The sequence below is a fragment of the Salarias fasciatus genome (assembly GCF_902148845.1).
Source record: "Salarias fasciatus chromosome 23 unlocalized genomic scaffold, fSalaFa1.1 super_scaffold_20, whole genome shotgun sequence".
In the NCBI taxonomy this organism is placed as follows: Eukaryota; Metazoa; Chordata; class Actinopteri; order Blenniiformes; family Blenniidae; genus Salarias; species Salarias fasciatus.
In genome coordinates, this window is record NW_021941230.1 from 10,592,724 (window position 1) to 10,664,812 (window position 72,089).

The following is a 72,089-nucleotide window of genomic DNA, read 5'->3' on the forward strand; positions in this document are numbered from 1 at the left end:
ACTCATCTCAGTACACAGATTTTGCAAAATGGAGACTGTTTCAGAAAACCAAAGTCCATTCCAAGCCCTGAGGTGAGCTCGACTATCCAAGCGCCTCCATCCAGAGGTTTTACTCCAGTGTGAAATGGAGATTTTTCCACGTTATCCCAAAGAAGCACAAAGAAATGGTTGGCTCTCCACCTCACGTGTGAAGCTCCGTGTCAATGAAGGCAGTACGACTGAGGAGATGCGATTCTGGAATGAGGATTTAGTGCCGCGTCTGTGATCTCTCCACCTTCCTCTTGGCAAGTCACATCCACAAACGCAATACCGAGACATTACTTCAGTCAGATGTCAAGTGTTTATTCTAGTGGTGAAATAAACTGGGTATATCTAAAAGAAAAAAAAAAAAATCCACAAACACTGTATTGTTAATGCCTCCGGGGCGTCTTGTTATCAGAAAATATTGAGTCACTGGCGCAGTAGGGGGGTTCAACATACTTTGACATACATCACTGCACAGCTAGGAGCAAATAGGTCACCCATATGCTGCGACGCGGGCTGACGGCAACACAGTGGCTTAAATATCATCGACTTTGACTCCTTTGTCCTCTGACATGATAATATGCTTACAGGGATGGCTCCGTGGGGGATCCGTGACTTCTGCGCTCGCTGTGCCTCATCCCTCAGCTGGGATCCCCTTTGACTCCCGCCTTTTCCTCCAGTTATATAAAGTGAGGAGGCTTTGCGGGGAGATCGGATGTGCCTGCGTCTTGTTGACCGTGGTCCATTCTCCCTGCCGGGGCATATTATATAAACCGTCCCACCTCTTTGTTCCCACAGTTCTCCAGGAACTAAAAAAAAAAAAAAAAAAAAAAAATGTTTCAGCAAATATTTAATATCCACTTTGGCTTTCATTGTTGAAAAATGCAGCTCTGTGCCGGCGGCGGCGCTTCACTCAGCCGTGTGTCGGCGCTTCAAATAGCAAAACAGTGCTTACAGCTTACACGCATCTCGGAATATTTACAGGACGACTCAGCTGTAGGGTGCGGCTCACAGACTTCTTTACATAAAGATGACAATAACAAGGTGGTATCTATTTTTTCCATGCCCCGAGGAGAGAAAAGAGGAACATCTTTGCTTTATGAAGCAGATTGGCCACATTATTTCCAAGTGTTTCTAATATTCTGCTTCTCTCATGTGTGGCGACGGAAGAATTAGACCCACTTCTCCAACACAGACCTTGAAATATAAGCTTGTTAACTTCCCGTCAGTCTCAAGTAAGACTGAATGCTATAGGGCCTGAGTTCATGCAGAAAGTCTGCTAACCTGCACGCTCATGCAAACGGACGGCGTTTCCAGTCTGTGTTCGTTTGATCGACTCGACGATCTGCTGGAAATTGCACGTTTCCGAGTTCATTTGCTTGGCTTCGCCCATCAATGCTTGGATTCGACATGCTGGTGGAGGGAGTTTCCCAACAAAGGTCTGAGACGCTGCAGGTCACATGTTTAATGCACGTCTCCCAGTATTTTTGCCTCACAAACAGCAGCTTCCGTGTGTGTGTGGACAATGTAAAGTTTGTGCCCGTTTCTTTATGAGCATTATTTCATGAATCAAGCTGAAAGAATTCAGAGAAGGGTTATATCGGGAGACAATACTCCTTTGAAGTGTTTCTAATAAAGTTGCTGCTGAGGAATTATGATCAAAAGGCAGTCAGTTGAGTTCAAAACTAGTATTTAATTATTAAAACATGCCTTTTTAGAGCAGTACAGAAACTAAAGAAGTGGTAGAGACCCCCGTTTTGCAGCTATGAATGTCATATTTTTGTTAACATTATTATTGCTATCATTTAACTGATATGATGCTGGTGAAAGTGACCTCCGTCCCGTCCGAGTATCACAAACGCACCCTTCCTATTCGACGTTTCTGCTGTGCAGATGGGCTAAATGGGTCAGCAGAAGGTGCATGTGTGTCAGTGGTTCCCTTCTGGAGCCGAGCTGACCTGCCTGTGGAGATTCAGCAGATGATAAATAAAAAAGGGGGGAAAAAAAAGAGAGAGAAAAACCTGCTGATGCAAGTATACAAGCAGCCTTGACCTGTTTAGTTTCACTTTCAGTGGATATACAGTCCACAGCTGCGGCGCCGTTTGTCAGCACCGAGACAAACTCCTCTCAGGTCTCACTTTAGAACATACCGATCCTGTTCAAAGACTTCAAAACGGTGCTCTCACCGAGCTGAGAAAGTTAACGTTTGCGAGATCCTCACTTCTGAGTTGGAGGCTATTCATTTTCAGGAGGATGAAAACTCTTCAGTTCTTCACAACTCATGAGCTGCAAGCAAGAATGTCCTCTTCGAGCGCAACTTTTCTTCATTTCTTTCACGTCTATTTCGGATGCCACCGAAAGGAAGCCACCAGTGAACACGGAAACACATTGATGCTGAACGCCTCGTCGTTGTTTGCATGCAATAGCATCTGCACTTGTGTTTTAATCATTTTTTTCCTCATTTACTTTAAATTGGACTGAATTACTTGAAAAATCAAATATACTGGAAATAAAGTTTGATTAAAGAACCCCAACATAATAAGAACGGGGGGTTTTTTTGTTTTTTTTTTTAAATATGACAAACGATACAGACTTGGTCTCCTGTAAGTGGTTTATTACAGAGGCCAGCACTGATAAATTCAAGTCCTTGTTTCGATGCACAATTGCTGCCATGCTGATTGCTTTGAGAACTCTCTGAAATGTCCTGAGATGAATTTTTTTTTTTAATCGAGACCCCCTTACCGACACAGGAAATGCATTACTTCTGCCATTTACCGCAATAAATTTGAATGACTGCTCACAGCAATGCCTTCGATGTCGTGTTGAGCCGTTTTTAACTACACGCCTGTGATTTTACGCAACAAGAAGTATCCAGCTGCTGCTCTGTGTGAGATTACTGAGGCTCACTGGGAACTGACCCTAATTTCATGTCAACAGACATGATGAGGAGGAAGTTTACGCTCCGAACCAGAGGCCCTGCATCAGTCCTTCCTCTGCAAGAGCCCACAGTTAATAGCAAAAGAAAGATGAGAAAGTTGCTTCAGGGGGTTTATGAATCCAGGGATTCTTTTCCTCTTCAACAAATCTGAGTGACATTTAAATCAAACAACCTGGCTTCAGCATGAACCACCTCAGAATGTTCCATCGGTTACCCGAAATGCCGCGTGACAGAAGGTGACGGGAGGAGATAAATCAATATGCCATGATACCGCCAGATTCCGTGCGCCACTGTGCTGACAGTCGGAGGGTGCAGTGGAAAGGGTTGCGTTAGCTTGAAGCGCGTGCACTTCCTCAGGCAGCGGATGACTATTTCAAAACAAACAGCAACACACAGAAGTCAGACTGAGGACCAACACAATAATGCAATCGCAAGCTGAAGATGGTTTTTCATAACCTCCACGAGCATGTCTCTGCTTCACCGAGTTTATCTTGTGATGAAAACGGCTGCAACACTTTACATTACACAATGCTTCAGCGATGCTGGTCACATCTGCTCGGAAGACGTCATGCATTAAAGTCCGCTGACACAATTCGCGGCTGAAAACGGGTCATGAAAGATTACAAACATCCACGCACACAACTCAAAAGTGCCTTATTTCCTGTCTAAACAATCGGATCCTGAACAGGTCTATCATTGCAACGTAGAGCGGGGCTGACTGGACTGGGTCACGTCCTGGAAGACGCGATCCGAGCCGCTTCATCGGTTCAGGTTACTCACTTGATGAAGTTGGCTCGTCCCCCCGAGACATTTGACCAAATGCAACTGACCTGATTTAATTTACCCTGAGGAAGCTTCCTACCTGGATGAACGAGAATACGCATGGACATGTCCCACGAGCTGAAGACCAAATTACAATCCCAGAGCAGAAAGGGGAACAACGCCTGTTTGAAAACAAATGAACACCGTGCGCACTGTTCTCGTTCGATGCATACTGTTCACCCAAACCATTTGTCGCAAGTCACGAATGAAGTCACGAGAAATGTGTTGAGATTAGAGAAGAATCAACCAAGAACAAGTAAGTCGCCGTTTCTAGAAGACTCTATCTTCAAGCAGTATCACAAGAAAAAGTGTGGTGTGGCTGCCGCTGAACCAAAGACAAATAACGGAAAGTGCTATAGAAGCCCAGTGCTGATGATATTGCATTGATTTCCAAAGCAAATGAGCAGCGAGAGAGCCGTTTCACTCACACGCCCCATAATCTGACTCAGATAATACAAACCAAAGGCTTTCTCCTGGGTGGATTGTCAGCTTTATCCCACCACTTCTCTGGCAACCCAACGCATCTCAAGATTATCTCCCTCCGTGTCCACGGGCAGGAAAGCGTTCAAAACCTGCCGCACATCCCGCGTAATCTTTAAGTATGAAACGGCCGTCGCTCCAAAGTATGGCGTGTTTAAAGCTGATCAGATTTATGGGTAAAGGCTGAAGCAGATGATCATTAGGTGTTTCTGCTCTCTTGTCAGGCTTAGGCTCCCCTGGCTGATCGTGTTGTTAAAGGCTGTGGGAACAGCTGAGGAGAGCTCCCAACGGCTTTACTTTAGCCAAAAATAGCCAAAAAAAAATGGGTTAATCTGTGTGAGTTAGCCTCATGATTCTCCCCCCTGATCCGTCCGTATAAAGCTGGAACAGTGAGAAAATGATCCCATATTCAAGCATTTGATTTGATTTCACAGACGAGGTGTGTGTGTGTGTGTGTGTGTGTGTGTGAGTCGTTCTGTCCTCCTGTCTGGCTTCAAGCTTTCTCTCATCGGAGACATCAAAGGAGCCGCCGAGCATGTTTGAAACGGGTTTTTGAAGCCGGGATTTTGGATCATCTGTTTTAGCCCTCTTTATGGGACCTACCAAAAATAATCTACATCCACTGTGGTGCTGAGGCTGGATAAACAACACATGTGAGACTCGCAAACACCATCCATCTGTTACTTCTCTCTTTTTTTTTTTTTTTCTTTTTTAAATCAAACAGCACTGGCAACCTACAAAAACAAACATTTTTATATCCTAACTTGAAGCTGCCAGGTCTTGTCATGTCCCTCTTTCAAGCTTTCTCCCATTCCAACAATTTTAATCAACGTATTTCTCATTGGTTGGCAGCAAAATGATTCAAATAAAACGCATTCTGATGGCTAACAGACTGTTATTTTCTGCAGGAATGTCACAAAAGTAAAAAAAAAAATAAAAAAACTTTGGTCAGAAAGGATGGAAGAAACCGTTTTGTGTTTATCTGAAAAAGTTGTGTGGTGCTTTGGAGCACCTTTTGATTTGCAGTAACTCACCGAATTTGTTTTACATGCTGTATTTCAACGGTTTGTAAAGAACCCGACCTTTGCTACGCCGATCGCTGATCCTGCTACCCGGCGCTGCTTTCCCCCTTGGGTGACGAGCAGCAAAAAGTTCAAAGCCGGTCCTGGCTGGGTGAAGATTTCTCCAGAACTCAGACAGGTTGCATCAGCATTTTAAATAACAAGTTTGATATTTGGTGTAATCAGCAAGCGGTGGCCCAGGCCCAGAGTTTAATTTAATTGAGATAACATATCTGTGGCTTCAAAACGCAGACTCTGACTGTCGTTATCGCTGCTGGGGGAAGCCGCGACCGAGCGCTGCCGCTGCCGGGAAGCGCTGTACGGACACGGGGCACCTGCCGCTGAAAGATTAGGCTTCATTTTCCAGGGGAGATGCGGATTTTCAAAGCCTTTTTAAACGCTGTGATGAAGAAATGCTGGACATTATCTCGTCTCTCATCCATGTGTTGTCGATCTAAAATATGCACAGAGACACAGAAGAGAGGCCAGAAAGTCTCAATGTTCCACGTAATGGAAGCAAGAGTTTCCCAACCGCTGGACAAAGCCTTGGGAGCGCCATTATTTTTATTTATTTTTTTTATTTTTTTCCCTTTTCCCCCCTCTTCCTCCCTCAGCCCACTTCACGCTCGCCTGAGCCTGAACACATGACAAGTAAAACCCGAAGGCACGGGTCGGTGGTGGAGGTGGGGAGGGAGAGGGGTGGTGGTGGTGGGGGTGTAGAGAGACACGAGGAAGAGGAGGAGGAGGAGGAGGAGGAGGAGGAGGAGGAGGGGAGATGCGAGAAAAGATCCTAAGTGTTTTGATTTGCCCGTGCGCCTCGTGTGTGGATGCTTGAATCTGCGTCCTCTCCTTCTCACATTTCCTTTTCATCTCTAACTCCCTCACTTTCTCCACCACTCTCTCTCTCTCTCTCTCTCTCTCTCTCTCTCTCTCTCCCTCCCTCTCTCTCCCTCTCCCTTCAAGGTTACTCACTATTGTTTTGCCCCGACTGGAATCATTTGCCTGTTTCTCTTCTCTTCCTGTCGGAGGACCATGTGAGGCTCTTCAATGTAAGTGCCTCCCTTTGTTGCTTAATTCACTTTCACTGGGATCGCTCCTTTCAGAAGGCGGCGGGGGTTTAGGGGTCTTTATTTGCTCGCCGCGCACTCGCAACGGGATGTGTCATCCGTCGGAGGGGTGGAGTGGCTCGGGATGGGGGTAGGTGGGGAGGGGTGGGTGGGTTTTAGGAGGGGGGCTCGCTCGCTCGCTCGCTCCATGTGGTCCAAGTGTGTTGCAGCCGAACGCACGTGCACGCCGCTGTCATTGTCTCGGTGCTTTTGCGCAGATGCATTGTTGGCTTTTCAAGGCTCGAGCCGCTGCATGTTTTCATGAATTTGCGTCATTTGGAGTTAGTGCATGGGAACTCGAGCGCCTCATTATGCAGACTACACTGGCCGGAGGGATACGCAAAGTTATGAGAAAAGAAGGAAGAGTTGTTGCTAATTTTTCAGCTCGTGGTCAAAAAAGTTGGGGAAAAAAATCTGTTTTTTCAGGGGTTTTTTTTTTGTTACAGTCGTAACTACTTCTCTTGAACAAGTTCTGTGCATCCAGAGGGCTTTTCTTTCATTTTGTGACACAGTTTTTCAATGTATTCCCTTTTCCTTGTTGTTTATGATCCGATTTCCTCCAAAGAATCGATGCAGAAGCTCCAACATTTATTGTTTCTGCGGTGATACTGTTATTAGTTTTTTACATTTTTTGGATGATATTTAGAAAAGTTACCTACATTTTTCATTGGATTGCTTTCAGCCTGTGGATTCTCTTTTTAACATTTCGGTGAAGCCAAACGCCAGTGGACACACCCACTTTTTCCAACATGTAAACAATGTGTCTAATCTCAAACTGACGGACCTACCGGCATAAATCATATGTCTACCAGTTGGACCTGAAACTTTGAGAAACAACAGCATCCAATTGGCTAATTACTGGATCTGCTCACTTCGATCTGTGGAAGGAAATATCTCTCCTAGCAATTAAACAAAATCAATTTAATATTTAGTTTGGTCACATTTCAGCTGGATTCTCCGATCGTTTTAAAACCGAGTTTTTAATGCAAGCAAACGTACGCTCACTCTCCTGCGGAAGACTGAGAAAGAGGCGACAGTTCAACTTGAAAATGCGAAGCAGTTCAGCTTCCTGCAGGTCCGCATGAGTTTCTGCGAGGTTTCTCACGCTCGGCTTCGCCGCAACGTGTCTGAAGTAAAGTGCAACTGACGTGGGTGATGAATAATACAAATAGTGTATATACGCCGCCATGAATTATGGACAACTTCGCTAAGTTGGATTCGGAATACAAGCCGATGCTAAACACGTGTTTACCTCCACTCGTATGTGGGTTGTCGTATTTGCGATCGCCTGCTTTGAACATCATCGTGGACCATTGATTCAGTGTTCAGTTTATTAAAGGCTAGACTACAACACACACACACAGAAATAAAGCTCTAAATATTGAATAATGATGTAAAATGCATTTAGCTCTGCTAGAGCAGTCAGTAAGGTTTTTCTGTGGGTGAGTGAGCAATGGGGGTCTGCAACTTCCTGTGGCACAGGAAGAATTACAGAAGAAGGAAATAGAAAGAGGCCTTTTCTGTGCGCAATTAGCATTTCACGTGTCCAAATTCAGGGTTTACCTCATGTGAGACATGCAAAGCTCAACAGTGAGCTCGGGAGGCTTCTTTGTAAACAGCCTGTTTGAGAAATCGCTCGCCGTCGTTGACGAGGCAGCTGGAAGTGCCTGACCTTTCGCTTCATTTGTCTGCGCAGGCCGAACAAGCAGTATGAGGTGGCCGCTACTGCCGGGGCGGTTTTCGCCTTTCGCAGCACTCCCGTAAGCCCCGCGCCCACATTATAGATTCCCCCTGCGCTCGGCCCCGCTGCTTATCGGTGTTGACGTTGCGGCGGAGGAGGCGTTGGTGAACGAAGCGGCGGGTGACAGTCGCCGACCCGGAGCGACGGGCGGCTGAGCTAAGATGAAGTGAAGCCGCGTGTCGGAGGACGTGTGACACTTAACCTGAAGCAAACATTGTGAGCAAATCCCGGTTGAGGCAGACGACGGTGAGAGGATGAAGTATGTGCAGAGACTCTCGCAAAAAACAAGATATCAGCGTCCAGCAGTCTGCCAACACATAATGACCACTGACAGGTGTAGAGAAGAGTCGTGGCTGTCTTTTCTTCATGCCAGTCGTTAGTTAGTGGGATGTATCTAATGGAGGCCATGCACGTTTGGAAAGGTTAATGAATTCTCAAAATTAGTGAACAGTCAGCACCATTAAAGAACTGGTGAAGGGTAAAGCTTTGGTAATATGAGGACGACAGCAACCCAATGCATCCATCAAGCAGCGCGAAGAAGATACAAACGGAGGACACAACGTTCGGCGCGTCATCCATTAACAGGAGCCGTGACAAACAGACTGACTCAGCATTTAAAAAGGCCGAATTATGGATGAGCAGACGAACGTGTCAGAATCTACAAAGCAGCAGCTCTCGAGCGGATCATGCGGAAAAATACACCTTTCTTTTTTTTTGCAAAAAGAACGAGTTAGATGGTCGTAACGTTCATCTGTGCTCTGAAATGCATGCATGAAAACCCATCTTCTTTGGAAGTCTTAAGCATTTGTATTGTACACACATCATTAGCAGTTTTAACACCCCTCTTCGACATATTTGGAGCCCAGCAGGTTCTCAAGCTAGGAGGCCTTGGCATCGGCAACTGCCAGTGTGTCTAATCTTTTTCATGCCCAGCCAAAGGCCTCACATTCCAGCTCGAAAAAAAAAAGAAAAAAAAAAAATCCCATCCATCTTGGCATTCATGTCCCCACCGCCGCCTCCCCTTCCTCCAATACCCTAACACTGGCTCCGTGCCACCTCCTTGTCTTATATACAGCTCGAGAAAATGAGTTTGAATAGCGAGAAAAAGACAAAAGGGGCTCGTTTTGAGAGAAGTAGGAGGGAGTTTATATTGGAAGTGGAGGCATTTTATTTGCAACGCTCCTCTTTCATCCGCCCTGGGGGTATTGGCGCATATGAATGGGCTGGTTTGTTCTACGGGTGACCAAACACGGCGCCTGAATGTTTATCTGCATAATGACAAAGCTTCTGAGCGCCAGAGACACTCGGTGACGAGATGGACTGTGAACTAGTCAAGTGCTCTGTTCCGTTCCGGCTCTGTTGAACACACAGAATGTCCCTTGACTCCAGCTTTTGGCTGCGGCTGCGATTCAGACTCTCTCAATACGTCCCGCGTTTGTGCCAGCCGGCGGAGGACAATGAGCGAGTCCTGCAATTGATGAATCTACTGGGAACCTACAGGATGCACCACCTCAGTGGCTCTCCAACACTGGGCCTCAGATATCAAAGTTTTGCCAGATTATAGTGCGGCAGTGAAACCCAATAAAAAGGCCAACACTCTGAATGTCTACATCTAGGTGCTGCACAAGTCAAGTTGATCTTTTAGTTGATTACTTAGAAACTTGGAGCCTTGTCTCAGTGAAATCAAGAGAAGTGCATGTGTGTCCATTGGTGGTCGAACATAATTACATTTATGAAGATTTAGTTCAAAGAGAGACTGATAATCAGGTCATTTAATCCGATATGAATCCAGGCCATTTTGGTTCTTCTTAACATTTGGTCTCATTATTAACAACGCATCCAAACATCAATGTGCAAAGCTTGGATCTTTGAACGGCTGAAAACTATGAAGACGTCGCCCAGTGCTTCAAACCTCCATTAATCGTGACTTTTGAATAATTCATGACAAATGTTTGACACTACGAGACGTGTTTAACTTTTAAGATTGCTGACTCACTCGCATAAATGCTGAGCTGTGGCTTGTTGAAACTGGGCTGGAATGAAAACATCTGAGCCCTGGAAGCGCTTACACCTTCGAAATGACAAATTAGAAATTCTTATATGAAAACTTTGTTATAATCCCAGTATTGTGAGTCCAAAAAGCAAAACAAAACGCTATGAAAGTTATGAGGCTACTCAGATATGGAAAATAAGTCTGAGCATCGATTATCTGTGAAAGACGCCAAACAGATCCTTCGCTGTAACACTCAAACCAACAAGCATGGAAACGACACTATTTCAAGCAGATCTGTCTCACACAGAGAGAGCCTCGTGCATTTGAATTCTCTGTTTGGACTTGATGGTTTATTATTCTGAATTGATCACCCACAAAATGCAAAATGTACCAGCATGAGCAAGTAATTCCGACTTTTGAACAGATCTCGGTAAATCAGTTTTGTAATTCGGTGCTACTACCGATGACCTGAAGCCATGTGCGGACAAAAGCTGTATGATTAGTCGTGTCTGAACTCTTGCCTCTGAAGGACAAACACTGATTCGGCATTGATCTTTTCTTCATTATCACTGGAATGCACAAAAACCTTAGTTGTCCACCAGAGCGGGATACAAAAGAGCAGAGCCCCAGAATCCCAAAAGAGGGTAATTCAGACAGGATCGCTCTCGATACAATAGCTGACACTGTTTGTCTTATCTACTTTACAAAGTCTTTGTGCCTATGCGGTCTTAGTATGCCATTGATTAATGCTGCAGCTCGCTGCGCGTGGCGCTGCCAGCATTAATTGGCTCTTTGATTAGCTGAAGCTCAGAGTCAATGTCTGGCCCACGAGCAGAAGTGGATCAATGCGTCCGCATGGAGAATTCATAAAGTGGAAGAGCTGTGGTTGGACTGTCATCCTCCCCGAGCTGAATGTGTCGACTCCAGCGTTATAAAAAGCGGCTACAAAGTGAGCCGCTTTATCACTCTGTCCCAATAATAACATCAACGCTCCCCCCTTGTGATTCCAGGAAAAGACGCTCTCTAATTGCGTGGGGCAAGTTTTCCAGGTGCAGACAAGTGATTTGTAAGCAAAACCCACAAGTTGTAGCCGTGTGCACTGGATCATTACAGCGACATGTTGAGGCTAAATCACAGCGAAAGATTTTAATGTCCAAACAATAAACCCTCAAAGCCAGTCCTTGTAAAATTCCAGCCATCCTTGGAAAAAGGATCAGCCTGCTGTCTGAGTGGCTCTGCCACATTTTCCTGGAAAGAATGAAATCCAACCAATGCACAAGAAACACATGAGCTTTACGGACTTTTCCGAACTCCTGCAGCCAGATGCGAACGCATTTTAACGTTAAATAACTCTCCGATGCCATTCCTGAACTTCCCCGCTGCCCACGCATGATAAGTCGAACCGTCTTGAGATGTGCTCCGCGTCTCGCGAGGTGAGCTGGCACCGCCGTTACACTGAAAAGCTTTTCCCTGCAGGTGACTAATACGGCCGTGCAGGTTTCCTGCTCCACAAAAAGCCAGGAGTCAAGTAGATTTCCCTGTCTGCCTGATTCCGAGTATTTTGGGCAGTCTGGGACTGTCCGTCTGAAACTGTGTCAGCATCCTTTAGCTGCATTTCACCAGTCTAGAGGGTTTATTTATTTATTTCAGGAGTTATATATGCAAATCATGCCAGAAAACTTGTTATATATATTCTAAAACATGTGGCATTGCTTGTCATACTCAAGGGCTGAAAATCCCAAATAAAAACGATGTGTTTTCACTTGAATGGTCGATGCTGACCAGGATAAATGGGAAGCATCATGAAGATGTTGGTGAAGGGTCTTTACTTCATGCAATGAATAATTTGCTCTCTGCCTGCAGGAGCTTCAAAAGTTTAGCAGAACAGGAGCTCATGCTCCAATGTGCTAGCCCCCCCCCCCCCCCGACTGTGTCCTGATTTCCATCTACCATCCGCTGATGCTTCTCAATACAAGCGATCGCTTCTGCGACTTCATCAGAGCTAAGAGGTGACCGGGCTTCCAAAGAAGGGTCAAACTCTTGAAGAAAGCGTTCACTGCCAAAGAAGGCCTCCCGTCGCGAAAGCACATAGCATGTGATGAGACGTACTGAAGTCTTGGTTCCATGTGCGATGCTTTCACTAATGGCCTTATAGATTTTTGTTTTTTGGCACAGAGTAACCACACACACACACATGCATACAGTTTAACAATGTCTCTCTCCACGCTTTGGAAAAGTGCTGCGGGTGGTTTATTGATTACACCTCTGAGGTCAGTATGCGTGTGTGTGTGTGTGTGTGTGTGTGTGTGTGTGTGTGAGTGTTGGAGATTGGCCCGGTGTGTCTCTGGCTGGCAGTCTGTGCTGATGTTAGAATAGAGGGGAGGCGCTCGCTGGGCCTGCGGGGACAGCTCCAGCGCGATAGAGAAACGAGACGTCGAGAGGGCAAGCAACCGTGCTGGAAGCAAATGTCATCGGCTTTAAGAAGCTCCTTCCCCTGAGATTCGCCTCTGAGGGTGAGAAACGCTGCCTTGCCTCCGTCTCTCTATCTAAATACCGCCATAGAACCCCATCAACATGTGTGAGACGGCCCACCGTGGTAACCAAGTGGTTAATCACGAACCAAGGTCAGTGGTTTGATTCCCTATACCTCACCCTGCCCCTGAGTCGAGATGTCCTTGAAGTTGCTCCCACTGGGCTCCAAACATCTCTCTCCGCTGGTGATGAATCGTGTGAAGCATGATGGGATTGCTCGAGCATAAAAAACACTCACCACTCACACCCCTGCAAGCCAAACACAGAAGCAGGGAGACGCGTTCAAGACGCTAAATACGCAGTGGTTGTATTTTAAACGTTGGGTACGTCCAAAAAAAAAAAAAAAAAAGAGGGATCTGGTTGCACTTTCACATATAACAATACGAAAAATGGTGTGAGAAAGAGAAACGCTCATAATAAATGTACCAGTTGGTACAAGCGGCCATGCAACAGAGCACACTTCCGAGGGGAAACTCAAGAATTATGCCACAATTATAGAAGGGTTCGCTGAATTTTAACGGCGTCTGGATGGATGGCTTTCATTTTCTGAACAGTGTGACGCGTCAATCCATCAAGACTTGGGGCAGCTGTTGGAATTTTAATGCAGATTTTGCTGTTGGGAGGCACAGTGGTGGACTGGTTAACACTGCAGGTCCCATGTTCTCCCTGTGCGTGGGCGGGTTTTTTTCTATCGCTACTTTGGTTTTTTTTATCAAGGCTTTTCCCGGTTTGATCTCTTGGGCTGTGCTGAAATACTTCAATGCAGTTGAAAGCTGGTTCTTTCATATGAAATAAACTGCGAATAAATGACCTCCTGAGTCACCGTAGATCAAGATTCAATGGAGCATGTTTCGGATTGGATGGATCTATATTGATGCAAAGCTAATCTGCCATTTCGTTTTTTGCCAATATGTCTTTTTGGTCAATTTCTCATGCTAACAAGCATATCTGTACATATTTGCTTCCACTTATTTGCACAGAAAGTCAAGTCCTTCCTCGAGCAGGATGTACAGGGCTGCTCGGTCGGCAGATGGAAACATTAAACACAAACACTGCACACTGTCAACTTTGACCTGTTTCACTCCAGTAAGCAATAACCATTTAATCATAATTAAACCTTCACCGTATCTGGTTATATGCCGACTGAAATGTATATTATGAGTCCATTTGCATCGTAGATCTGGATACAGATCCCAGAATCATCCCACATTTTGGGATATCTGTGAAATGCGGATAAACTTTTAAAGACAAATTTGATCATTGATCTCTAAACCTACGAAAGTCATATTTTAGGTTTTATGAAATCCCACCTCCCGGTTTTTAATAATCGGGAACCATCGTTTCTTCTATTTATAATTAATTGCAGTCACACACTGTTGTCACCCCGCCATCACGCTGCATAAAGCCCCCTTCCCGCCCTCATACAAAATGCATGTTCTGTGATTAATGTCCCAGCTTTCCATTCCCCTCTCTGACTTTTCCCTCCGTTTTCATCTTCATCTGTATCCCCACCTGGCCGCTCGCATTCTTCTAATGGGCCACAGAATGTACGAAGGCTCCATACGAACAAAGTGAGACGGCGCCGATGTGTGTACGTGGGCGCCTTTCCTGTTGCGGGTGACGGCAGGCCCATAAATCAGAATATTTCCTCACTGTCAGGTGGACTAAAAGTGCATTAACCATTACATTACACACACGCGCGCACACACACCAACGCACTACACTGCAGACACGGGAGCAGTGGGGAGGTCGGAGAGCCTGACTTTCACTTATAACTTATTCATGCTTCACGCCGTCTTTCAGCACACCTGGGAAAAAGTCAATTTCTTCCACAGCGGGAAGGCTCATCCGAGGCGGCCAGCGACTTTCAAATAACAACCTGCTCCTCAAATTCCCAACAACCTCTTTTTAGAACTACAAGTGGCAGAGTTGCACTTTTTTTTTTTTCCTTTTTTTTTTAAGATTACACCAACATTTGAAAGCGGTGTGCCCGCAGTGGGAACTCTTGCCCTCGTCGGAGCGGTTTCATACTCCGCTGATTGGATCATTGGTGCGGGAACGGAGGGAGTCGTCTGGAAAGGTCGCAGCTGCGTGATATTCGACGTGACCTTCAGTTCACCCATTAGCTTCTTCAGACACCCGTCGGAGGTAGTTTTCACTCCAGCTGAAGCCCCTCCGGCTTTTCCTTGCCGTACATCGGCTCAGTGGCCAGGACTCTGGTAGTTCTGAGTAGTTCGGTGGCAAAATGGGCAAAGGGGCGATAGCTGATATATTTGACGAGCCAGGCTTGATTGTTGCTTAAACTGCCATAAATAAGAGCCAAAATATGCTTTGAGGATTGTTCATTGAGGAATGTGAACCAATTAAAGTCAATCAAACCACATCTGAATCACATGTCAAGCTCGAATTTGATTAAGCTGTTCTCTCAGTCTATTTCAAGGTAAAAATACTAAATAATTCCCAAAGTTCATGTGTACAAACATTTATTTAAAATTATCAGTGACATAACCTTTACAAATAAGTCAAATAGTTCATTGGAAAAATGTCAATAACACGACTGGTTATTGAAAAGAGCCTTTTACAGATGAAAGTTCTCTCGGGAGATGGGGAGAGGGAATCAATTTGTCAAAAACTTTTTTTTTTCGGAATGTTAAAAAAAGTAGCGTCAAGTCAAAAAGAGCCAATATGTTCCAATAAATGTCAAAACGTTATATTTTAAGCATTTATTATGCTGTCAAATGGAGCCTCCTTGAGCCAGTTTCCACTCTGGCTAAAGTTAAACCCCTTCGGCTTTTGCATTCGGCGCTCGGTGAGTCAGGCTTGCTTTGGCCTTGCAGAATGAACACAGACCTCCAGGAACAAATGATGTGAGCGCGAAAGACAAAAACTGCATTGTGTTGAGGTATGAGCAGGCGCTAATTGGATAGTTAATGAGAAATCTAGATTTCAAAAGCTTTTTTTCCGAATGTGCTTCATGGGAAAACAAGCGGGTGACATAACCGTCCTCCACGCCACGAACCCAGATTGGACTTGCTTTGAGCCCGGGATGGAAGGACGAGGACCTTTTTTTTTTTTTTTTAACGCTTCGTCGCACCCTCATTTCACTCAATACAAGGCGGCGGATTGTACGTGTGTGTGTGAGAATTTTAATGGATAATGTTGCGGTGCTTGAAAGAGCGTATTAGCTAACAGACTGTGTGCCAGTGACCGCCTTGCGAGACGGTTGATGCTCGTCAAGCGATGCGTAACACGCAGTGACCTATTACGTACAGTCAGCGTGTCCCCCCCCCCCCCCGCCGGACACATCGAGGGTCACGTCTCGGTAATCATAAAATCCGATCGGTACTGATGGTCGGAAAAAAAAAAAAAAAAAAAAAGTCATCTGATCTCTTTTTTTTGCGTAAGCCGATTGTTGGAAAAAGTGCCGGGCGCCACTGACCCCTGTGAGTCAGCAGCAGAAATGGCTCAGGACCGTTTTTAAAATGCGTCAGTGCATGAGAGAGAGCGTGGTCACACATTTGTTCCAGCTCTGCTGACCTTGTTGGAGAGCGTTTGCACTTGGAACCTCTCAGTGAGCTTGAGAAAAGCTCTCGTTTGTAAACACTGTGTGGGTGCATACCAAGTAAATGGACACAATATAAAGCAAAGCACCCTTATGAAATGTAATGAAACTGGGGATACTGTTAGGAAACTGGAGGATCATGTAAAATGAGGTGTGTTTTGGGACAGTTCATACTGTGTGCTTATCCTTTTTGAAAATAATTGTAATCATGTGTTTTCATTTGAAATTCCATCCTCTCCTCCTGTAAAACATGAAGGCGTTTATTAAGTATAGTCAACAGAAACAGTTGGATGGACCTCTACTCCACTTCCCTGTCATTTTGACGACTATGTTGAGGATGGGTGTCAAAAAAATAAAATAAATACCCATACTGGAAACCACAAGACAGATTTTCCCAACAAATGCAAACATCCATTTTTTTGTGTCGAGTCTTGACACTTTAACTTAAACCAGTGCCAGCGTGTCTTCTCTGTCTGACTCGATGATTGTGGGTCTGTTTTGTTGTCTTTTTTTTTGGAGCCGTTTGGACAGATTATGCAATGTTGTCGCAGAGTTCCAGCTGGTGTTGCTTCAGGTTGACGGCGAAGACGCGACTCCTTCCTCGGTGACAGTTTTAGGACACGTTGGGCCGAGCTGACAGCTAATGATGATGCCACCTGACACTATCTGCTGTGTTTGTGTGTGTGTGTGTGTGTGTGTCCGTGTGTATGCAAGTATGTTAATCTGTAGCTGCGCTTGCGTCTGTGGGCATATTTGCATTCGCCCGGATGCCGCCGCAAAGTCAATTACCGAGGCAGGACAGAGAACGTTCTTGAGGCGTTGCTTTGGGTGAATGTGTCAGGAGATGTACAGCATTATGTACATGCATATAATGTCCAGTGGAAACAGGCGCCCCACTTTTCTTTCTCCTTGATGCTGTTTTTTCATTTACTCCTCAACAGGATGGTGGGAGGAAGCCTGAAAGGCAGAGATGTTCAGAGAAAGGCAGCCGCGGTTGATTCGGAGGCTGCTGTCGGACACGCTGGCCTCACTTGGCTCTCGCTTGCTAATGGGGCCGCACAAACAGCAACAAATGAATATTTCCATCGATTGACCTCCATCACAGTCTGAGTCACGGTGACGTTTGAAGCCGCCGGGGGTCGGTGGTGGTGTTTTTTTTTTTTTTTTCCTTTCTTTTTTTAGAGACTTTCACAGTTTGTTCTGAGAGCACGCAAACAGCCTCGCATGTGTGTGAGCTCTGCAAACGCATGACTTGAATGTGAGCGTCGGTGATAATGGATGAGCGCTGGCTCGTGGGGCTATTCTTGGCTTCAAAGGGGTAGTTTCGTCAAAACTGTCCGTCTTCCGCGTCTGCTTTTTCTCTGGAGTTAGACCGTGTCCGGGCTCACCACCCACACGGGCCCACCTACCCATTCTAATTTTAGGTCATTAATGGCAAACATCTGTTTTTATTGTGGGATGAAGAGAATCTTGCATTAATCCATTCTGTTGCAGTACGAAGAAGAAACTCCACACAGAAAAGCTGCAGCTTTTCAGATTACTCAGAATATCCGATGTCCTGTGACTTCACCGAGCGTGAACTGCGCAGACTTTGTTTCTTCTTGCGCTCCCCTCCCCTCCGCCTCCCATTATCTCTTAATCTCAGTCTCTCCCCCTCAGCTTCTCTCTAAAAATCTGTTTCCGTGACTTCTCTCTGTATTAGTTTCTCTCTGATTAAATCAGTTCATTCGCAGGGGTGGCTTGAGAAATGCTCCCTGCAGGCTCGCTATCTTCTTTACCAAATCTGAAATGCTCTGAAAACACAGAAAACAGCAACCTTATTTTCTACTTTGCATCCTATTTGGTCCTTAAGAGTAGCTGATGTGCGAGAATGTCTCCTGCCCTGCCGGTACCAGCTGTACGTCTCCCCCCCACCGCTGATTGAAACCAGTCCTCTGCCCTGACCGTATATGAACTCGAGCTCAGAAAGGCCAGGGGTCAGCTCCAGGGGAAATGTGTTTTGGCATTTTCTGAAATGGCTCTAAAAGATACTGCAAAAAGAAAAAAGGTCACACGATTCTTACCGACTGAGGCAAGATGCGTCCGCATTCAGAAGAAAGTCTACGTAAGAGAAAATGTCTCCGAGCTTTTTACCGAGTCTCCTAAGTCATGTAATATAAATGACTGTTGTAGATAGTGATCAGTGGCAAAGGGGGAGGGTTTCAGATGCTTCACATCAAGGTCATAAAGATGCCTCTGCAGGATCAGATGCTTTGCAGGGCTCAAATGTTGGAGTTCCTGCATGAAACGACACTGACTCTGTAAACTCAGCTGCCCATTTATATTACTTCTATTACCTTAGTCGTAGACACAAAAAAGCATTTTGTGCATTAGCGTCTGGCATTTATTTGCACACATGTGTCATGTAAAGCCTAAAAAAATCCCATAAAACCCCGGCTGCCCACAGCGCCGCTGCCCTCTGCAAAGGTCTTGGTCAAACCCCTGTTGTCCTTTACTGCCGTCGTGGTCTCCCCCGACCGAGGAGACAGGCTCTGCCACATTCCACTCATTCCTCCTCGTTTGGAGTGAGACCTCCTTAAACCCGGAGCAAGAGGAGAGTTTTGTCGTGGGAAGGCAGGAGCAGGGTCAATACTATTCCACCCCTCCGAAAAAAAAGTCCCAACAAATATAAAGCAGATGCTGATTTCTGCTTTCTATATATATTTTTTCAACTTGGCGTCAACCTTGACTGCAAACTGAAAACTTGTATTAAACCAGTACAAAGAAATCTGAAGCCATTGCGAACGTGTAAAAACACGGTCCTTTATGCTTATTTAAAATGCGTCAAAGCAGGTTCCATGAATGCCCCACACTGCTCCATACAGAGACGGCAGAAAACAATCCTTTCTCTGAGCTGTCCCTGGCATTTAAAGCTAACGCGAGTCTGAAACTCATTTTCCGGGAGTGCTTTTTGCTCAATGTCATCGGAAACACAATCGGAACACCACCGGTGGCGAGGCGGGAACACGCAGTTCGAGGTGAAAAAAACTTGCGGGAGAGGAGGCAGAGGACGCTCGACAAAGCCTCGGCCCGGTCGGAGGAGCGAGTGAATGAACGCAGAGTCCTTGTGTCTGTGCGATTTAATTCTAAAGAGAGCTGTTGGATAACATCCAGCGAAGGAAAAAGAAAGACCTGCCAACGCAATGACTCTACTGTACTTTTTTTTTTTTTTTTTTTTAAATCCACCATTGAGATGATCAGAGAAATGTGTGTCCTCCAAAAGCTGAGTCCTCTGTCCACAGACAGGTCAAGCCTCACACAGGAGAAAAAAAAACCTCTTTAGTTTGGCAAGATGCGCAGCAGTGAAGCACAAAACTCCAAACAGCAGGCAAAAATAAAGCTGCAGTCGCACCACTTACTGTTAAGTAACCACAAGCATCCCGCTCTGGATCTTTTTCATGGAAACTTTGCCTTCTGAATTTTCAAACCCATCATCTTTTTTTAAAACTGTTTTGCTGCTTCATTTGACACTCCAGACTGAACAGCCAGGGCTTCAAAAAGTTCATACTGAGCTGGAGGTTTGAGCGCAGCATAAACCTTATATGAATCAATAGAAACGTTCCTTCACTTTCATCTGTTCGTGGTTAGAAGCAATCAAGAGATCTGACTGGCGAGCGCCGAGAGGACGTACGTCAACAGGTAGCAAAACGTCGGAGGACTGAAATTGTTCACAACGTGAATTGACCGACTTCCTGCCCTTATTTCCCTCCTCCCCGTGATGACGAAGCGTTTCATTTTCCCACTGGACCGTCTGGCACGGAGTATTTAGAAAGTTGTGGCTCTTGTTTTTTTTTTGCTGAGAAGTGACCCAAAAGATGGAAACTCTTTCCTCGTCTCCCCCCCCCGGAGGAGCATTCTTCAGCTGCGGTCTCACCTCGACTGATCAGACTCCAACCGCCACGAACACACATCGTACACATGCACATCCCCTCCCCAAAAAAAAACAACCCAACAATATAACTGACCACACTGGAGACACTGGAGTTATGTGAGGATCCTTTAAAAGTTTTGGATCCCACAGAAAATCGGTTGGAACTCGGAGCCACGCTGGTAAAACCATCTGGACTGACCTCAGACGATCCCCGAAAACATTTAATCTAATAGAAATCGAAATGAACGCATCAGTGGAAAAATGCTCTTCATCACCGCTCCGACCCAAAACAAACAAGTTTATATGAAACATCTGAAACGAGATCTGTCCAAGACGCCACTCTGAAACGCAACAATCCAAGAAATACGTTGGAAATGAACCACAAAGAGTTCGAGCCACGCTACGGCAGATTCAGGACTTTCCTCCAGTCGGATGTCAGGGAGCGTCTGACGTCCTGCTCTCAATAAGCCGCCAGATCTAGAGTTTCTTATCGAATGAACCGAGAGGTTTGAAACGATACTTCTGCTCCTGAAGTCCTGAAAGAAGACCCCAGCTCAGATCAGACAGGTGGGGTTTCCGATCGGACGGCCGACGAATGCTAAAGATTTCTGATTAAAGATCGCAGGGCAGCGTGCCTCGTGTGGGGCTCGCTCGCATCTTGGAGATTAATTTAAGCCGCTTTCCTTGTGAGTCGCTTAAAAAAAGAAAAGAAAGAACGAAGGTGGGGAGGGAGGGTTGTTTTTATGAGGAGCAGCCAAAAACAGCTGAGGTTTCAAGGTGGAGGGGGGGGAGGAGGGAGAGCGAGACATCAGGGAGACATTAAAAAAATTACAGAGGCCGAGTTTTTCGCTGAGGACGTGTCACGGATGCAAATGCAGAGACGGATGGGAGTTAATATGCAGGGAGTGTCGATACTTCATCATATACAGTAGTCGGATTTGCATCTTCCTGCTTTCCCCACTGAGGATACAGTCAGAGACGTACTTCACCCGCAGTCTGAAGAGATGATTATGAGATGACTTCACGGTGTTTTCATCAACTCTTGTTTGGTCAAACTCAGAAACCAACCGTATTGGTGTGAGTTTGAGTTGAATGGCTCATGTAGAAATGATCAAAATCATACGGAAACTTGCGTTTTCTTGGGGTTTGAACTCTCTCTTTGTACCCAAGGTCTTGGTTCAACTCGACGCAGATGTAGGAATCTAGAAATGGAATTATAGAGCTATAATCAGTAAGTACGACCAGCCCAGGGCGAACCTTTTGCCTTTGGATCCAGCTCAGCATGAGCCCGAGTTTCAAAAACTTGTATCAAACATATACGGACGAAAAGAATTACACTTACTGAGGATGATAGTTCGCATATTTGAAAAGAGCAAAGTTTGATTATTGTTGCTCTCAGATGAAATACCAAAGGTTACATGAAAACAATACAATAATCACAAATGTGCGTTTGGAAACAAATTTCCAGCAACACACAAAACCAGACTGTATCTTTACAGTTTACCGACACAGAAACAACAGAAAGTCCGTGTGGAATCCGTCCACAGCGCTGTCGTTTCTTTAAAGACATGAATAAATCTCAGACGTTCCTACAAAGCCAGCTTTTCTTTCTGTGTAGCACTTAATGGCAAAAGTCCTTGGAGTTTGTACGCCCACACACCTCCACACCAGTCTGCGTGCAAGGATGATGAACACTTTATCTGTCTGACGCAGGAAGCTCCGCCCACCGGCGCTCCAGTGATTGGCCGGCTCGGCCCACTGGCACATTTGAATACAGGGAAACAGGGAGGGCAGAGGAGGAGGAGGAGGAGGAGGAGGAGGAGGGCGGACGGAGGAGGTGGGCGGTGCACTAGTTTGTCCCATCTCTCTCTCTCTCTCTCTCCCTCTCTCTCCGAGCCGGGTCAGGATGGAAAGGCTTACACATTCAGGGGAGGAAACATGTCATGAGAGGTGATGACACAGCTAACGTATCCACATCCCTCGCCGCCCGCCGCTGCTGCTGCTTTCGCCCCTGCCGCCGCCGCCGCCGCTCCTGCATCCCACAGAGAAGAGAGAGAGAGATAGGAGCCGCTCTCTCCCTCACCTCCCCTTTATATCTGCCACTTCTTTTCTTTTTTTTTTTTTTCACTTTGTTTGTGGACGATGGGATTTTAATCATGTGGAAGGTAAGAAGTGGAGGAAGGGGAGGAAGTGGACCAAGGGGGGGGGGGGGGGGGGGGGGGGGGGGGTGGTCTTGTTTTAGTTTGTGTTCCACAGTTTGTGTTCCTCTGGGGGATTCCCGCATGCCTTCACCCTCCATCTCTCGGACTGTATTCTCAGTGGGGAACAGCAGTGGAAGCTGCCAGCGGCGCTGGAATGATAATGATAGAGCGGCGGCCGGGAGTCTGTGTCGGAGTTCGGGACGAGAAACTTCAGAACCGGCTGCTGAATTTTGGGGACTTGATGTACACTTTGAGGAAGAAAAGCACTTTAAACTGCACTTGTGTGTGTGTGTGTGTGTGTGTGTGTGCGTGAGGTTGCATCATGTGTAAGTGTGTTTTTTTGTGACCCACTTTCAAACAGCTACTGAGAGTGTGTGTGTGTGTGTGTGCGTGTGTGTGTGTTGGTGCCTGCTTGAAGACCAAGACACATAAATACATGAGACAGTGCCGGAGGGGATGCTTCAAAAATATGTGCAGTTGTGTGACTTTAAAAGCTCCTGAATGTTTGGCCTTATGGCACTCTTTTTGTGTGTGTGTATATGTGTGTGTGTGTGTGTGTGTGTGTGTGTTTATCGCACTCTTGCATACACTCGATATACGAAATAACGCCTCGACGGGCGCTCGTGTCGGTCGTGTTTTGGAGCGGACTTGACCTTTTTCGCGTGTTGTTCCGAGCCTCCCAGAGGTCAGGTTATTTGATTTCTCACCTCTCCTGTGTGCTGATGCGTGGTCAGTGTGCGTGTGTGTGCGTGCGTGCGTGCGTGCGTGCGTGCGTGTGTGTGTGTGTGTGTGCGCCAGCTGGCCAGCGTGGGCTCAGTGCCACTGATCCCTCTCTCACCTGCCCCGGGCTCGTACGGATCAAGGAAAATCCAGGTTCAGACACGGCGGGAGACTTAAAGAACGGGCAAGATTTTACTATCAGTGAAGTTTTAAGAGGTGGAAAGTCTAATATGTTGATATTTTCAGTGTGGAATTTACCCGTAGAGGAAATTGCAGAGCGTGTAATTCCCCTCTGGCCCACATTTTCTTCTCTTTTTAATTATTTTAACTGCGCAGTTGGGAATGAAATTTACCTCCCTCCAACCATAGCTAAAGAAACTTCGGCAGGCCGAACAAAGAAAAAGAACATTTAATAAGAGTATTTCACTGAAAGGAAAGCTGCCAGCTCACCTGCAAGTGCTGTGAACTCACATTATTTCACATTGTTTTTTTTATTGCACTTTTTGAATTTGGTGGAATATTGTTGAGGTTTAAGTACGTTATAAATCCAAAAATTGAGATCGCTTTCATTTAATCAGGTAAAGTTACTGTTGAAAAAGTTTCCTCAGTCGACCACAAGTGGCTTACAAGTTTGTAGAATTCCTAATCCCCTCATTCGCCTTGACAAATCCAGCAAAGGAAACGCACAAAGGCCTCAGTGAAGCTGCGGTTTGTAGCTGTCACAACGTGGCCCAATATAGTAACAATAGTATTGTTGCTGTGTCTTTTTCCTGTTTCCCCCCCCCCCCGACATGTTTCAGCGAGACATTGTCAGCTTGAGAAAAGCATCTTAGCCGTCAGATCCCCCCCCCCCCTCCTCCTCCTCCTCCTCCTCCTCGCTACCTTCAGAGTGACTGTGGGAACTCCAGTGTGGGGATAAACATAGCCGACGTTGTTTGGTTGCTGCACATCTGAATGACGACAGACCGTTTTGATCACAGAGACCGAAAATCCTGCAGCCTGTTGACACCGTCGGCCCGCCTGCGATCTCACCGGCGTGTAGGTGTAACTCGCTACGCTCTTATCGCCCGTCTAATTGGCTAATTTTAGCCCCCCCCCCCGGGACTTTCAGGGGAGCAAACGGCTAATTGCCGTGTAAACATCCTCGAAGAGGCACAAAGTGGAAGAGGTTCCTTTCCCACTCCGGATCGGTTCATTTCATCCACCCCGGTGCGCCGCTTTAATCGCCGGCCGAGAGAGATGAGAGCGCGTCGTCGCCATGGAAACCTCAGAAACACTGACAATGGGCACAGTCGCTTCGCATGAAACTTGGCAGCGGGCGAAGCCCTTGCGGAGGGGGGATAAGTGGCCCCTCAAACTTTGCGGTTGTCAGAAGGGACCGCCCGATTGTTTCAGCGGACGCCATCGTCCTCGTCATTCCATCCAAGCAGAGCCATTCTTCGCTGGACTTTTTCTCTGGGTGCTCCAGTCCAAAGCATGCATTTGATTTAATTAGTGGCACTAAACTGTCCCAGAGGTGTTAGAGTAAGCGTGTGTGTGATTGACTGTCTTTCTCTGTTTGACTAGAACCCTGTAGAGGATGTGTTTAGCTCACGATTACCTGGGGATCGGCTTCAGTGCGATGCTAAGAGAATTCAGGTGAAAGTTGCGGGGAAGATGGATCGGATGGCTGCGGGGTGCTGAAGCTAATTCCAGATAAAAACCTGGGGAAAAAAAAAATCAACAGATATCTTCTCCCACGCTTCATTAATGCCTGACACGCCACGAAACTTCAACTTACTCCTCCGACGCTGAAACTCTTGAGACACCTCTCATGTGTATTTGGGTTAGGTGGCCCATCATGTTTTTAACTGAAAATGGAAAACTTTTCTGTGTTTTGGTTTTCTGTCACGGAGCCACTGAAAACAACTTTTCCCAAAGGTGGAACCTTTTAGAAATGCTCCAACTCAATCTGACTTAGAAAAAAAAAAAAAAGGTGACCTTGTAAAGGCAGCTAATGTTTCTTGAGCCATCCTCAAAGTCTGGAGTTTGATTTGCCAAAACGCTTGTGAACATCCCCACTTTGGGAGCCTCTTCTCAGCTGCAGGCATGACAACTGGATTCATAAACCAAGGACGTCTCGTGTTTGACCACATCAGTATATCAGAATATGCTGAATTCAAATACGGCCTGAATGAACAAACCGACTCGGATTCGAAGTGCGAAAATCGGCACGCCTCACAATGAAAACCGTTTCCAGTTGTTATTGCTTGGAAATCTTCCCGTCTCTGATCGTGCTGCCCGATAAACATCCTTTCACAGGTGTCAGATGTGACCGGGTGTTTTTTTCCCCCCGCTTCAGATAAGGCGAATCTGCGGAGACGTCACGGTCCTTTCGACACACATAAAGGGCTCGTCTCGATCCGCTGCAGATCGGCAGATGTTCCAGAGTCCGACCGCGCCTCCCGGGAGTATCCCTCGCTCCGGAGCGCTCCCAAATGCCACAGATCTTCGCTTTTCCCGACATTCAACCCTTCAGATTTAGTGTAAACACAGATGATTTGAGGTCTCACTCCCATCTAAACTCTTCACGGCTTCCAGGATCATGGGTAATTGTTAGCATATTGCAGGTCTGTCCATATGTTTGACGTTATGGCAAAAGGACACGGCGGGGTCAAAGGGAGTTCACGCAGCTTTATTTTTGGAAATTATTGCACATAAGACTAACAAATCGGGCTTCAAGCTACCAAACTGTGAAAGAATGAGCAATTTTTTTTTTGTTTGTTTCCTTGAGCATTACTTCAGCCCGGCCTGAATATTTCACCGTGCAGATGCTCCACGCTTTGCGTCATCCTGCTCCTCGGTGCATGAACACACCTCGTCTGTGCCAGCGCTCCGGAGCCGCTTTCATGCTGGAAAACATTTCATTATCCAATCAAAGTTGCAACGATAATTCGGCACTTTGGGGAATAACCCGCCATTTAATCACTTTCATCTCCACCGAGGGGGGGGGGGAATCCTATAAGCACATATTTTGAGGCCACATTAAAGCGTTGCAGAATCAGTGTGATCGCGGAAGGGAGGCGTTGACTGAACCGTCAGTGTTTTTTTTTTTTTTTTTCATTCCCGGTGACATTCCTGAGGCTTTTCTTTCATATTTACACTGCTGTAAGAAAGCGCGGGACCTTATCCTCAAGTGTGTTTAATCCTGTTAAAGAAACATGGACGAGGAGTGACTTTGTGGTGTCAGCGTTTTCTGTGTCGGACTGGATTTTTCTGGCTCTATCGGGCTCTTTCGAGCTTGTTATGACGCCGAGAGCGGGTGTTATTGTTGAAACGATAAATGGGCTGCATATTGTTTTTTTTTAAGTTTGAGGACAGATTTGGTGATAAATTATTATTATGAGTGACACATTAGGTCAGGATCCCTTACTGAGTAAAATACATGAAGTTGTACCCTTTCATGATACTATTAATTACACAGTTTAAAGATAGACGGCTGCAAACTGGGAGAGTCACATTGAAATGGATATGTCCAAGATCCCTAATTAATTAAGCCTTTTAGGCAATTTAGAGTCACCAGTCAGCTTGAGATGCTAGAAGAAACCAGAGTAAATTCTGTCACGGTGAGGCGGGAGTGATAATCATTGCGACCACTCATGTATGATTAACTGCATTTATGAGGTAAAATGAACCTTTCATCGGGGAAATAGTGACGGTCCACTGAGAAATACAACCGGAAAACACCATATATGATAGATTTCGGCAAACAGCGCTGACACATATTTAACAATTAAATTTCACGTCATTTATATGTTAAGTTGATTTTAGGTGGATGTGGTGAGATGGATAAACTAACATTTTTGACAGATGCATAAGAAAAGCATTGGACTCAAGATGTTTTCTGTGAAAAGTGGCTTTTTTTTTTTTTTTTTTTTTTTTAAATCGCTCCTCACGATTTCCTGTCAGACTCAGTGAGTGTGTTTTAAGACATCCTTTCCTTCCCCTGAGGGCAAAGTTCACCGTCTGCCCTCATCACCCACGCAGGGAGGACAAAGATCACTCTCCCCCGACGGAGGGAGTTCGCCCTCCACGACACCAGGCTTGCTCCGGTCTCCTCTAATCTTCATCCCCAAACATCACATCTCATTTCACACACTCGCGCCAGGCCCAATCTGGGTCACACAAGCCAGACCCCACACACACACACACACACACACACGCACACACCAACCCCAATCACAAAACGTCACCCTTCATCATATTCAGTAAAAAAAAAAACCCGGGCAGTCCAGACGGTGGCCGGCCAATCCCTTTAAGCGTAACTGACCGCGTCGGAACATGAAAGGCCGCGATTGGTCACGGCCGCCGTGCGAGGAAGCGGATTAGGGATTAGCGCGGCGCGGCCGGCGGAATCAGACAAAGACTTGGTGTGTATGTGGCAACTGTTGTCGTTGTTGTTAACTTGCTCAAAAAGCCAGAAAAACGCAGCCTGGTAGTGGACAGGGCGGGAGGAGGAGGAGGAGGAGGAGGAGGAGATTTGGGAATCTAATTCCCCTCTGAGTGGGACATCTGAGGCTCAAAGCCTTTCATCACTCGTCTAAAAGTGGAGTTAGCTTTCGCTCTGGGCGTGCTCATCGCTCCGTCTCCCATCGTCCTAATTGGACGTATGGCACCAACACCTGCGAGCAAGGCCGTGGACTATATAAAAACCCACTTCTCCCCTCAGATTTATCAGGCCAGCTTCTGTATGGGGGGGCAGCAGGATAAAATCCTGACTTGTCAGAGTCAATTCTGTGGGTGAAATTCGCTGCGACCTTGGTGCGACACTCGTAACCCTAAAAACACAGCCGTGCCCCGCGTAAGGTCAAGGCTTAATCTGCCAAAAGCTGTCAGCTATGAAAGCAGATTAGGGTTTCTTTCTTTCTCTCAAATCCTGTAAGAATTTGAGGGTTTTTTTTTTTTTTAGTAAATTCTTCAATGGTTTGCAGTCAGCCAGGTCCAATTTCAGCTTTTGTGCCACGACAGCCTTCAAATTATTTTATAACACACAGTATACGTGACGGGAATTTCCATATTTTTGTCAAAAACAAACAATCACTACAGGAAAAATCCAATTGTAATGAAACTCTCTGGTACAAACTGACCCTGACAGCATGGCTTTGAGGCTGATGCTTGGTTGTTGTTTTTTTTTTTTTATTTCTAGCTGTCACAGCAGCATCACTCATATCTTAGCTCAGGGTCTCGGGTCAAAATCTTGATGGTTTATCGGACTGGACTGGAGCCTCTTGCGGGCCAGTTTTGGCCCACAACCCTCACGTTTGACACCCTGTGTTAAAAGGGTGAACTAAAACGAGACGCGAAATGAGGGATCTGCTCCGGCACGCGCAAAAAAATGTAAATAATTCAACGCGGGACTCATGGAAAAATGTGAATAATTGAGCGCTTTGTCTTGCTTTGCGATTCTTTACCATCATCTTTATTATGAGTCGATTCCAACTTTTCACTTTTTTTTCAAGCGGGAGTTTTATTCAAGCTGACAAGCAGATATCTTCACTGCTAGCTTCAGATGCCCTCCTTCGCCGGCTATTTTCCGCTTCCCGCCAGTTAGGAGAGAATTGGAACAGCAGCACAATCACAAAGTGCCACACATGCGCGCCCATACACACACACACACACACACACACTGAGTGTATGCTGATTATGTGAGCCAGGTCAACGGGGATGACCTACTTCTCAGTTCTGGCTTCGTGAACTGCCACAGTCGCTCACGTCAGACCACCAAAACAGACGCCCCTGCCCCCTACTCCTTTAGTCATTTCTTTCTTTTTTTTTTTTATTTTTTTTAATGCAATTTCACGTCATTTACCACAAGCGAGGAGGCGGTGGGATCGCCGCTCGGCTCAATCTGTCGGTTTATGGCACGTCTAAATAATTAATTCTCCCACAAATCTAATAAGAGCAATAATAAAATCCAACCCGAAGAGGAAGAAGAAGTTAAAAAGGAGGAACTTTTGTGATTAAAACCGGGAGGAAATTAACATTACTGCCAGCGCAGTGAGCGGCTCCATATATTATGTAAACCCACACACATTCTTTTCCCATTAAAAACGAACGAAAGAGAAGAAAATACGAGAACCCCCCTCCTGTTTGTGCCCACGTCTCGCTCTTGTCGAATCGGTTTTTAAGAAAATGGACCGAAAGAGCTCCTATGAAAATTTTAACAGCTTAAACTATGAGTGGAGGAGAAAGCTGCAACCTGCGCCGACCCAAAGTTAATGAAAGATTCAGAGGCGAAGCGACGGGCCGGAGGGAGGGAGCCGTCCACCCCCCACCCCCCCCTAACATCAACAGGAAGCTCCGGGTTTAATTTGGGAGGGGCTTTATGAGATGGCATTAAAACTGGCAGATATAACTCAAAAATGTGTATAAAAACTGCAGCTGTGGATGGTTACGTTTATGGATCAGGGGCCGCAAAGAAGGTTCTGTTTCATTGGAATCGTGACGTTTGTTCACCTTCAGAACAGAATACAGAACAAAAAAAACTCTCTTATATCATTTGGGTTCTATTTTATTTCAGGTTTTGGTATTTTTTTTTTTAATATTTTGTATAAATACTGTGAAAAATGATGATAGACAGATAGATAGATCTGAAGTAAATGTATCTCTTAGTCCACCATATTAGTGCAATTTTTTTTTTCATTTGACTCCCTGGGAAAATGAGTTGCTCGCCCTGGGACCAGCTGGGAAAGCAGCTCTAATTAAATTCATTTGTATGTTAATCTTAATATTAGTAAAATTAGCAGTTTGTAGTTCATTGAGAATCAATTTCTGATTTGTCTTTAGTTCAGAATCTGAATTTTAATTGACTTAATTCAGTTTTTTTTTTTCATGAAAATTACTCCATTGAGTCATTTCATGAAAAACTACAAAAATATTTCATTGCTTAATTCAATCTTCTACTTTTAGAAAAAAAAATACACTCAAAACAAAATAATAATAATACGGTCATTTTTTTTTTTCCTGATTTAAACATATTACTTTTCACTTTACAAGTTTTAGTTTTTATTTTTCAATTTGATCCTTTTATTTCCAGTAGAAATGCTTGGAATGTCGTCGTCGTCACTGCAGATCAGACTGAGTTTTCTGCTGCTCGTGACGCCGACTGTCAGTCTGCACGCTGTGAGCACGGCTGCTGCAGAAGGAGCTGCATGGAAGGCACTGTGCAGGATGGCTCCGGCGCTCCTTCAGCTTCGCATTGCCCCCAACTGAAGGCTATCGGTACTGACGTGTCGGCAGTGCCAGCATCTAACACACACGCGCACACACACACACACACAGACACACACAGTCACAAAAGTGATGGTGGGAAAAATAAACAAGTTGCACGTTGTCACTGGGGGGAGTGGAGCCGGCGGCTCTCATCGCGGTTCAACAGTGTCACCTATAGAGTGCTGAGCGGCACTTCACCTCCTCTCACCTGCACATTTGGATCCACATCAGTATGTTGATGCCTGAGTGCGTTTATCTTTTTCTTTTTTGTTTTTTTGTTGCTGTTTTATCTCCTGGCGCCTGCAGGTTCCTGTCACAGCTCCGTCACTGTCTAACTTTCCCCCCTCCTGCTTTTTGCGCCCGTGCGAGACACTTTCCCTGCTGTTCATGCGGCTTGGCTGACAGCGGTGGACGGGCACGAGAACGTCCCCAGACGTTTCCAGCTGCTTCGGTTTACTCCGCTAAAAGCGGCGTTCACACACGTCTCAGCCTGGGTTGAGCAGGTACATTTGGACGTTGAGATGAAGTGGGGGGGAGCGTGTGGAACTTGTTCCAGACGACATCCACTAAAACTGTCGTTAAATACCAGAAAATTAGAAAAGAGAGGCTGGTTATTGCCCTGTTAAGTCAGCTGCAGTTTAACCGAGGTTGCCCATTAAGAAACAACTGCTCGCTTCTGCCAGCACCAAGAGCTGCTCCTTAATAAAGCGGCGCTGATCCACTTTATTAGAGCACCTGGCTTTAAAAACACCTCCATTAGTCAATGCATGATCAAGCTTTTTTTTTTTTCCTCCCCCTCTTTCTTTTTCCAAAGCTGCATTAGTCCACGTTTCCCCAGAGGAGGGCAGTAAAACAAAAAGCTGTGATGCTGCAGAAGCCATCAGCACGGCACACACATCCACGGACATTCAATACTGGATAAAGTGTTCAATGTGGATCATTTTAATAAATTATCTCTAATATAACCAAATAATCGACTGGCTGCAGGTTCTCTGTTTACTTTCCTTGAATTATTTTGTAAACATTCTATATTTTTTTAAACTTTTTAATGCTTTAAACTATGATAAAATAACAGTACTATCATATAATGACGCCTATTTTCTCCTTCATTCATGTATTATCCTCATCATCAGTAGTTCTATCTAAAAGTCGAGTCAAACATGAGAATAAATGAGCAATTAACAAATCCAATTCTCCAAATTAAAATCTTAAAAAATGACAGAAGATAAATTAAACATATTGTTAAATCCAGGATTTTTTTTTTTTTTTTTTACCGTTTCGCTTCCTGTGAGTCACAGAAGCATCCAGCATGAGCAAGGCATGAGGGTTTTCTTGCACACGGTTAATCAGGCAGGGTCTAATTCAGGAGAGTGTGCTCACCATGGAGTGTGGGCGGCATGTGCGCGCGTGTCGTCATGCGCCTGCTGTGCCTCGGGCTTATTTTAGATGCTGTCAAACGTTTGTGGATAAAAAGATTGCATGCAAAAGTGGCGATCAAGCTTCTGCAGCTGCACGAAGAGGAAACTGACCGATTGGCTGAAGAATAACAGAATATGTTCCCTTCCTGGCAAATCGCCAAGTTTGAGTGGAACGTCAACACGCGTCCGTCATCAGGGACGAAACATCTGGTGGCAGAAACATCTGGGAGAGGATATTCGGTGCTGGGCAAAGCTGATGTGTGCGCTGACGCGCGCGCAGATGCCAGCGTGCGACCCATTCAAGCGCACGCGGCTTCATGCACCCTCTTATATTTGCTCCACTGCTCGTTTGCACGTGATCGATCCTTCCATTCAATCCCGGCTTCTTTCTTTCTCCCCACACGTATCTTATCTGACCTCAGACATCACATGCACGACAAACGGTGCAGCGAGCTCCAGCGAGGACAGTTTATCTGCAGCACTTGTTTTTGTTTTTTTTTTTTCCCCCTCCCTCCTAGAGGATAAAAGAGGAAGCCATGCATAAAGATGGCAGGGCGGATGAATAGAAGAGATATTCTGGGTGCAGCAGTCCACTCGGTGCACAGGCGCTTTAATCTCGGCAAACACTGACATCTGCTGAAAACGCCACTGTGTGGAGATGAGAGGCCACTGCGCACCGCAGCGTCTGGTTCAGGAAACCAGTGATTTCACGACTAATGACTTTATAAATGCTTATCACCTTCATTTGCATTACAGTTACGATCGTCCCTGCTAATTCTGGGCGCATTGTTTCATTTTAAATATGCTTTTAACAGTCGGTGCTAATCCTTTGTCGTCGTCGTCGTTTTTACCCTGGGGGCTCGGGACAGATTTTATCTAATCTTAAAAGGGGCTTTTATTTATTTATTTATTTATTTATTTTTTAATTCTGTTGTTGAGAAACGTCAAAGTAACCATCAATTGTTTCATTAACAGCTCCCTGGCGATGTTAGTAGATAAACAAGGCCCCAAAGGAAACTTTTAGTTCGACTGATAAAGCTGATTTAGAAAGCTAAAGTGTTTGTTATGAGACCAAACAACATGACTTTTGAAGAGTTTTTCAAGGCGGCTGGATAATAAAAAACGGCAGCATTTTGATGAGATGCTTAGATTTATCAGGGTTCTGGTGAAGAAAGGAAGAGTTTGCAGGTTTTCTTATAGGGCGTCCCTTCTTCAGAACACACAGACAAGCATGTTAGGATGATTTATCTTTCCAGAAGTTGCACAAGAAAAACTGCTTCACACCTCCTGCTAGTGGTGCTGTCGCTTTGGCCAGGCCTCACTAGAAAAACAGATATTTGTGTTTCATCTGGTTAAGTGAAAGCTTAGAAAGCCGGGATAGAGGATCAATGACTGGATGAATGGATTACCCACCAGCTTACTTGCTGTGATTCGGTCCTAAGTCAAGAGTATCCGCTGGAAAATGGTGCGGATGGAAACCTCCGGTCAGCGTCTCTTCACGGGGACGAAAATGGACACATGTACTAATTGCCTGCTGGCAGCTGAGGCTGCAGCTGCCGCTGCCGCACCGTGCAACACTGTTGTTCCCGCACCGCAGCCCAGCGCCGAGAAAAGTACATTTCACCACAATCAAACTCAACAAAACCTCAAGATAGTCCTCCAGTGCCCGTTTAACGGCAAACTATACAGTTAGCTTTCCAATCAACCTTTTTTTTTTTTTTTCTTTTTCCTTCTCTGCAGGGGAAAAAAAAAATGAACCAGCTCTGATTGCCAAAGTGCTTGGCACCACCGGGCTATAAATTAAAGCTCACAGTAAAGAACAAGAGGGGTTCATTACAGTAAGTGATGAGTGTGGAGTCACTCCGCAGACTCGTGGCCATGCAGTCTGAACAAACTCCTGACAAACTCGCGCTTGATGAATTGGGGAGGCCGTTTAATCCGAGCTCAGTCGAAACTGAAAGCGTCGCCGGCGGCGGCGGCGACGACAGTGAGAATCGTGAAAGGGCCAAAGTGGGTTAGCGGAGTGTCTCTCGGAGCCGGGCGGCGAGAACACAATCCCAGGATAATTACAGTGGAGCTTCAAGTTCAGATAAAGCCCGGATATCGAGTGGTCGTCTCTCAGTCTACTCCGGCTCTCTGGAATCGGTTGTTTTCTCCAGATAATAGTGATTTTTCAAGGTTTCTGAATTCATACATAGTGAAGATTGTTTTGGCGAGTTTTCCCTACTAGAACTCATTCTTTTCTTGTGTTTGTCTCTTCCGTCTTTATACAGTCTCCCTTTCATTACGCAGTCCTTCTATTTAAGAATTTAAATGGCTCTTGCTAAAAGATGCAAACGTCAGATGTGTTGTCTGGTCTTTTCAAGCTATCAATTTCCCCTCGCTGCCGGCTTTCCGCTCACTCAGGGAAGCGGCGTTAAACACCCCGCCATTCTTTAGGTCCACTCGTTTTCTCTGCCACATTGAGATATAAGCCCTCCCAAGAAAGCGGTGAGGAGTAAGCTGTTTCACACCATTTAATCACAAATCCCTGTGCTTTCTCCTCCTCCTCCCCACCCCCCATCCATCTCTCTGTCTCTGGCCTGCAGACAGCTGAGCGGCTCTCCTGGATTTCGCTGACACTGCGCCCGGTCCCGCCTGGCCTCCTCTGAGCAGGATGGACACTCTGGAGTCAGAGCTGACCTGCCCAATCTGCCTGGAGCTCTTTGAAGACCCGCTGCTGCTCCCCTGCGCCCACAGCCTCTGCTTCGGCTGCGCCCACCGCATCCTGGTCTCGCACTGCACCACCAACGAATCCGTCCAGAGCATCGGCGCCTTCCAGTGCCCCACCTGTAGATATGTCATTTCCCTGAGTCCGGAGCGCGGACTCGAGGGACTGAAGAGAAACGTGACCTTGCAGAACATTATCGACCGCGTCCAGCGGGCCTCGTCTTCGGCCGGGCTGCCGCTGCCGCTGCCCGCCCCTCACAGCGGGCCCAACTCCCCCGGGGAAGAAGGGAGCAACCGCCTGGCGCTGGTCCCCGTCAGCGCCGCCATGTCCAGCCCGGGCACGCCCCCGGAGCCGGTGCAGTGCCAGTTCTGCGAGCAGGACCCGCCGCAGGACGCCGTGAAGACCTGCGTGACGTGCGAGGTGTCGTACTGCGAGGAGTGCCTCCGGGCCACGCACCCCAACAAGAAGCCGTTCACGGGCCACCGGCTCATCGAGCCCATGCCCGACTCCCACCTCCGGGGTCTCCAGTGCCTGGAGCACGAGGAGGAGAAGGTGAACATGTACTGTGTGACGGACGACCAGCTCATCTGCTCGCTGTGCAAGCTGGTCGGGAGGCACAGGGACCACCAGGTGGCAGCACTGAGCGACCGCTACGAAAAACTCAGGGTAAGCATCCCAGTTTGATTCACACGCCCTCAATCACATAAACAACGATGCTATTTTGGGAGAGATTAAGCAAATTTAAATAAAAGATAAGGCTCTACGCCCCCCTCACTTTTTTTTTTTTTTTTTATCTTCCACAAAAAAAAAAAAAAAAAAATTAATTCTAAACTTTAATTTCACTCTGCTCTGAAGTATGAAATTTCCTATTATCCTTACCAGGTATCTAACTCGATTATCAAGATCCTATCATCCCGCATTGACTTATTATCTCCGCTGAATAATTAAGCAATTAGCATAATTACTGCGCCACGGAGTCTGTTCCAGGGCGAGCGTGCACAGTGAATACGGGGAGGGCCATTAGTGACGAGGCACGGCGTCCTCCATGAGGCTGCAGGTTAATGAGCGCCGATTGCCTGCTGCAGGGTGGAGGTGGGCCTAATTGAGCATGGCTATTGGAGGAGTGCTGGTAATGGCTGCAGAGCGCGCGCACGCGCGTGCGTGTGTGTGTGTGTGTGTGTACCAGATGTCTCTCCAAGTAATTTTCCTGATCCTTGTTGAAGAACTTTAGAACAAGATCTTGTTCCTTATCATATATATACCATTTATTTACATGGACATAACTCACCTAGTTGCTCCCAAATCTGACTCGGTTGCTCACTTCCTCACTTCCTTCATTCACTTATTCACCAAGTCATTTACTCACCTACTTGCACAGCTGTTCATTTGCTTACCGTCTTAGACTTTCACACTTTTAATCATTTACTGACGCACTCATGTGAGAAAAGGTATCGTTTTCATTTAAGAAAGGTTTCATATCTACATGGAAACGTTTTGAAAACTTTAGTCTAAGATAAGAGTTATTAACTAAACTACATACTGAGTAACTTACTTCCTTGAACGCACATTCACTGACTTATTTGCCTGCTTATACATTCATTCATTCATCCACTTCATGAATCTGTCCAATAAAGCAAGCTGATTATTCCCCATATGAGTTAGAAATTTTCCTCTGGAGCAATAAGTGAGAAAAATCCAACGTCATTTACCTGGGGAGTGTTTTCAGCAATAACCTACGGTGCTCACACACACACACACACACACACACACACACACACACACACACACACAAACAAAGTTTATTCAGCTCTGCTAAGAGCTCTTAAATGAAAGGCCATGGAGCGACTCCTGTGAGAAACAGCTGGGTTTTTTTTTTTAAATTTAAACTCAAGTTGGCGTCAGAAGGAGTTTGGAGGACGTCCTCTGAGACGGAGAAAGTATTTAGTGATATAATGGAAGAAAGGGAAACTACCAAAATCTCTGGTAGTGTTTTCAATTTCAATCTCCACAAAATAAGGGAGAAAAAAAAACCCATCAGGTAGTCTTTCTCTTTAAAAAACAAAAAAACAAAAAACAAATCCTCTCCCATCAATTACGTCCTTTGCGCTGTAGCATTACAATACATGCATGATTCAACAGATTTGGGCACAGAGGAGGAATTAGCGGGATAGCTACAGGTCAGTGCATCATTCCATTATGAAGATACGACATCGCCTTCTCTTCCCGCATTCACCCGGAGAGAGATTTGTGCAGGGCGACGCATCCGGCCGTTAATATGCAAGTTAATAATCTGCTACAGCAGGCAAAATACATCAAAAAAAAAAAAAAAAAATTGATGCAGAAAATTTGTCTTTGTGCTGATTCGCTCACAAAGTTATTTTTGGGTGAATTACAGCATGCATGACATACCACACTGAAACAATACTAACGTGCAAAGACATGTCTAACCAAGACCCCAGCGAGGAAACTGAAGCAGCTGTAGAAATCCAGGCACACAGATGGACGACATTGCAAAGTCCTCACAGAACGGTCTCCTGAAACCAGGTTCAAACCACATATATTGCTCGGAGGAGAAAGTGCAAGGCGCAATGAATACACAAAAAAATCTCGGGTCATGAGAGTTAAAAAGACCGAAATCATACTTATTTTACAATTTCTGGACTGGATGTTCAAAATAAGACATTTATCACTGGATTTCTCTGATGGGTGCTTGAGTAATATTATTCTTCAAAAAATTTGAAAATAGAGAGTTTTATTTAACATTTTCAAGTAAATTGAATCAATTTAGCAATGTAACTTCGGTGTAACTTTCATAATTTTACAAATCCTCACAATACCAGAGAGTCAACAGGTTCATACATTGGGTCATGAGTTCTGAATTAATTTGGAACAGGAAGCAATGCAGAAGGGATCAAATGTGGCCACTTGTTTGATGAAGGATTAAAGACTGCGGGAGGAACACAGGTGGAAGTTGCGTGGTGGTCTGTTTAGCCCTGCACATCTGAATGACGATCGACTGCCTCGGGGTTTCACGCATGCACATAATCCACTTGGCAGCTCTTGGAACTGTGCAGCTCGACACACAACAAGCAAAAAAACAAGACGTAAACCCTGGAAAAATGTTGGAATTCAGGTAGTTTCTCCCCATTTCCTTCCTTCCTCTGCATTTTGAACGTGGGTAAACTACCTGTGGTATCTGCTATTGACAGGACCAGTCAGTAGATTTACTCCGCCTGCCGTTGGACATAAGTCAGTCCTTCGTGAGGAGACAGAGCAGATGGGACAACAGAGCACGTATGACCGCTTCATTAACTCTTAAACACGCTTTGTCTTCCTCGCTAAGCACACACACAATCACACGTCAGACCCCCCCCCCCCCCCGGTCTGTCTAATCACACAGGCAGCACTTCCTTTGGCACACAAAGGAAGAAAAAACAAACAAACAAGCGTGCATTTCCAGCTCGGAGTCGAAAGGGGCTCACACTGCAGCACGCCAGCCAGCTGGACCATGATCTGAGCTTGATGCCATTTACGGGTTAAGACCCTGTTAACCCAGAGGTGACCTCTGGGTACCCACAAGAAAAAAGCAATGGACGAATGAAAGAGGCAGGTAATAGAGGAAGAGAGAAAACACACCACTGTTCATGATTTAAAAACTTTTTTTTTTTCCTTTTTAGAACCTTCATTCCATTCTAGACATAATTTTGTATATTTTTAAATCATTTCTGGATACCATGCATGCGTGGGTTGATTCCTTTTGTCAATCAAACACTGAAAAAAATAGCGAGTCAGTCAGACAGTCAGTAAGATTATCATTAAGAGTCGGGAAGGCAGACAGCCTTTACTTTTCAGGCTTTAGCCATGAAGTTACTTAGACATTTAAGACAGTCTGTAAGAGATTCACTCAGTGAGGCAGCCAATAAGAATGACAGGCAGCTAGTAAGACCATCAATAACACAGTGAAAAAGACACTAAGTCCCTGAGAATACCGGTCAGTCAACAAGACGAAATGATAATCAGTCGGTCAGATAGTCAGTGAGACAGACTTAAAGTAAGTCAATAACACTGTCTTACTGACTGACTATGTTAATGACTAGCAATGAGACCACCAGCTATTCAGTAAGACAATCAGTAACAAAGTCGGCAAGACAGTATGTCAGCCAATGAGACATTCAATAAGTCAATCGCTGATTCAGACATTCAGGAAGACAATAAGTCAGTCAGTAATACGTCCAGTCAGTAAGACAATCAAACAGACATGCTTTCACTTAAAAAGCAGGGCATTGTAAAATATTCACAACAAAACTATGAGGACACCAAAAGTTCTGGGTGCGTCCTCACAATGACGGTTATTGAAATGTATGTTGTAATATGTTCAGTTCTTTTCAGTATCTTTAGCAGCATCTGGGGGAAGATGATATCCATGAGGAGTTGAGTTTTCTAAACTTCGCTACATGTTGACACCTTTTCCCCGGAGTCTTCAGCAGCACAGAGGTTTTAAATACACTTCACCCCGAGGATAAATTCCATTTCAAAGTCGCTAAGTGCTTCACATGCCATTTCACTTAACTTTAATTCATTTAAGTTGGCGTTTTTTTTTTCCTCTCTCTGTGTGTGGGAACTCTTTTTAGAAGCATGAAAAATTAGATCTTGATTATATAACCCGAATGCGTTTGAAAAAAAAAAAAAAAAAAGAACTATTTTCTAAAGCTTTGTTGACGATTCGTCCAAACTTCGTGCCAAGCAGCAAGCGTACGCTCATGTCTTGGCTAATTAACGTAGCAAACAACCCGTTGTCATGCAAAATTAATGCACAACAGGATGCTTAATTTTTAATTCATGAAAACAGAAAACTTTGGGGGAAACTTCATGAAAGAGAAGAAGGAGGCTCAAACTTGAAGCGCTTTACGTTACAGGCAGCGCCTTCCTTCCTCTGATAGATACTTGGAAGACCGACAAGCTCAACCTGTTTCTGGCCATATTTTCCGGAACATTTCATGCAGATCACATTTTGCGCCCGATCTGCTGGAATTCGAGATATCCTCGCTCTCCACAGGGAAGGGTGAGGGGGGGAAAAAAAAAATGGAAGAATATCAGATGATTGGAATAGTTCCCTCTTTTCTTCAGTGGCAGTGGTGGTGTGTGTCTGATAAGCGCCCGTGGAGGTTATTGTGGGAACACCCATCCTTTTTCGGAGATAAAATTACCCCCGTCACAGGAAATTGACGGAGGAGGCAGTTGGAAATAGCTTTTAAAGTCCTTGGCTCTGGGTCTGAGGAGAAAGAACCTTGAGGATAAAAGATGGGAGCCCGGGTTGTTTGTGTTTGAGTGTGTGTTTGTGCGGCAACCTTGGTTCGGAATCAGAGGGTTTGTTGCATTTTGTTTGTAATCTGCTCCGTTTAATCAGCCCTCCCTTTGGTGCTGGAACGACTTACTTTGCGATGTGGAGTGCAAACGTAAGCAATAAAACACGCCTTTGATTCACAGCCTGGCTGATAAGCGCAGCATTCGGCATTATGTCCTCCAGCTGCCTCGTTCTTTTTTTCCATATATATCATAAAATACACTTTTTCCCTTCTGTGCTTGCATGGGCCGTCCGATTTTGTCGTCGTTTTTTGTCGAAATACGACCTCGACTTTGGCTATTCATCTTGTTGGCGTATTATTAAAGAGCAACACCAGGGGGGGAAAAAAAACAGTCTGACCACCGAAAGTGATGCAAAAGCAGCCACAAAGGTGGAAGTTGCTTGCGGCAATAGAAAATCTTCGCATTGCGTTTGCATATGGAAGCATGGAATCAGTACTCTGTATCGACAAGTTAGTGAAGGTTCGTACTCATACTGGATCGATCTTTTAGCTCCATTTTTAGTGTCCACCAGCCACTAAATTTAGCCAATGCTCAGGATTCTGAAGATGTGCAAATGCATGGAGTTTATTAAAGCACATACATTTGCAACTCACTGATGATATCTGCTGTAAATAGCACATCCTGGTCCAACTAAGAGCCATGTGTGCAGTATTAAGAAAGTTCAAGTTCATTAAAAGCAGCGGAAAGAGAACTCTTTGTAAAAAAATAAGTGACGAGCAAGTGGAATTGGTTCCAAACATATAGATTGTTTAAATATGCACGGCTTTAAGTTTTCTGCAGCCTTGGCTGAATTCTGCAAAAAAAAAAAAAAAAGTGACAATAAGTTGCTTTACAAGATAAAACTAATTTAAAAAATACCAATTATTAGTATGATACGGCCTTCCCCTGTCTACAGTAAACTGCTGTTTTCCTCTAACTTCAGCTGCAGGAGATAAAAGCTATTATTTCTGGATATACTGCACTGTACTTTCCTTCTGTACTAAATGTTCCCTTTGCTTGGGGCTTTCTTGTCTCTCAATCAAATGCACGCACGCACACACACACACACACACAAACCATCTTTTCTCAGTTTCCCTCCAGAACAATGTTTCTTTCTTGCTGTGTTGCCTTGTTTCCACTCCGTGATTGGGCTTCTTTTCCTGCCGGCTGCCTTTCTCTCTGACTGATACAAACACGTTTCCAAATTACAGAGGGGAAAAACTGGGTGTCAAGTAGACGCGCTGAAGCCCTTCCATCAAATCCACACCTGACGTGATGATGATGATGATGAGATAAATGCAGTGTGGATGTGTGTAAATTCGCATGTGGCAAAAGCAGTCGACAAGCAAATGGTGGATCCCGATGGCCAGAGCTCCTGCTTCTCCGTCGCGGCTTCCTCTTTGATTCCCGTCTTTCTCTTTGAATGTTGGTCTTTCGCATATCTCGTATCACAGTTTTTCCCTCCCCGTTAACGTGACAGAGAGTCCTCTGATCTTTCGCTAACTCTCTGAAGAAACAAGAGGGAGCGCGCAGCGAAACTCTTGACAGTTTGGCACAGCTCCCTGGGAGCACGATCCTGCTCAGTGTTAGCGTACATCCAGAAAAGATGGAGCTAATGTGAGGTTAGGGGTTCAGTCGCCCACCTGTCTTGCCCCCTCTATGGGTGTGTGTGTGTGTGTGTGTGGGAGCTTATCAGGACTGCTCGGGGGGCAATTTAGTTCACTCACAGCATTCGCCTGGAGCAATTCTCACACACACACGGACGGTACACGCTCTAATAGCGTTGAGGTTTTAGAGGAAGATGAAGCAGACACGACTCAAGCGGAGCAAGTTGAGCCGTGCAGCTATTGTGCTTGAAGGCATCAGAGTGATGTTTTGGTGACGAAACAAAGCTTTTCAAGAAGCAAATTCTTGTCTGGTGATTGAGATCAGCTGCAGCTTCGGGACAATAAAAGCTGCCCACAGTTCATCCACAAAAACATAAACGATGTATATTTCAAGCTGAAAGGGTTCATGCAAAAATATGTGAAAGTTACAAGACATCGCACTGAAACTCAGGTTACGCTCAAAACTGTACACACAGCTGTCAGTCAGCACTATACCATGGATTACAAACGCACGTACAAACTTAATTACATCAATTTAACAGACCGATGGCAAAAAACCCCAAATATTTCTTGTTTGTTAATAGTATGAATGCCCAATAAATAACTATCATGGCTCTATGCTGATGACAATGTACTAATTATGAATTAGAAAACAGCTTTAACATTTTCCCAAGTACTGCAGTCCTACATATATATTGACTTCAGTTCATTCCACACCAATAATAATGTCATGACCTATTGACAATATTAGTAGAAATATTTCATCACACTCTTCCAAACTTTAATTTTTGGCTTAATACATTCAAAATGCTCCAAATTATGACGTGATTGGCAGGTGCTATGGATACTCTTACCTTGAGAAGACTGAACAATAACATAAAATAATCATATCTACTGAAGGAAAAGAGACATGTATTTGTAAAATTTAAAAATTACATATAGATGAAAGCATAAAACTGCATGGTTGAACTTCCACTGTCTGCCATTGCAGTGGCGTAAGAAACTACTTGACTTCATGCTCCTTTCAGTTTGTTAAACTCACAATGCAAACGCCAGGATCGCCGACACCCATCGACTGACTGTATATCTAAAACCTATGCAGTGGATGTTGCCTAAGCCTGGCTGGTTTCGGGAGGAGATTAATTTCTCACACGGGGGCTGTTTCTCAGGGTGAAAATCCGGCTCGGGGGGGAAAAAAAGCAGGCCAAGGCACACAAAGAGAAACCGATAGCGGAGATAAGCCAGCCGGATGATTGACAGTTGATCGACCTCTGGGGCGAGCAGACAGTTCAAGCGCTGGGAGATAAATTCTGGCAGCTAAAACGGACGTTGCGGTTGTGGGTCAACCCTTCAAAAACACGATAAGGGCAACCGGCGGATGCGTTAAAAACTTTAACACAATACATGTAAACGTAGATGAGCACGTGACTGGGTGCTGATTTACAGCTGCCACTCTTGACCTACTAAACATCGCCTTAGGAGGTTTATTTTTATCTCTATAGGGAGAACAGTGTCATATCCATGCTGCTTTTGTGTTTGTGTGTCATCTCCGTATTAAGGCCAGCCATTAAGCCCTGCAGTGCCACACTCCAAAACACACAAATCCCACCATCGCCATGTCTTTCGCCATTGGTTTGCGTTGAATGTACTGGATTGGAGCTGCATTTGTTCGCGCTGTGGCACAAAGTGGTCAAGGTTAAGGGAATTGTAACCAATCCAGACTTTTCTTTCCTTAAAGTTGAGCCATTTGCAGGTTTAGTCCAAATGCTTGTTGGGAGGACTGGACACCGAGTTGTAAACCATTTCAGGGGCATGCGGGAAAATTCCGGCATTTGCTAAATCTGGGGTTAAATTTGAGTGGAAAACGGTTCTGAACAGGAAAAGTGGAGGCGCGGCATCAGAGGAGCTTAAGCACGCTTGGTTTGGCAATAATATGATGGTCTTGGAAGTGGAGGAGACAGCTTGTGCCCGGGCAGATGAAAAGCAGGGGGAGTTAGGGAAAAAAAAAAAAGAAAGAACGGGGCCAATGGAAGGGAGGGGAAAAAAGCAGGGAGGAGCGTTAAGGGACAGCGCTGACGTGCTGTCACCTGTTTGCCGGTTCGTTAGCCGGGAGCGCTCGCCGCGCACTCTCATAGGGAAAGCTTTTGATGCCTAATTTGCCGCTTGGCCGGGTTTGCGCATGGCTTGGTGCTCAGTGGAGTGGCTGTCCCAGTCACATCCTCTTCTAGAGCTGCATCCTCCGTCGGAGGCTCGGACAGGGCAGGATGAGGAGGCAGTACAGGGACGAAGGCTATCACCCACGCCAGGAGGTACGTGGTCACCCAGCGCGCCTCGCCACAAACTCGGGGGGCACTTTTACGGGAGAAAGAAGAGCTTCTTCTTTTATTTTCAGTGGATCTGTGCTGAGGATTCAAAGAGCTTTGCTTAGTTATCCTTGAGTATACAAGAATATGCTTCTTTTTTTTATTCTACAACTTTTCTTCTCGCTGTTGTTCCGTGATATGCAGTGTTTGAGGTTGTCTCACAAGTTGTTTGGCTGCTGCAACCAGAGAAGCGCCTCATGCATTTTTATCTTTGTGTTGTGTGCAGCTTCTATTTCTTTGTGTCACAGGCTTTTTCTGAGACTGTTTCTCTTCTCTCTCTCTCTCTCTCCTCTGTGTGTGTTTGCTACAGCAAGCCCTGGACTCCAACCTCAGCAATTTGATCAAGAGGAACAATGAGCTGGAGTCTCTTATGGGCAAACTCATCCAGACGTGTCAACATGTAGAGGTGAGTCTCAGCGGCCCTGTGTGGTCGCCACTATCACACAGATTAGAATCGTCATCTGACAGTTTGACAAGCAAAAGTAGATTTTTGCATGTTTTCTATTTCAACTAAAAACATACAAAATGTAACTTTGTTTTTATCCGTTACTTCCAGTTTAACAAGCATGAATTAAGTTTTCTTTAGCTTAGCGTGTCGCTAAAGTTGAGCTGGAATTACACTTAAATAAATGATTGGAAAAAAATCTTAATTGTGTTTTTGAAGTGATGGGATTGATCAGCATCGGCACTGTGAACTTCTCATTTGTTTCGCCGACTGATCGTAAGAAACACCAATCTCAACCGACACGAAATGTAGTCGACAGATTTGAGTTTTATTTCATTAACTTGCAATCTTAGATCAAGCAAATGTGAGTTTTCTGTTGCACATTTCATTGTTTAACTACTTTCTTGATGAATTTAAATCAAATGTGTACTCAATCTACATTAAATTAGCCAACAGTGACTTTCTGCAGATGTACACAAATCCTGGAAAAAAAAAAGCCTTTTTCAGTGTGTCACATCTTCAAAGTGGCGCATTAGCACAGAGTTTAGGTTTGTCAGCAGCGTTATCGGTGCAGAAACTAGCATGAATCAGTGTTTGTGTTCCTTAAATGACACGACATGTCGCCAACGCGTTCAGCATTTAGGATAATACCAAAGTGTGCGAGTGTATCGAGCTCGACTGAGGGGCAATTCTGCACTAAGCCCGCCTGTTCACGTTCCGCTGGCCTACTAAGGAGCTTTAAATAAAGCGACGCCACGGGGGTTGAAAGGCTGGAACATCTTAGTTCCGAAATAATGGAGGAGAGCCTTTCAGCCTGTGAAAACTACAAGGAAAGAGGATTTCTGATTTTTTAAGAAGATTTAATCTGTTTTCTTTTTCTTTCCTTTCTTACAAGCTTAAATGCTGAAAATGTTTTGCGTGCGTGTTTGTTTTTTTTCTGTCACCGAGAGATAAAGCTGGAGTGTAAATTTTTAAAATGGATGAAACAAAAAAGAAAAAAAAAAAACATGAAAAATGAACTAAGTTCAAGCATGCAAAGGGCAACGAAATGCCGCATGACCTATTTTAGCCTCTCTGGTGCATTATCGCTGCAGCTCGTGCAGAGAGGTCCCACAACATACTTTAGGACACTGAAATAGCCAACTCAGTATACAGTGCTCACACGGTGTTCTTTAGGTGCAAAAAGTCCTACTGTACTAGTTAAAAAAAAAAAAAACTGATCATGAGCCAAAAATAAAAATCCAAAGACACAGAGACGGTATATGAAGCGGCAAAGCTTCGTGAAGGAGCTTTCTGAATATTTCACGTCGGATTAAACTGCTTCCAAGCGGACGGAGAGATCCTCTGACATGCCACCGGCTCCAGATGTTTTCAAGAAAAAAAAAAGAAAAGAAAAAAAAAAAACTGCACATTCACATCCAGCTCCTCCGAGTCACCATCTGTGCTGCGGTTTGATGCCCGCACCGCATGACAGTGTTGTTTTCAGCTGGCATGGAGACGCCACAGCGTCATGCCAAACCACATTCAGACCACGGCGCCAACAAGACGGAATGTAATCACAGTTTTGGGAAGGATACAATGGGTTTGAATTGGAGAAGCATTCAATAATCGCAAATAGAAGAGGGATCGTCTTCAGCTGGCTTGACTTTACAATGAATGAAGAAAAATTACCCCAAAACAAGCATATTCTAGTTATTCTAAAAAGGTTTACGAAGCAAAAAAATTCAAAACATTCAAAACTTCACCTTCTCTGCATGAATCTGACTCGTGCGCATTTCCAAAAGTTTGGATATCCTCCAGGCTTGTGTGTGTGTGTGTGTGTGTGTGGTTAAATGAGTCACTTAATGTTCCTTTCAGGCCACAATCTGTCACACTGATCATGCTCTCCAGAGGGCTCTGCCCACAGTCATTAGACGCTGCGCAGCTAAACGTGGCACATCGTGTACTCTGTGTCACAAGCTATATGTGCGCGTCGGGGAGTCCGCAGCACAATCTGATCTGGTTCTAAAACGTCGACGACCGAAGGTGAACAGAACTATGTCTAAAATTTTAAAACGCGTCTTTCTTACCGAGGACTTGTGCTTGCTGGTTCTGGGGCGATGAGCAACGCTGCTCCACGTCATCCGAACTCGCCTTTATTCCCCTCTCCCCACGTTGACTCCTCGAGATCTGCGGTCATGAAATGTCAGGAAAAGAAACCATCAGGAGCAGAGTGGATGATCACTGTCACCAGCTTAAGGTCAAAGGAAAGTAAAGATCAAACTGATGTCGGTGTCTGAGAGCGCTGCCGTCGTGTAGACGGACAAAGTTTTATATTTCTGCCGAGTTCTTTCTAACCGAGGACTCTCTGGTGCCCCTGAAGCCTCTCTAATTGGTGTACAAAATGTCAAAGAGGGGATAACATATATGCAGTCGTTCTACAAAGTAAACTGTTCTCAATATGCTTCCCAAGAGCTGCCGCTGCGATGTCGAGGAAGCCAATTAGCGCCGTTGAAAAGCCGGGCGTCGCTGTGGCGCCGCTCGTCTCACACCAAGCTCGGAGAGACGCAACCCAGGTGGCAAATTGTTTCTGTTGGCAACGTAATCTCAGAAATAGAGAGAAAAAAAAAAAAATCATATAAACACTGCTCAGGAAGATATTGTCGACGTCCTGTTTGGCATGTCGGAGGAAAAGCCAAATGACTCCCCGCGATGTGATTATTAAAACACCTGTCAACATGAATGTGGGCTGGAGCCGAGAGAGCGCACGTTAGCATGAATAGTGGTGAACGCTCTCCTGTTGGCTCAGTAACGCTCGCGGCCGACTTCCCCTTCATTGCTCCCCGTGCTATCGCTGTGCTGCAGCGCGGCAAACGTTTTCACAAGGTGCTGAAAGGCGCCGCCAGGAAATGACCACAATGGAAAAAAAAAAATCACGCGTTTCTGTGAGGACCTGCAGGATTCTAATTGGATCCCAACAGCTTTTATAGCGGCTTCAGGCTGCGGAAGGTTCCAGCTGATGGTGATGCTGTTTCCGTTTCCCCGTTGGCAGGATCGCCTTCAATGTCATCAGCTGCGTCAGACGCACTTTTCCCCCCAACGCGTTCCAGCAGAATTAAAATGCCTTTTAACAAGTTCTGAAACTATTGAAATTCCATGATATTGTTGATTTAAGTATCCTAAAAATAATGTACAAGGCAAAGTGAAAAAATTATTGCCTGCAAATCTTCAGAATATATTTGAAATAAGAACTAGTATATAGTATATAAAGGAATAGACGTGTTAAAAAAAACCCAGATTCAGAACCAAAATCAAAGAAAGAAGCATTGCGGTGAAAGGAGTGAACTTATGGAATGCTCTGAAACAGGAAATCAAAGACTTAAGAAACCTAAAATAAATCCACATTGGTTAAATATGAAAATGAAAACTAAGTTGTTGCGGGTGAAAAATTTGATTCAGTAAAAACGAGTTTTTGAGTATTGTTAATTGTATCAGTTTAAATTATTTGTATGTAAAGGGGTTAGATATAATAAGATTGTTCTTCTTTCTGCTCCTTTTCTTTCGTTTGTGTCCAAACTGATGACATTGATGTATTTTCATCATTTTTTGTTTTTGTGTTCTTGTTTTAAATGAAAGAAACAAATAAACTAAACTAAAAGGCCCAAAATCAGTAGCTCTTGCTGAAAATCCACTTAATGAATAAATAACAGTCCTATTAAAACTGCTCAGTCATGTATTCAAGCATTAATCACAATGCTGAGACAACAACCACATTTCACTTCCAGACTCAGTGTTTTCATGCAAAAAAAAAAAAAAAAACACGAGAAAAAGTGTGACTATTTTGATGTATTCTTAAAAATAGGCTCACTCTATGTAGAAAGAGCTGAGATTCCTCACTTGCTGAACCTTTCACAAGACTGAACTATCGAGAAACTATTTCTTCAGTTGGTGTATTTATCGACAGAAAGTACAATTCAAAAGGATTCAAGTACCCAAAGCGAACTTTTCTTTTGATTGTCGAATCAGAACTCTGTGTGTTTGTGTGTTCAGCTGATCAGAACTGAGAGGAAACAGTGGATCTGCTCTCGTCACAGAGCTGCTCCACAACCGGAGAGACTTTATCAGCCTGAACTCAAAAATAATTCAGAGTCTTACCTTAGTTTCTTCATTAACAAAAAAAAAAAAAAAAAAAAAAAACCCTGTGGGTCTTCTTCTATGGTGTCAAATGGTGAGTTTCAACCTGCATGGCAGAGAATCAGCGCCATCTACTGTTAGGGGGTATGAATAGACCTTAAGGATTTTTTTTTTTTTCCCTGATAATGACCCGTGACCCACTTTTCAGTCATGGCCTGGTTTACACGGAAACCACTGAAAATTAAACTTATTGGAAACGGTTCCCGAGGTGGAACTTTTTAAAAACACTCGAACCCCATTTATAAGGAAATTAGGGGAAATGCAACTTTCCTGAAATACGGCGAACAACATCATTTCTTCTGTATCTGTGAGCAGAATGTTCAAAATGTTGCAGTCTAAACAAGAAACTTTCCTGAGAGAAAACACAAAAACAATGCGCTTTCACTTGAAACGTTTTTCACTTTTAACAGCACAAGGAAAGTCTTTTTCAATGTGGAATTTAATGTAAATCATGAACCTTACAGAATTAAATCGATTTCCGAGTGTATTCATATTTCAGACTCTCGACTTCGGCTGACAATGCGGAGCATTATGCAGTAAAATGCAGCGAGACGTCACGACCCTTGCGCGAAGCTTCTTTAGGATATTACTGCGTGACGTGCCGGCTCTCTTACAGCCGACGCGCTCGCCGCTTATTTCACTCGTCACTCAGCACTTCAGCCAGCGGGAGGCAGAGCCTTCCGAAGGCGCTCCATCCTTCTCGAGTGTTTGCCTCCGGCTCGGAGTGCCGGCTGATGGATGGAAATAACATCCTGTCCCTCGACCGATATGATGTGCAGCGACTGCGCGTACATACTTCTATATTTCCCAGCGAGCGCTCTCTTCTTCATCAATCTCTCTAATACTCGGCGTGCATTGGTCTTCAGGTGAACGCGTCCCGCCAGGAGGGCAAGCTCATGGAGGAGTGCGATGTCCTGATTGAAATCATCCAGCAGAGGAGGCAGCTCATCGGGAGCAAGATCAAAGAGGGGAAGGTGAGGTGAACCCCGACGGCGGTGAGGATTATAGAAGCAGATATTTGTTTTCCTTTGATTTGTTTCGGTCGTCTTTCACAGCGCATCCCCGGAATTTCTCATCCACCTGGAAGCCGCCCAAATGTCAATGTGCCGTGCGTCTTCATTATTCGCCTTCGCCGCCGATTTATCCGTGCTGTTGGAGCTCGCATCCGTCCTTAGCATCAAATGTGTTGTTTAAATCAATCAGTCAAGCGTCGGTGCACGTCGATAGTGTGAATACCAATCAAAGCAAGGCTCGAAGCGTTCAGGAAACATGACAAACTTGAAAACAGCAAGCCGAAAAACTCAAAGATTTCCTTTGAGGACAGATGTGAGTTAGCGACCAAGCACTTCCCGTTTCCTGCCACAAAAAAATGCAACAGTGGTTGTGTAACAAGGACCTATCCCTCCATCCTCAGAGCATAAAGCAAATATGCCAATGTGTCCCAGTTCCAGTCTGGTCAAACAAGTGAAATCTACCATTCATTCGGTGTCTTTTCACAAGTTTTGTCAATCCGCAGCGCTCGTTTTGAGACAGGCTGCCAATTCCACCGCTTCCGATGGCTGCCGTTTACACAGAACGACACGACCTTAAGACACCATTGGAAACTCGTGTTCCACCCACCAGAGCCTCCTGACCCGAGCTCTGCGTCGCCGACAGACGGCGAAGCCACTCAGAGGAGGAACAGAAGGGAAAATCAGACAGACCGGCCAACAGCAGATCCCAGACCATATGGGAGGGCATATTTACTCGTACTCTAAACCCAAATCATGGTTTTTAAGCTGTGTCTAATGAGACTTGGAATGCATTGGGGATTTTTTTCTTTCCATGATGTTGAGCAAGCTTTCTGCCATTAGGTCTGCAATCAGAGAGGATTCGGAGATGGATACAAAGATTTTTGTTTCAGGCCAGACAAATTGGATTCTGGAGAAGTGCACGATCAATAATCCAAATGGCTTCTTTCTGAGGCAAACTTTGTGTTGTTACGGAGTATTATGTCGTTATTTTTTTTTTTTTTTTTTTGGAACGTACCGATGACTTTGCAAAATGTCATGGTTTAAAGCCAAGATTAGTGTTTTTGGGGACAGAAGAGGATGACATGTCCTTTGACCTCAATCCATGCTCTGCCCCAAATCCGTCGCTTAAAATCTTTGCTCATGAGAGGTGGACTGAAACCGAGGGGCAACTGGAGAGGAATAAAATCCCAGATTTGAGTGAAACAGGACGTCACATGTCACACGGGGATGAAAAAAAAAGTTGTATAAGCTGCCACGTTCTGGTTTGTCCATGAGAGTTTGAGTGGGTTGCAACAGGAGTTGAAACGAGAGGACAGACCGAGTCAGTTCACTGTCCTCATAGCTTCAGCTGAGGATGACCGATGTCATCATGACCTTTGCGAAAACGCACCTTCAGCAACGCTCACAGCAATTAAGAAAACACGAAGAAATAGATGACGGTCTGCATCATTCAACTCAGGAATCTGACCTTTCCTTGTGAGAGCGAGTGTTTACACCTCTCGCCGTGTACCCATAAAACCTCCGTGTTTTTTTGGGTCATTTCCTGTCATCGGGTCTCATTAGGTTCCCGTCTCTAATGATCCACAGCAGCTTTCTCTCCCAGCTGAGGGCAGGCAGACAGCCTGCCGCCCGAGACCGAGGCGGGAGGAGGAAGCCTAACGAGAACTTCGCGCTTCGTTCCAGGCTCAGAGGCTCCGCAAGCTCGCCCAGCAGATCTCCAACTGCAAGCAGTGCATCGAGAGGTCGTCGGCGCTCATCACGCAGGCCGATCAGACGCTGAAGGAAACCGACCATGCTCGCTTCCTGCAGACCGCCAAGAGCATCAACGAGAGGTCAGTCGGCCCACACGCTGACCACACGACGGGCTGGAATTACTCAGCTTTAGCGCACCAAGAGTGTAGCTTGGGGGGCGGGGGGAGATTAAAGAGAGCAAACAGAGCGATGCCGAGGAACACTTTGGAAAACTTTGTGTGCTTTAACTTCCTTGACAAATACAAGAGGGCTATCATATTTTATTCAGCTAAATCTCATCCCCACTCTCTGCTTAAGCTTTCTGACTAATTGATTTGGCAATTGAGAATGAAACCTGGAGTCCATTATGTGCACCCTCTGGAGAAACAAGAAGGGAGCGACATGAGAAGAAATCATTATCCTTTAGTTCCACAAACAAAAGAAGTATTTAGACAAAAAAGTTTTCTTTGGATTTCTTCAGAGTCTGGGAAGTCCACTCTCTGTGGATGCAAACTGCAGCTGCAAGATGCTGTAACTTTCGTTCACACTGGAAAAAATAACGCCTCTTCGTGGTGACGCAGGGTTTCCATGGCCACCGCTTCGACCCAGGTGCTGATCCCCGAGATACACCTGACCGACACCTTCGACACCTTCGCGCTGGACTTCACCAGGGAGAAGAAGCTGCTGGAGAATCTGGATTACCTCACCGGTAAACATCCTCACCAGGGCCACTCATTTCATGCTGTTGACGGGCAGAATCACAGATAAAATCCTCCTTTTTTTTTTATTTATCTGTATTTTGAAGGCACAAATCCTAACTTATTAACTCAGAAATTAATTTTCCAACATAAATTCCCAACGTTCCATTTGCAAGGGACCCATCGAAACGTCGCTGGGTGAATTATAGGGAACGCCGGGGAGCAGAAAACACGGGCGGCATTGGTGGTCTGTGAAAATGGCCGACTATTTATTCACCGCGAAGCACGAGGACTTCGCCGGAGGGCCTTTCCCCGCTAAGTGAATCAGCCTGAATCACTCCACTCTGTGCAGCCACTCATGACAGAAGGCCCGGGAAAAGCCAGAGAGTGACAGGCACAGAAAGAGACAGGAAGTGGCTTCACAATCAATTTAAGTGTGCCTTGTGTATCTGTTTTTCTTTACCTTGGATTGTTCCCTTTCTACTGGAGCTTTCATGGACTGAATACAAAAAGCGATCCTTTTTATTCATTCCTTGCCAAACTAAATATATTTTAAAAAAAATTAAAAAAAAAAAGGCTTCCATGAATCAATACAGTGAAAGTGAGCCAATCCTGCGCCTCGAGCTCACGTAACGACTTGCATTTGTTACTGCTTAAAGAACTGTGATAGTTAAACTCCCTGCTGTTAATGTGCTTTTTTTTTTTTAATCTTAATACTTTATTATATTTCCTCCACGCAGCTTTTAATGCTCAACCTACCAGTCTAGTGGAAAGAGCACACTCGATCCTGTGTTTAATGAAGCCTGTGAGCTCATAAACTGAGCCAAATGAACACGTCCGAGGTTAATTGGGGCTTCTGTCGTCGCAACAGCCAACAAACTTTGAGAGTGTCAACATAGTTGGGAGAGCAGTGTCGGTATTTGCAACTTTATCCAAACAGTCCGCCAGCGCAAAAGACTTGAGACGACGGAGCGTTTGTTTTCACTCTTCGCAGCGCCGACCGCTCCGTGCATAAGGGAGGAGCTGTGCACGGCCTCCTACGACACCATCACCGTCCACTGGACGTCCGACGACGAGTTCACGGTGGTCTCCTACGAGCTGCAGTACGCCATCTTCACCGGACAGTCCAACATCGCCAGTGAGTAGCAGAGCGTCCCCACAGAAAACTTAAAACTTTGTATTTAGTGAAGAAAAAGTGACACGTCTGCCAACGTTCGCCAACAATTTCATTCATCCGAGCTTTAAATTCTCTTACTTTTCAGTCCGGTTCTTTGAGTTGTGGTGCATTTGTATCTGTGACTACCCAGGAGAGTCTGTAAGTGCGTCGAGATCTCATTTGCTTACCTGAAGAAATGATGTTCCCTGGAGGGATTCGTACGTCTGATAATTAGCCGCAGAAAATGTCAATTCAGCATGAAACACTGGCCTCGGAGGTACAACAATCTAGAAGTACTGAGAACAGAGGCGTCCCTTTTTGGACGTCTATCATTGATCTGCCATCAAGCGCAGACCCGTTAACGAGCCTTTATTGCAATCAGGTGTGCTAAAACTAGAAGAGACCAACAACAGGCAGGGTGGGGGCCGTCCGGGAATACAGCTTGACATTTAAACAAGACTTTATTTGATAAAAAGAAGTTTAAAGTTTATTGTTCTTTGTTATCTACATGTAATTTTGACCTCTTTAATTCAGTAAAATGTGAATCTCCTCAGACTTTAGAACAGTTTGTGAGTGCAAAATCCAACAGGAAGTTTTTGAAGTGCTGGTTTTGGAGCCTGATGAGCAATTAAGTCATTAAAAAGAAAGGATCCCAAATATTACAAGCAGGAAGTGGTTCCTGCTCATTGATCGCGCCGCGGTGCTGGTGGGGTGCGAGTTCCCTGAAGCCAGCCGCGAGTCGAAGTGCTCTTGTTCGAGCCGAGATAGCAGTGAAGTGGAAACGGAGCCTCCCGAAGTGAAGCCCCTGGCCTTTGTGCCGCTATCACCTTCAGATGTTGTCACACGTCAAACGGCTGTGGCTCGTGGAGGATGACGGGGGAGAGAGATGAGATCTGGGAACAGCGGCGCCGCAGTGCGCACTGGTAAAAGATTAGGCCTCCGCGGATGAGTGGGACGTATGGGAACGTGCAGGTCTGAGTGACGCCCCCGAGAGTGAGACGTCTGAGATGACAAGCCCGAAAACAAGCCTTTGACGCTCACATATTGACACGCTGTCTTTTACGACAGAGGGATTTGTGGCACTTATCTTAAAAAATACGAAAATCGCAGGCGCGCTCAAGCAAGAAACGGCACTAAACGGGGTCGGGGCATCGGCAGATGAGCGCTTCTCTTTTACTTTCGATCAAGGCTCCTTCGGTTTTCTTTCCAACTCTCCTGACGTCAGACCTTCGCCACCTCCTCTTCACTGGATCGCAGTTTGAATCGCATTCACACTCCGCCGCCGCTAAGCTAACGTGACACTTCCGACTCCGCTTCCCCGTCGCTCTCTGCTCAATAGGCCGCCGTCATGTTTCTCTCCTCTTTTATCACATCCGCTAATGTCGGAGGTGTTTGCATCGGAGTCATGTGCCAGAGGGAGATTCTTCCCCGGGGAGCTTTTCCCATGAATCATTGTGCACGGAGCACAAGTCTTGTAACGTTAACGCAACAACAACATCTTTAACTCTCTAATTGGTCCGTAAAGCTTTAGAACCGGCATCTCACCAGGGGAATCCATCATAAACTCTTTTTCTTATGTTCAATTACTGTTTGATGTGCAACATTCTTCAAAATCCTAATGGATGTTTTCATGTGCCGCTTTTCTTGTGCGGCATTCATCGTCGTAGTTCTTTTGGTTAATGAGACTCAGAATGTTTGAAAAAATCCGATATTAACTTCCTTTTTTCTATTTTAATTAAAACACAGCTTTTCATATACATTGTTTGATCTTTGCTGCAAAAACACTCAATATCCTCACATCTAGATGCAAATAAAAACGAAAGACAGTGGTTTGAAAATCTCATAATACGCTACGATTCATTAGGTTGTCTTGACCAAAATGTTTTCAAACGATATCTGGTGTTATTTTATTAACACCATAATCTTTGTGCATTGCTACCATCAAGTTTAAAATGACTTTATCTCATGATTCAGAGAGTTACTTCAGACATTTGTTTTTTTCTGGATCATTGAAATACTGTATTTTTTACCTTTGTGCATCTTCCTGACCCCAGTTTTTCATGCCTGAGCCGACTCGTCTTCACGAAACACTGAAAAGTGAAGTGTGTTTGTTTTCACTGATCGCCGGTTAATTCCTCGGGCCAAGAAAAGAAACAGAGCAAACCGTGGCGGGACAATGCGCACCCACACAAGCTCCAGGAAGTGGTGCTGCAGTGTCAATAAATAAGAAACACATACCGAAGAGACACACAGAGAGAGGAAGCGAGAGGGGGGGGGAACAGTTCTGCTATGAAGCCAACGAGGTGTGAAGAGTTTCCTCTTGTGCCTTTTTCATACTCTCTCACCTGTTCCCGCTGACACAGCCCGAGCGCTGTCCTCTCCCGCTGCAGTAAATCACTCCTCTCCAGGAAGCCTTCGAGTCGCGGCATTTTATCAGCCAAATTGATTCCTAAAAATAAAACAAAAACAAAAAAAACAAAAAAAAAAACCTTGATTGTTCTCTGAATGCGCCCTCCGCCTCTTTCTGTTTGCTCGCAGGTCTGTGCAACTCGTTGGAAAGCTGGATGATTGTTCCCAACATCAAGCAGAACCACTACACGGTGCACGGTCTGCAGAGCGGCACCAAGTACATCTTCGTTGTCAAGGCCATTAACCAGGCGGGAAGCAGGAGCAGCGAGCCGGGAACTCTGAAGACCAACAGTAAGACAATCGGAGCCGCAATCGTACGAACGGACATTAAATAAAGCGAACCTGAAGAGAAAAAAAAAAACCGCTGCTCTCTTTTCTCACAACCAGGCCAGCCCTTCAAACTGGACCCCAAGTCGGCTCACAAGAAGCTGAAGGTGTCGCACGACAACCTGACGGTGGAGCGGGACGAGACCACGTCCAAGAAAGGCCACAGCCAGGAGCGGTTCGCCAGCCAGAACAGCTACGGCGTGGTGGGGAACGTCTACATCGACAGCGGGCGCCACTACTGGGAGGCTCTGATTGGAGGGAGCACATGGTAGGAGTCGCAGGGTCAAATCCCCAGTCGTCCTGAAATCTGACTCCGAGATGTCTGAATGATTCATTCTCCCTTTCCTCCCAAGGTACGCCGTGGGCATCGCCTACAAATCCGCCCCGAAGCACGAGTGGATCGGCAAGAACTCGGCCTCCTGGGTGCTGTGCCGCTGCAACAACTCCTGGGTGGTGCGCCACAACAGCAAGGAGCTGGCCATCGAGCCCTCGCCCCACCTGCGGCGCGTGGGCGTGCTGCTGGACTACGACGCCGGCTACCTGACCTTCTACGACGCGGTGGGCTCGCAGCACCTGCACACCTTCCACGTGTCCTTCGCGCAGCCCGTGTGCCCCGTGTTCAACGTGTGGAACAAGTGTCTGACCATCCTCACCGGCCTCCCCATCCCCGACCACCTCGAGGGGGTGGAGCCAAACTAGCCGCCGAAGCCGCGCCCCCCCCCCCCCCCCCCCCCCCCCAGCGAATCGGCATAAACTCATTATCTCCAAGCTGCGCTGGGCGAGAGATTTGAAAAAAAAACAAAAAAAAACAAAAACGCTCATCCCTGGAATAGAGAACAGAACAGTGATCCATCCTCCTTAATTCCTACCGATCCGCTCTATTTACCCAAATTAAATTCTGCTGGCGTGCACCCTCGCACCCACAGGCAGTGACAAAACGGCAAAAACATAAACAGTCTCCACTTTCGCAGCGGCGAGCGAGCGAGCGAGCGAGCGCTCCCTCCAGAAGAAGGTCCGCGATGCATTCCCTCCTTAGACGTTCTAGATTGGGATAAATAAGCCACGAGGAAGTCCCGCTGACTGGAAATCAGCTCTGCCCGCGGAAAGTCACCCATGCGCGGGAAAAGCCCCGCGGTGCTGTTTTTTGTCAAGCCTTTCAGAGCTCATTTTCAGTTTATTAAGATTTCTTAAAAGCAAAACAGGAACGCTGGTGAAAGTTGCAGTGGACTGAGAAGAGGATCAGAGGATTGTGGGTAGGCGGAGGACGGCGCTGGACAGTAAAAATCCTCTTCAGGTGCACTTTTGGGTCACGATGAGAGAAAAGGAAGCAAGCCACACCTCAATGCTTTTTTTTTTTTTCCTTCTAATCATGTCTTCATCATCTTGTGAGACATAGCACTTTGAAACCCCCCCCCCACACACACACACACACATATACACACACTACAAGAGCTGATGTATATTTTGTAAATTCATCACTCCCCCACGTTTTTACTCTCAGCCATCCATTAAAAAAAAAAAGGAACCAAAGTAGCCCTCGCTGTCTGTTCAGATGAATTCAACTCTACGTTAATGAATGAGGAATTATTTTTGAAGAGAGAGAGGAAATAGCAGTATTATGCCGATATTAAATTCCCTAGATGTTGTTTCTTTTGCACATTGTTCATACTTTTTTGGTAGGCTATCGCGGTGCAATGAGTTCATCGACGTTTGGAAAGGTGTTGTGTCCTCTTCGGCCTCTTTGTGTTGTTGTTTTCCTTCCATTCCAACATGTCTTAATGTGAAGTGCACGGCTGTGTTGCAGGCTGTTTATTCAGGAGACTGCAGGTTCAAAGAAATGCACATTTGGGTGAGAGTTTTTACTGCCGGAATGAGTAAGCATAGCTCGTTACTAATAGCACTCGTGGTCTTTTTACGTTTATTTCAAACTCGGGAAAACTGACTTCATCGGGACGACATGCCCACGCACACAAGGGCTATCCTCATACCCGTCGCACGGAGCGACAACCATCGCGATCGGCGCAGCCTTTACTTTGATTTCGCTCGTTTGTTTCTTTGCATCTAAGTGGTAAAACAACCGAAACGAGACTGAGCCACTAACGTGAGAAAGTAATAACACCTCCCCAAAAGGACACAGTCGAATCCGTTTTCCTCCGATTTTAATTAGCTCCGCTTGTAATAATGTTTTACAGTGACAATAAACTGGAGTGGCTGCATTTCTCATTGGGATTTAATTGAAGGCAAACAATCTGTCGTTCGTTCCCGCGTTTCAATGCATTGAACCGTGTGTTTCACTGTATCCGATGCAAATATATAGTGCTTAATTTAATGTTTTCATCACGGCCATGTTGTCATATGTTCCGTCTTTGTGGGCATTTTTATGGATTTCAAAAAAAATAATAATTACAACAGGATACAAGTGCTTGCACCACCGTGGTCTGAGATAACAACTCTATGGAGAAAAAAAAAAAGAAAAGAAAATAATAAACATTGTTGCTTTTCACACGAAATTGTACTTTCTTTGGGGGGGAGGGGGGGGGGGGGTGAAGTAATATGGCGGCGTTTGAGAGAATGTCAAGAGCAGACCTCATAGAAATAAAAATGAAATTAAAAAAAAAAAATGGGGGACAGAGATCACATCTGGAGAAAACCTGAGGCGGTCTCAAAATCAATAAGCTCAGAGTTTGGCATTTTTTGGTGGGAGCAAAGTTGTGGGAGCAAAGTTGTGGGAGCCCCCCCCCCCCCCGGCGAAGGCGCTGCGGCTGCTGCTGAGGAGGAAAAATCAGCGGCGGCGATAAACGCAGCGGCAGAGGAGGTAAATCACGTTGAATATCTCACTGCAGTGGCGTCTGTCAAGAGATGGGATGTACCGGGCTGCGAAGCGAGCAGTCAGTTCAGGTTTTTGGGTGTTGATCTTGAAAAAAGCAGAAAAAGCTTCGATCACTGATGTCTTTCCGTGGATGTCCTCATGGATTAAAGTCTCAAAATATTGGAGCATTTTAAAGCAAAGGAGTGAAATGATCCTTGGATCAAGAAGGTGATTATAAGGGTCTATTTTCTGTACTTTTTTGGCTTCCTCGTGTTTCGTTACCTGCGACAGCCTGTGGACCTGCCGAGGTGTCAAACACAAAACCCTCGCCTCGTGTAAAAATTACAAAGAAGAAACTAATTGGAATTTCTCTGACTGCTGCTTGTAATTTGCTGACAGCAGATGGCAGCGATTAGCTGTGCGGCAGTTCGAGAGCTGGAGGTGAAACACTGCGAGCGAATCCGGAACAGCAACTGTGCTGCAACTGTACGAACCACAAACAAATAAACCGTCCTCTGGAGGGTCAAACCTCATTCCAGCTCCAACAAATCCAGTTTCAGGGACGATTTAAAGCCTCCAAATTTCCAAAACGTCGACCTCATCAAACATTTGAGGCGTGTTCTCTCCAACAAAGTCTTCGAATTTGAGGCGATTTAGCGGAAGTCCTGCCAACGCCCTGGTTCCTCACACACCTTCAGAGTTCTGCACTTCTGCACATCAGATCAGTTTTGCCAGCGTGATACAATCTGACTTGTGATTTTGATGAACCATCTGCCAGTTTTATTCTGTCCCACTAAAAAGAAACAGATGCCGCAGCAGAGCCTGAACGTCCTCGGCAGCGTCTGCCACGGCCTTCGGCCCCCTCGGCTCGCTGGAGTTCACTTCAGTTCAGACGTTTCCCACGGAAGAGGAAGCTGTCGAATTTATCATGCGAGCTTCCCTCGGAAGTCGGGGGGGGAATGATTTTCCAGGACGGATTGTTCGGACACGGGTCAGCTGAAGCTGTTTGTGCAAGCAGTTAGAGAGGACAAACCGGTCGCCATCAGCAAATAACGGAAGTGTGTGTTCTATAAATTAACCTCTGACCTCTCTGTTTTCGGCCCTCCGCGGCATTAAAGTGAGCTACGCGCTCTCAGTCTGATAAATAACTCCACCTCGCTACATTAAACGCGAATCAAACTGAATCTCAATTACAGCACAGGCGAGCGCTCGGCGGAAGGCGCAGCGACACACTCCACACTCCGACTTACCGTCTGACTGCAGTCACGAGGACGCGTCGACGCAGCGGATTCGCGGCGGAGAATCCGAAGCACGGGTCGCGCCGATCGTGCCTTAAATGTACAGAGTCGTGTATCACAGCGTGAGTCCATCTGTGCTTTTCTGGAGGGGAAGGAGCCGTCGCGGCGTTATTTTATGATGTGTTGATTTCCATAGAGAGCAATTAATCACAAACTCCCGACCGCTGTTTACCTAAACCCCAGCCAATATCCAGAAAATGCCTTTACTTTATGGAGAGGGGAAAAAAAGTCTCCATTGCTTAAATTTTGACCTTTCCTTCTCGCTTAATGCGATTTGAGCCAAGTTCAGCCGTTAAATGTGCTTACCCACCCACTCCTCTGTTCTCATGTATGACATTTTAAAACAATCGATACTGTAACCTAATGTGTCTGGGGATTTTTCCCGCTCAGCTAGACCAAGAGAAAGAAAAATAAATAAATATAATTTAAAAAAAAAAAAAAAGCGATTGAGGACCAAGTATTTTATTAACCTTTATCAAGGGATGGATTTGCCGAGCTCTGCTGTTTATTCCTGCACACTCCCGATTCACGTGACGCCCAGCGTGAACGTCCGGCGGCTGAAACAGAGCAGTCATCTTTTGTTTCCAAGCCTCAAGGGCACCTTGAGTAAGAAGCAAAGACTCGTTCAGTTTTTTTTTTCCTTCTTCTTCTTCTTCTTCTTCTTGCCCCCCCATGGGAAGCTGAACCACTGACCTCCCTTCAAAAGCCCACTTCACTCTCCTTTAGGCAAACACTGTCCCATTTTTGTACATAGCATCAGGCCGGAGTTGGTTCAGTGTGTTGCTGTTTGTGCTGCACTTGTCTGGGCAGACTTGAGGCTCTGCAGTCCCCAGAGGACTCTGCTGTTTTTTTTTTTTCCTTTCCATTCGAGCCACAGCTCACAGAGAGAGAGAGAGAGAGAGAGAGAGAGAGAGAGAGAGAGAGAGAGAGAGAGAGAGACAGACAGCCTCTGCCCTCCTGGGGGAGATGTGCATGTACTCTCCAGGCTGCAGCTACACTAATGTGTGCATGCGATAAAGCAAGTGTATCAGTGGCTTCTTCGGCAATTGCAAGTATTTTTGAAATGAGAAAATAATAGCAAACTCCCCGAGGAAGGGATGTGGAAAACGGGGCCGAATTTTGGTACAGAAGCACAGGAACAAAATAAATCTGGGTCTCGCTAATGCATTACAAATTCTAATCATCTGTTTTCTCTGAGAGTACCACACACCTCCTCTCTAAACACTGGCAAAAATTTTTATTATCTCTTAATGCCGTGCCCCCGACTTCATTATGAGCCAGAGAAACACATTTTTTTCTAATAACTTAACATATTTTGAGCCTTACTCGCTCCTTCGTTAATCAGCTGCTTCACATTTATGCCATGTTGCATGCACAAGTGGCCCTTTGGAGTCGTTTCTTCACACGGCCAGTAGATGTCACTGTTTAGATTCAGAAAAAAAAGGAGCAAGAGGAGCAGTTCAACTCGGTGATTTCAATGAATTATTGACTGGAGAGCAAGGGAAGGAGTGCAGGAGTCCTCCCTGCTCCAACGCTATGAATGTGTATTAATCTGTTTTGTGGAGCTTTGTCTTGTTAAATGAGGACGAGACGCAAAGGTTAAACAAAAATCATAACGTGAGGACAATTTTAACAACGCGTCATTCAAGGTCATTTGTAGGCCACCCAAGCGTATTACCTGATGTTTGCTCTCTCAGGCATCGCACGTCTCCTCGGACCTCTGTTTTTATCTCAATTGCAGTTCATTAATAAGATTCTGTGCCGACAGCTTGGCCCGCTCTCTTACATCCAGTCTTCCAGCAGTCCGTCAAGGCCCACTATTAAATCCTTCACTGTATTATTAGGTGTGCTTTTTTTTTTGTTTGTTTGTTTTTTTGGTTCTCGAGTACGATCCAGGACTCAATAATGTTTCAGAAGTGTTTTTGGAAAGGCGGTCGATATGCAATCTGGAGCTTTTCGGTCATATTTTGTTATTCCCGAATGAGGGTTCAGCGGACAGAGTGGATGGGTTTGAGTTCAACCTTTTCCAGCCGCCGAGCGTTAACCGACCCAGAAATACAACCTTGACAGAAAGGGACGTTTTTGAGATAAACAGGTAACAGATTCTCCAGATAATAAAACCGATTTGTGCTTCGTTATGTTTTCATCAGTCAAAGACACAATGACGGCTCTTGGCGATGCACAGTGAGACATCTGGAAACATCTGGGTGCCCAAATGTTATCATGACTCACTTTTTTCATCCACCAAATGGAGACATTTTACCATCGAAACCTGCGCTAACTCCTCCAACACTATGTTTAAAGCAACTGAGCCATCTAAATCGACTGCCGTTCGCATATAGAAGCCTCAAAACACTTTGCCTCGAAGTTGAGTGTGGCCTGACACTCTTCGATCCAAACCCGTCACCGTCGACAGATCAGTGGATTTTTCTGTGTTTTACGTCACGCTGGCTGAAACGATGGCCGTTAATGGCAGCGCTACATCTACACGCCATGCATCCACTCAGACCGGCGAGCATGATTGATTGCCTTAATAAGTGCCCTTGCACAAAAGTGCATTCAGTTGTGTCAAAAACTCGCAAGCAACAGAAAATAACTGTTATTTTCCGGGCTGGTAAATGAAGGAAAGAACACTTGCAAGTCGAGCTAAGAAGTAAATAACTTGCTTCTCAATGCCTGCTCTTCTTAACACCGACAATTTTATCTCTCTTTATCTCTTTTAACCTCACATGTTGTGTTCGAACCATCGGATGTCCACATGCTTGTGACGACCTGCTCCGTTCCATGCCGTCCACTACCTTCCCTCTCCCACCACCATTATACCTTTGAGGGGTAATTTTCCTATCGTTGTTCAAATTTAATCACCAAATAACCCTATTCTCGAAATTCAACTCCCACTGTGAAGAAATAATTGGATGAGTGATGCTAAAATTAGAATTATCATGACTTGCTGTCACAGGCAGGTTTGGGGCCAGGGCTGGATGGAGGCGTGGGCAGTGGTGGGCGTCTCCGTTGACTCTGCCTTTGCCTGCCAGTGACTAGAAGGCGTAATGGCTGCAGTGGCAGTTAAACCAATCGGCCACCTCTCTTTCAGCGCATCGCTGCCCAATCAGTTCCACCTTCGAACCGTCACCAGAGCTGTTTTGTTGACGGTCAGAGCGCAAAAAAAAAACTGGTTTCCATCGAGGAAGGTCAGAATGTCGTCCATGCTCAGGTTGATGATGAGTATTAGAGACTCTTTTGATGGTCATGGTGCTGGATAATGTGTTGCTCTCTCTGGGAATTGCTGGCCAATTTGCTGCCCCCCCCCCAATAATGGAGGCCATTTTTCTGGAGAAAAAAAAAACAAAACAACTTGACATGACAGCTTCTTTTGCTGTTTCTGGTCCTACTGACTTTGTCAGTCAACAACTTTAGACCCCAAGAAATGTCTGAAGCTCAAGAAAGTCGGATAAGCTCTAGTTTGCTTTGAGCAGACTGCTGTAGGTTTGTGGCATTCGATGCAAGCAGATATTCCTCTCTCGCACCAATCCTTGCCAGCGCGAAGCTGCCACTGAGCAATGCGCACATTTGTTTTTGAAGTCAGTAACTTCCCCCTTACATACAGTTTTTTTTTCCCGCCGTCTGCAGGGACTGCACAGGACGGCCATCCTCAACATTTTATTTCTCCTACACCTCCCTCATCAGCCACTTTCCTCAGAATAATTTCCAAATGAACATTAACTTGGCAAAGCCTGCACTTGGTGCTGTGAGTTTTCCTTCATCTCTGTGTTAATGCCTTTGATCCGAATCAGAAGTGAATGTACGCTGTTTTTTCTTTTTGCTTTCTAATTCTACCAGACGGGCACCGATGGTCATTGTTTAGTGCAATTTCGTCTATTGATCAGGGAAGGCTTGGGGCGCAATTAAACTCAAAAGGGAAGGAGTGATCGCTTTACTAATGATGGGGGTTTTTTTTTTCGTGGAAAGTTCAGTTGAACTCTCAGGCCTCCAGCTACAAACATTAACTTTAAAAATAACCATTAGCTGTAGACTAATTATCAGTATAAGACATTGTACCTTCTGAGGAATTAATTCTCAATCTTGGCGTCCCCAACAAGTATTTATCTCCATATCTAAACACTGATGTCATTAATTTTGTCTCTGGTGCTTCACATTCCCCTTCATCCTGCGCCATCTCCTCTCATCCACAGCCAACAATATGTCCTCCTCAGCACTTAACCCACTTCCTGGGCTTTGCTTCTTTTAAAAAAAAAACTCACTTCTCCCACCTTCTCAAAATCCCTCCTCAATAGTTGCACAATTTTCATCCGTGCAGTCGGTGGAGAAACCAATTAGTTTGCGCCTCTCAATCATAAAATCTTCAGTCAGGTTGAAACAAACTTGGACAGACACGCTTTTACCGCCTCGCTGCCTAATTAAGAGACGATAATTTATTGCTCTCGAAATGGGGATGGGCTTTTGTGCACTCAAGTAATTGGAAAAATATATATATATGAATAAGGGAAGACAAGCGCGAGGAGCAACCAAGCAACACAGAGTGATAAAGGCATGAATTAAAGGTAGCAGACACTGGCGGGGCTGTTGTTTGAGCCATTCCTGCTCATTTGTCACTTAACTAAACCCAAAATAAGTGTCAGGTTGTTTGCTTCAAGGACTTTTTCTAGGGCGGCGTGCAACACTGGTTGTTTTTGAATGTGTGTGAGTGATTTTCAGGGTCGCGCTAATATTAATAAGTCTAATAAGTCGCACTAATAATACTCCACTGCTCACGTGCACATGATCTGGATCTAGACATCTCATCTGGATGACAAAAGTAACAGGTCTTATCCGTCAGCTGTGTCATGAGGTTCCTTCAAGCTTCATAAAGTCAAGTCCACCTCTGAACACGATAGACAAATAAACAAACACATTGTCTGTCTTTTGTTTTTGTTTTTTTTAATCCTACATCCATTTTTACATTGAAGACTTTCTCACTTATATGGAAACAGCTCTTGAAACATTGGCTGGCTGGTTCACTGGTGAGATGGTTGTTTGGGTATTTGGTTTTTTTGGTTATCTGGTTGGCCGGCTGGCAACAATGTGCCACTATAAGTAGCATTAGCATATATAGCTGCTGTCATGCATCAGCAGTCTTTCAAATGTGTTAGCCCACATTTATCCAAATGGCTTCAGCACTTCATGCCGTTTCCTTGACCTGTCGGATGAGTCGAGAAAACTTCATTGATTTGCGTTGATATTTCTCAAGTGACACTGACAGAAGGAAACAATGAGAACACAAAGACAACATGTACGGCACTAGAGGATGGTGTTTGCCTTCATCATGAAGAACACGGTTCTCGGGCTGGGTCTGATCTCTATTCTGATTGGATTTCAGCCATGTGTAGTTTCAATCATGTCTGACCAACAAGTTGAAATGCCACCGATCTATTCTTTTTTTTTTCCCACTCCTTTATTAAAGAAGAAAAAAAAAAGCCCAGCAGGATTGCAGGGAGCCACGTTTGTTGACTAACTCACAGATTCCATCTACCTCCTGTAAATAGCAGGTTGAGATCCAACCGTAATGTTGACGAGGAGACTTAATAACCCCAAAAGACAATAACCAGAGTTACTGTTGACAGATTGACATCAGGGCAAGACTGATCCAGCCGCTGATCGGTGTAGATGGGAAATCTTCAGTTGCACTTCTGTACTGTGGAGAAGTTAAATGTATACGTGGAAGCTTAGCTGCTCACTTTGCAGAACTATCTTCACAATGGATGTCACTGAGTTTACTCAAGTATTGAAAATACAGCATGAGTAGGAAGGGATTTTTTTCTTTTTCTTTTGACGGGAAAGATGTGATTTCTAGCCAGGCTGATAAATAAACGATAAAATTATGAACCGTCGTTCTCACTTTATGTGTTGTTCAAGTTGAGAATGACTTGTTTTGAAGAGCAATATGAAGTGCAGGCGTAAAATCAGTGGCGTGCCCCTTTAGGTTTATGAAAACGAAATGAATAAAAGCCAGAGGGGAGACCTCATTACGACTCAAATGCCACTCCTATGTTAGAGTAAGAGAGAGAAGGTGAGGATGAGAGAGGAGGCGAGTGTGGCTCAGTTAATGCGAGCGGGAAGGAGAGCAAAGGGAGAGGGGGAGAAAGAAAGCATGTGAGAGATTAGGTGTATTTGTGTGTGAAGGAGAGTGGAGGAGGGCGGAAAGGTGAGAGGGAGATTTGTGTACGGTGTGTGTGTGTGTGGGCGTGCGTGCGCCCGTGGCGCCGTTTGTTCTCGCCTGAGTGCATTTGCAGAAGGGGAGAGCGGATATGACAGGCCTGTCTGTTGTCTCCCCAGAATAATTGCTTATGGATTACCTGAGGCGAGTCCCACTGGAGACACTTAGAAATGACACTCCCAGGTGACTCCTTGAATCATGTTCATATCCGGTCTGAGCGAGAGTCTGATTTTGCAGGGCCTGATGCGTGCGCAGCCATATCTATGCATCTTGTGTGTGTATGTGTGTGTGTGTGTGTGTTGTCTCCTTCATCTTGGAGACTCACACAGATGTAAGTCTATGAGCATTGGTATTGCAGCGCGCCGTCGCTTCCAAGCGCTAAACCCTGAACGTCTGCGCCATCAAAACGGAGGCACCTTAAACGATTTTGGAGGAGAAAAGCTGAACAAGTACCCTGCAAGGTGGCTGCAATTACAGATATTTGCTATTGTGCTGTTGTCAAGTGGCCCAGGTTTTTTTTTTTTTTTTTTTCCGCAGCCAAGCAATACAAGTTTGAAGATGTTGAGTGTTTACCTGGCAATTAGAATAAACCCTCGTCACGTTGGCCCAATGCAAGCCCGCGTTTCTGCTTGCCTGACAAAATATACACAATGAAGCCATTACGCGTACCAATGGAAATCACAAAAAACCAACAATGGGCATTGTTTGTGTGAAATACTGGATGCGGCCAAGTTAACGCCGCTTACTAGCTACAAGGAGGTGGTCTTTACATGAGCACTGCAAATAAAAAAAAAAGAAAAAAACACAGCTGGCATAGATATTTGAGCCAAAGAGGTGTCACAACAGAAAACAACACACTGGAAAATATGCTGGTGTCAAAATAATACAGTGTGGACGACTGTGATAACGCAGAGCCAGGTTAACTGCACAGCAGCCTGCCTAGACGTTAGAGCGCCAGCAGGATGGAATAATGGATCTGATCTCATATTCAGCTAAAAATTACTGAAAACAAATAAAGTATGTCAGGTAAATAAAAAAAAAAAAAAAACACTTCAAAATCTTTCTTTCGGTTTCAAAGAAATGTCCGTTTTGAGCTAATTATTAAATGCTAAATCTTCATGCTAGCAACCCGATTACGTGACTGTTGAGCTCGTCGGTCTTTCTAAAATGCTCACTAGTGTCCACAGTTGGTTGTTTTTTTTTTGACAGCATAAACGGGAAAAAAGTGCTTTCTAGTCAGTAATTCTTCTGCACATGCTAGAAGGACAGTAACAACAATGGCGTTCAAGCAAGGCCATCATAGATTAATAGTATTATTTTGATATTCCAAGAGCTTCTGCATAGCTTTACCATTTCTTTACACATTCTGCAATGAATATTGTTAAAAATCATCCCCAAAAACTTTAAAATCTTACTTTACAGGTGACATTTTCAACCTACTGCAACTGTTTCTAGACCTTGCCTTGGTGCTACTAAAATAACCAAGCACTTTGTCGTGTTTGGATGACACCTCTATTAATTCCACTCCAAGCTCTTAACAAACAAATGCCACACGACTAAAGTTGGTTTGCTGAGCTGTAGTACACTCTGAATGGACAAGCGAGAACTTGCTAAAGCCTTTCTTTATCTCACTCTCCCCTCCCTTTAGGCTACTTTAGCCTCCTCAAAATGAATCCTTCATGGTGCAGCTCCAATAAGCCAGTAATCTGAAAGGCACACTCCACACAGCGAGGGGAGAAAGTTCCACTTAAGGTACAGCTATTAGCATATCACGCCAGGAGTTGTTGCTCTTCTCCGCTATCGCGGCTGTCATTTACGTTCGCCGAGGAGGAAAAAGTGGCCATAATACGAAAATAAAGGTTGCGGCAATTTTCTCAGTCGACGATAAGCTTGTTTTCTGATTTATAGCAAAATTAAGATTTCACGCAGTGACAGCTACCTCTATCAAAAATGGTTCTCCCCAGAAGGGTTTTCAATATATCCATGAACAGAGTCTGTAGTGTGTAGGGGTCATTCCACTGATTCAAATAACACATTTTTTTTTTTTTTTTTTTCAGTAATGATGAAGAAAAAAAAAAAAAACGAAGTTGGTCTGAGAGTGGAGAATGAAGGTCTTTTTGCTGGAACATTTATTGATTTGATAGTGAAAAATGTCCTCTTGCAAGTACCTTTCTCATAATTGACTGGACTTAAATAACCTCAACTGCAAGGTGAGATAGCGGAGTGAATGACAATGTGTAATTCTTGGTGAGGTTGTCTCAGAGTTCAGACACTGTATCAGACGCCAGCCTCCATTTACTTGCGTACACTTTAGAATTAAAAAAAAAAAAGAAAGAAAGAAAGAAAATCCAGGACTTTTTCAGTACATGACACCATAAGAAACACTGAAGGAAAGTGTGAACAGCAAAACAAATGGAAGGTGATGAATGTTCTGCGACTAATGTTTTTACTGTCGCGTCAAAACACAGAAAAAAACCCTTCAAGACTGAAAATGTTTCTAAGATGTCGCGTTTGAAATGGATACGTCGGGGGGAAAAACATCAGGGAAAATCAAGGAAATGAGGTAAAAAGTTCAGCATTCGTCAATTGTGTGCTTTACGCCGCCGCTTTGTTGATCCGATTTCAATCCAAAATAAGGTCATGTGAATGTTAACATCTTTGCAAAAACTAATGTGAGCATCAAATATTGAAGACAAACCCGAAAAGCCACAGCTGTTGCGGCGCTCGCTCCTCTTCTAATGGATGCCGTTAAATCCAAGGAGGCTGTTTGTGTGAGTCGCCCTTCTGACGGAGTTTCAGCCTCGCTGGGAGCCCGCGAGCAGTGAACGGTATAGGTAACATTCAATTACATACCTCTGTACACACAATATGTACTGAACCATAGTGGGGCCGGAGTAGATGAGGGGTGACGGGGATAAGCTGGAAACTCACTGGTCCTTGTCTTTTTAGTCGCACTGGATCACACACACAGGCTGTGAGGACCGGTCTGTGCTCGCTCTATGCTCAGGTAGCACTGCACAAACAAGCTCAAAAACTTTAAAAGCTTCTGATAATCAACATGTTTGTTTACAGATTCTGTGGATTCTTGAGGAATCAGTCAGTAACAGTAACTGTGATAAATTCTAATTTCCCCAACGGGCAGTCAGTCTATGAATCAACAAGTTTTACGATGCGGCAAGTTCGAAAATACAAATTCACTGATTACCGCCTTAGACTTCAATCTCTTAATTTTAAATTAATCTCAAATAGTTTCTTTCATGCCGAAATCTAAAAAAAGTTCTTCAACATCATTCGAGACACTGTGGGTCACCATTAACTTCATTTTTTTTTTTTTTTTTATCAATGACCTTCATGAAAACTGCATTTAATCAATATTCTATCTGTCTTTGAAATAGCGGCAGTTCTCCAAGGTGTAGACGCGCGTTTAGTGTTTGCCAAAGTGCTTGGCCACCGAGTTGCTCCAAGCATCTTGGAAAACTTGCCACAGTTCTTGTGCGGATTTAGGCCATCTCGGTTCCGTCTGTCTCTTCATGTAATCTCAGTCTGATCCCATGATGTTGAGATCAGGGCTGTGTGGTGGCCAGACCATCTGCTGCAAAACTCCGCATTCTTCTTGTGTCTCAACATTTTTTTTTTTTTTTTTTTTTTTTTGTAGGACAGTTTGTTTCGACGAAACCCAAGAAAAAGTTTTTCGACCCACTTCCCCATTGGTTTATTTCTGACTGTTAACACTTGCCTGTAAGTTTAATGCCTTCTGTCTTTGGTGACATTGGTTTGTGGGACTCCCACCCTGGTGTTTCTTATGGCAATGCTTCTTGTTGCCATGGCTACTGTTGACAGCTTTTGGTGCACAAAACCTTGGGAGGGTTTATCATTTTCACGGAGTATCTGGGGTAATCTTGTGGATGCTCGATATGCACGCTTGCTGTGAGGGAACACACCTGCCTCCATGAGCTTTAATAAAGTCAGGACTCACTCCTAAATGACTCTCCAGTGCTGCAAGGTCAACTTGAAGGTCGACTGGTGGCCAAAAACAACATGCAAAACGCTGAGGGAATCCTATTTGTGAACTGAATTCTCCGTTGTGCCAAAGATATGAAACTATAAAGGAAGCAGGAAAGACGAAAGTATGTTTTATCTCACTGGGAGTGTACAGCCTCTGTGTTTTTGAGCATGCAGTCAAATGTTTCTATCATCAATAATTATCATTGGAGCAGCTTGCCAATAACGTGAACTGCTGCAGTAGCATGGCTCATTCAAGAAAGACTAAACTGAGGTGCAAAGATTAATTCGTTTCAGGCAAAGGATTCAGAAACGGGTTGAAAAATAAAAGCTGAAAGCTGCATCGACTGAAATGAACTGCATGGAATCATCAAAGATGAGCTGATGTGGGTCAGCGAGAGAGGCGGCGTGAATGCAGTTCACACAGTCAGCCAGCAGAGAGGGATACACACACTATAATGGAGTCGTTCCAGACTGCGGCTTTAGGGAAATCTACTCTCCTACCCACCACAGCACTTCAGTGGAACCGAGACAGTGTGTTTCCAAGTGTGCATGCGTGTGTGTGTGGGAGTGTTACATGTGTGCAGTGGTACGTTTGCCTATCTGCCGTAGCACTAAGCTTCGAGCCCTCTCCAGCGCGCTGAGGGGCTGAAAGCTGCCGCCTGACATTCGCAAACAATGGCCACGGCAGACAATACAAACAAGATGCCTGGGATCATTTCCCTGTCCCCGTGTGCAACAGCTTGCAAAAGCTTTCTGCTTCCTCCGCCCATCCCCTTCCCCGGCTCCAGCACGAGACATCGCCCAAGGTGTGGATTTATGCAGCCGCGCAGATCCTTTTCCAAGCGTCCCTGAACAATATCATCCTACATTAGAAGCACCTTTAAATCTCGGTCCCAAATCAGACACGTAAACGCCGTGGCTGGCTGGTGGGAGCGGTGGGAGCGGCGGCGGCGGCGGGGCTTTTGGAAAGCATCACCATCGCTGCAGGATGATTTCAAGCCAACTGCACTTTGCAGGGCAGCATAAACATCCTAAGGGTGTTGTTTGAGTCAAACATCCATTTGGCTTAGTGATTTTATGGGTCAATTGCACAACACGGGAAGGGCGTAAATACTTGGGCCACACCTTGAATAGTAATGCTTCCCTGGGCGTCGCCGGACGGTCCATGTGTGCACGTGTGCGGGCGAATGTGTTGTTCGGCCACAGCTGGTTCAGTCACAGCCGATTCTCAGCTGAAAAGGACGCCGTCGACGGTTATTCGGAGCGATAGCAGAATTTTGGGCGGAAGAATTGCAGCTCCGAGCGAGACGCGGCGGCCGCATACCCGAGGTCCTCCGGTTCACTTCCACACAGAGCCGTGAGGAAATCTGCGCTGACAGTACAACAGTCGACTGGTGGGTTTGAATAATTGCTTCCAACTATAATTAGATTTGCTGTGTCACTGAACACGCACAGGCACGCCAAAATTCTGACCGAGGCCTCCGTTTACGAGAGTGTTGAGCAACCCGCTCGCTAACGACACCGGAGCGTTACGTATAGCTTTGGAGGCATGGCTGAAGCCCAGCGCGCCCACAGGGTGAGCATATTTGCCAACAAACCAGTGATTAAACGCTCCTTCATCTAAACAACTCCTACACAACACTTGTACAGTTGAAACGCATTCGATAGTAGTCCACATTTATGAATCTACATCCATACAGCTCTATCCAACTTAAAAGTCCCGTGAAGCTGCAATCTGTTACAGATTCCAGTGAGTAATTAGACTACAGCTGGGACAGGCTGTCAGTCCACCACGGGGATCTATTTGTCCAGTATCGTGAGGGAAATTTTAGCTTTAAGTGGTTTTGTTTCTTCTCTGCACCCAGAACAAAGCCTTTGACAGGAGTTCTGTCTTCTGAAGCTAAAAATTAGCGCAAACCTGCAACTAACGAGAAAATTTGGGCCATTAGAAAAGAGACTTGATCATTTCTGTTTGTGGAAAAACTGAAATGCTCCCACTTAGAAATCAGCTCGTCCCTCTCAGCGT

General features: G+C 45.2%; 1 protein-coding gene across 2 annotated transcripts; it reads left to right on the forward strand.

Annotated features, from left to right (window-relative positions):
- Positions 1–6,125: 6,125 nt before the first annotated feature.
- Positions 6,126–58,189, forward strand: LOC115383873 (E3 ubiquitin-protein ligase Midline-1-like). 2 transcript variants are annotated; one of them, XM_030086074.1, is made up of 10 exons: positions 6,126–6,374; positions 34,348–35,135; positions 44,096–44,191; positions 49,270–49,377; positions 51,100–51,248; positions 51,729–51,856; positions 52,840–52,983; positions 55,540–55,701; positions 55,798–56,005; positions 56,091–58,189. In XM_030086074.1, exons 2-10 carry the CDS (start codon positions 34,416–34,418, stop codon positions 56,434–56,436), a joined length of 2,061 nt encoding a protein of 686 aa, XP_029941934.1. In that variant the 5' UTR covers positions 6,126–6,374; positions 34,348–34,415; the 3' UTR covers positions 56,437–58,189. The 2 variants fall into 2 exon arrangements, with proteins under 2 accessions (XP_029941934.1, XP_029941933.1); XM_030086073.1 differs by lacking the exon at positions 6,126–6,374 and adding an exon at positions 22,066–22,334.
- The last annotated feature ends 13,900 nt before the right edge of the window (positions 58,190–72,089 follow it).

What these genes read in the sequence shown, in the direction of transcription:
- LOC115383873 (XM_030086074.1), top strand. Translation starts at nt 34,416, where the DNA reads ATGGACACTCTGGAGTCAGAGCTGACCTGCCCAATCTGCCTGGAGCTC. An exon ending in ACCGCTACGAAAAACTCAGG is followed by an intron (nt 35,136 to 44,095) that starts GTAAGCATCCCA and finishes TGTTTGCTACAG; the next exon opens with CAAGCCCTGGACTCCAACCT. An exon ending in CGGACAGTCCAACATCGCCA is followed by an intron (nt 52,984 to 55,539) that starts GTGAGTAGCAGA and finishes GTTTGCTCGCAG; the next exon opens with GTCTGTGCAACTCGTTGGAA.